Below are 71,181 nucleotides of genomic sequence, written 5' to 3'. Positions count from 1 at the left end.
CGTTGAGCTTCCTGGATCTGAAGATCTGTGATTTTTCCTATACCTGGGAAGTTTTCTGCCACTATTTTGTTGAATATGTTTTCAATGGAATCTCCATTTTCCTCCCCTTCTGGAATACCCATGACTCGGATATTTGATCGCTTATGGTTGTCTGATATCTCTCTCAGATTTTCTTCAATGTCCTTGATTCTTTTTTCTTTCTTTTTGTCTGCTTGTGTTATTTCAAACAGCCCATCTTCAAGTTCAGAGGTTCTCTCTTCAACTTCGACAAGCCTGCTGGTTAAACTCTCCATTGTGTTTTATATTTCGTTGAATAACTTCTTCAGTTCAGCAAGTTCTGCTACATTTTTTTTCAGGACATTGATTTCCTTGTACATTTCCTCTTTCAGATCCTGTATACTTTTCCTCATTTCATCATGATGTCTAGCTGAGTTTTCTTGTATCTCATTCAGTTTCCTTAGAATTATCACTCGAAATTCCTTGTCAGTTATTTCAAGGGCTTCTTGTTCTATAGGATCTAGAGTTTGAGATTTATTAACTTTTGGTGGTGTACTTTCTTGATTTTTTGTATTTCTGATATCTTTTTTTTGGTGTTTATTCATTGTTGCAGGGGGTTTCACAGTCCACCGGTTTGAGACTAATGACTAACTAGGATGTTGCTGTGGTTGCCAATTTCGTATGGCTCCCTCCGTGACTGCTCAGTTGGCCTCTAGTGCCTTGTGTGTGTGGTTGCCTCGGGTCTTGGGCTTCTCCGGGGAGTCACCTTTCTGGTCAGCTTGGACTCTGCTGGGCTGGTGGATCACGTACCACAGGGTGTGTGATCTCTGTTGAGCTTTCACTTCCTGTGCAGGAATTCTCCCTGTTCCATGTGCTCTGGCCCAGGCTGTTAGATCGTGCAGTGGCGACCCCACCGGGTGTGTGGTTTCTGTCGAGTCTCCGCCTCCCTGGCCGCACGTCTCCCCACTCTGTGCGCACTGTGCTGGGCTGGGGCGTGTCTTCTGCACCCCTCGTCTATCAGCTGGGCCTTCAAGACCCTGCTCGGCACCGCCTCGCCCAGGAAGTCTACCAGGTTTCTGCTAGGCACAGATGACCGGTCTCTCTGGGTGCCTTTGTAGCACTATGTAGATCTTTCTCGGGTCTTGTTCACCTTTGTATCCCCCCAGTATAAACTGAGTCTAGTGCCCACCTGCAGCCAGCTCTCCGGCAGGTTCAAGCAGACCTGGGAACTCTCCTACCACGCTATTCCCAACCAGAAATTCATTAGGCTTTTTTCCAAACTGGTGGCCGCAGAGATGGTATCTGCCTCCCAGTAACAGGGAGTTTACCTGGGGCCAGAGTCCAGGGTGTGGTGGAGTGACATTCGGCCCGCCCATACTTCCTTGCCCTCCCGAGACTGGCCGGGGACTCCCCACGCCACCAGCCCCGCCAGAGAACCGCGGAGATAGTGGGATCGGAGGCCGGTCTACAGGCTCCGGAAAGCCCCGTGCCAGGCCAAGCAAGTGGGAGGGCTCAGTGATGGCGGAGCAGGGCGGAGCTCCCCACACCTGGGAAAATGGAGGCAGCACCGGGGCGGTGAGTGGCCTGGTGGTGCAGGCGGGAGCCGCGTGGGCATCCACCCCCCGAACAGAGCTGTGCCATGGATCACTCACAGTGCTGTGCCAGGTCGGATGCTCGCTCTGTCTCTGGTGTGCCGCCTTTCCCAGTTCTCGGCTGCTGCCGCCTCGGGCTGTTCAGTCGCGTTTCGGCTCGGGCGCTCCCAGGAATCTTCTTTAATGCCGGCCTGAAACCTCGAATCCTGAATAGGGCCGCTGGCCGCCTTCAGCGCGGCCCCGGCCTCCGGGATCCTGTCTGCATCCACAGCAGCCCTGGCGCCGCGTTCCCTGTTTCGAGACTCGCTTTTGCAGCTAAGAAACTGTTCTTTTCCTGCTCCACACTTCAAAGCTGTTGCCTGTAAATGAGGCAGCCTCTCCTGCTGGGGGCAAAGTGGCGGTCCGCCCCCCACGACCGGCCAGCAGCTGCAGTCCTCCCTTAAGAGATGGCAAGAGGAAGGTCCACAAGTTTCCCGGCTGCCTGAGGCCCAGTGGCCACCTTTTCCACCTCAGCTACTCCGCGCCAGCCGCCGCAGCCGCCGCCATCTTGAAAAACCTTGGATGCATATTTCTAAGTGAAGGAATCCAGTCTGATTGCAACTATATGACATTCTAGAAAAGGTACAACTGTAGAGACAGAAAAAATCACCAGTTGCCAGGAGTTTGATGGGGGAGGAAGAAGAGGGCATGGGAAGAAGAATGAATAGGTGGAGCACAAGGGATTTTTAGGGTAATATAAATATTACGTATGATACTGAAGTGGTGGATAAAAGACATTATGCATTTGGCAAAATCCATAGAAAGCAAGCGCCCAAATCCAACACCCCTTCATGATAAAAACACTCAACAAATTAGGTATAGAAGGATTGTACTTCCATGTAATAAGGGCCCTATATTACAAACCCACAGCTAATATCATTATGAATGGACAAAAATTGGAGGCTTTTCCTCTATGATATGGAACAAGACAAGGATGCCCACTTTTCCCACTCTTGTTCAACATAGTACTAGTAGTTCTAGCCTGTGCAATAAGGTAAGAAAAAGCAATGAAGGGCATTCAAATTAGAAAGGAGAAAGTCAAACTATACCTATTTGTAGATGACATGCTCCTATACCTAGAAAACCATGAAGGCACCACCAAAAAATTACTAAAACTGATAAATGAATTCAGTACAGTGGCAGGATACAAAATCAACACGCAGAAATCAACAGCCTTTGTATATGCCAACAACAAAATAGCTGAAGGAGAAATCAAAATAGCTGAAAAAGTAATCCCATTCACAATAGCTACCAAAAAAATGAAATACTGAGAAGTATATTTAACAAAGGAAGTGAAAAACTCTACAATGAAAACTATAAAACAATGATGAAAAAAATTGAAGGGAACACAAATAAATAAAAATATATCCCATGGTCATTGGTTGGAAGAATTAACATCATCAAAATGTCCAAATTACCCAAAGTAATCTACACATTCAACAAAATCCCTATCAAAATACCAATGACATTCTTCACAGAATTAGAAAAAACAATGTTAAAATTTCTATGGAACCACAAAAGACCCTGTATAGTGAAAGCAATCTTGAACAAAAAGAACAAAGTTGGAAGCATGATACTTCCTGACTTCAAAATACACTGTAAAGCTATAATAACCAAAACAGCATGGTACTGGCATAAAAACAAACAAATTGGTCAATGAAACCCCAAAATAAACCCACACACTTATAGCCAACTGATTTTCCGCAAAGGTGGAGAAAATATACAATGGGGAAAGGACAGCTTCTTCAACAAATGGTGCTGGGAAAACTGGATATCCACATGCAGAAGAGTAAAACTAGACCCCTATCTCTCACCATACACAAAAATCAACTCAAAATCTATCAAAAATCTAAATTTAAGATCCAGATATCCAGTGGAATAGATGGTCCCCAGTGTCACTCTCTCCCACAAATCAACCAATTTATAACTATAAAAAAGCAATGACAGCCAGGCGAGGGCCGCTAGAGCTCAGGGGAAGAGGAGAAGAGACCTACGGAGTATGTGAGATGGGAGAAGCCACGATGAGAGAAAGAAAAAACTGCTCTAACTTTTTCAATTACCAGCTGCTTCCAGGCTGGAGCTGCTGAGCTCACGGAGCAGGAGCTGGCAAAAGCCATAGCTGTGCCCTTTGGATGAAGTTGCTTGGAGGTGGCAGGGGAGAAGAGGGCTTTGGTGGCCCCCAGGCCAGCAAGACCATTGATAGGGTTCCTGTGGACCCACATAGGAGCTAGGAGCCACAACAACTGAAATAAAGGAGCCACTCAGAGGCTGGTGAGTCATCACAAGGGACTGGAGCATGGCCCATCCCATGGGAAGTGTTTGCAGCATAGGTGGTAGGGGAGACAGGCCCACCAGCAGAACACTGGGGCACAGCAAGGCCAGCTGATCTGCCCCCCCTCCAGCATAGGACCACTCAGAGGAGACTGGTCAGGAATACAGAATTGTGTGGGGTGTAGTCTGATGAAAAGACTCAGGCCCAGACCAGAGTTACTACACAACCAAGGTGCACCAGATCTCACTAGACCCAGAAGTACCTATAAAGTCAACCATTAAAACCTGAGCTGCACAAAAAGCCTTCCCTAAGTAATCAGCAACAAAGCAGCAATTTAGCTCAACCACAGAACTCAAGTACTGGTCCCCACAGGAAGTCCCCCCACTTTAGAAGTAAGCAAAGGACAACAAATTAGTTCCAGCACAGAGTTTAAGTGGTGAGAACAGCAAATAATCCAAAACAGCACTGACAGAAAAAACAGAGTACCCACAACCAGAGACAAAGTTTGATATTAACTAGTAAAGGTCTCATTTCACCAAAGAACACATATAACATCTTAGAAGGATCAGAAGTCCCCTGGGCTACCAAGCCAGAAAGGGAGGAGGGCCAGGGACCTCAGCCATGCCCCCTGACACCTGCAACCAGCCCAGTGATGACCACCAAGCTGCCACAGGAAGCACCCCGGGCTCTCCTGAGCCAGGGTGGTGGTGAGCCAAGGTCCTCAGCCCTGCCCCCCTGACATGTGCAACCAGCCCAGTGAGGACCACTGAGCTGCAGCAAGAAGGCCCCCAGGTTCCCAAGCTGGGATGGTGGGGAGGAGGGCTTTTGCCACACCCCCCTGACATATGCACCCAGCCCATCAATGGCCAACCCACCACTGGAAGTGCCCTGGTCTTCCCTGTGGGAATGACGGGGATGCCAGAGGCCTCAATCCTGCCTTCCTCCTTCCACCTTCTTCCATCCCATTTCCTTCCCCTTTCCCCTCTCCCCCTTCCTCCCAACAGCTCTGCAACAACATCACAGAATGTAAGAAAAAATAATGTTAATTTAAAAAGCTAAAAAAAAAAAAAAGATCCAAAACTATGAAACAATTAGAAGAATACATAGGAGAAAAGCTACACAAGATAGGAGTGGGCTCTCTTTGAGGGTGGCTACAAAGGCATAGGCAACTAAAGCAAAAATACATAAATGGGACTACATTAAACTAAAAAAAAAAAAGCTTCTGCACAGCAGGAGACACTGTCAACAAAGTGAAGAGATAGCCTACAGAACAGGAGAAACTTTTTGCAAACTACACATCAGACAAGGGGCTATATCCAGACTATATAAGGAACTTGAGCTGGCCAGTTAGCTCATTTAGTTAGAGCATGGTGTTATAACATTAAGCTCAAGGATTCAGATCCCCAAACTGGCCAGCCACCAAGCTAAAGAAAAAAAAAAAAAAGAAGAAGAACCCAAACAACTTAACAACTCAAAAGCAAAAAAATAAGCAACCCAATTTAAAAATGGGCAAAGGACCTGAACAGACATTTCTCAAAAGAAGACATACAAATGGCCAAAAAGCACATGAAAAAATGCTCAGAATCACTAATCGTCAGGGAAATGCAAACTAAAACCACAGTGAGATATCATCGCACTCTAGTTAAATGGCTATTATCAACAAGACGAATAGCAACAAATATTGATGAGGATACAGAGAAGGAACTCTCCCACGTTGCTGGTGACAGTGCAAACTGGTACGGCCATTGTGGAAAACAGTATGGAAGTTCCTCAGAAAACTGGAAGTAGATCTACCTTACAACCCAGCTATCCCACTACTGGATATTTTCCCAAAGGAAATGAAATCAGTATACCAAAAAGACACCTGCACTCCAATGTTCATTGCAACACTATTCATAATAGCCAAGAGAAGGAATTAACCTAAATGCCTATCAAGGGATGAATAGACAAAAAACATGAGGTATATATACACAATGGAATACTATTTAGCTATAAAATGAAATTATATCTTATTATTTGCAGCAATATGGATGGAACTGGAAACCACCATTTTAAGTGAAGTAAGTCAGGCACAAAAAGACAAATACTGCATGATATCACTTATATGCGGAATGTTAAAAAAATGGTTTTCATAGAAGTAGAAAGTAGAATAATGGTTACCAGAGGTGGGGGTGGGGAAGTGGGGAGGTGAGGAAGAAACGTGGTTGACTAATGGTTAGAAAACTATGCTATCTACCCTAAATGAATCATTGCGCAGTATATGCATGTATTGAAACAACATACTGTACCCCACCCCACAAATATGTACAAGTAAATGTTAAAATATTTTGAATTAAAAAAATAAAGTCTATTAATTTTTTTTTAAAAAAAGGCAAGACGAGATCAAAGCATAAATATGGCTAGCATCTCCACTCATTGAATCCAGTGTTATCAAGGTATGCCTATTCGAGTTTGGGGTTTACTGGTGCGGTTTATCTGGTAATAGATACAAAAGTACTTCATGTAGTGTTCAGTTAAATTTTTCAAAACTGCATTCTGAGGAAGTCCTGTTCATTCATTTTTTTTTTTTTAATTTATTTATTTTTTTTAAATTTTATTTTGTCGATATACATTGTAGCTGATTATTGCTCCCCATCACCAAAACCTCCCTCCCTTCTCCCTCCCCCCCTCCCCCCCCAACAATGTCCTTTCTGTTTGCTTGTCGTATCAACTTCAAATAATTGTGGTTGTTATATCTTCTTCCCCCCCCCCGGTTTTTTTTTTTTTTGTGTGTGTGTGTGTGTGTGTGTGTGTGTGTGTGTGTGTGTGTGTGTGTGTGAATTTATATATTAATTTTTAGCTCCCTCCAATAAGTGAGAACATGTGGTATTTCTCTTTCTGTGCCTGACTTGTTTCACTTAATATAATTCTCTCAAGGTCCATTCATGTTGTTGCAAATGGCAGTATTTCATTCGTTTTTATAGCTGAGTAGTATTCCATTGTGTAGATGTACCACATTTTCCATATCCACTCATCTGATGATGGGCATTTGGGCTGGTTCCAACTCTTGGCTATTGTAAAGAGTGCTGCGATGAACATTGGGGAACAGGTATACCTTCGACTTGATGATTTCCATTCCTCTGGGTATATTCCCAGCAGTGGGATGGCTGGGTCGTATGGCAGATCTATTTGCAATTGTTTAAGGAACCTCCATACCATTTTCCATAGAGGCTGCACCATTTTGCAGTCCCACCAACAATGTATGAGAGTTCCTTTTTCTCCGCAGCCTCGCCAGCATGTATCGTTCATAGTCTTTTGGATTTTAGCCATCCTAACTGGGGTTAGATGGTATCTCAATGTGGTTTTGATTTGCATTTCCCGGATGCTGAGTGATGTGGAGCATTTTTTCATATGTCTGTTGGCCATTTGTATATCTTCCTTAGAGAAATGCCTACTTAGCTCTTTTGCCCATTTTTTAATTGGGTTCCTTGTTTTCTTCTTGTAAAGTTGTTTGAGTTCCTTATATATTCTGGATATTAATCCTTTGTCAGATGTATATTTTGCAAATATTTTCTCCCACTCTGTTGGTTGTCTTTTAACTCTGTTAATTGTTTCTTTTGCTGTGCAGAAGCTTTTTAGTTTGATATAATCCCATTTGTTTATTATTCCTTTGGTTGCCCGTGCTTTTGGGGTCGTATTCATGAAGTCTGTGCCCAGTCCTATTTCCTGAAGTGTTTCTCCTATGTTTTCTTTAAGAAATTTTATTGTCTCAGGGTGTATATTTAAATCCTTAATCCATTTTGATTTGATTTTAGTATACGGTGAGAGGTATGGATCTAGTTTCATTCTCCTGCATATTGATATCCAGTTATCCCAGCACCACTTGCTAAAGAGGCAGCCCTTCCCCAGTGAATAGGCTTGGTGCCTTTGTCAAAGATCAGATGGCAGTAAGTATGTGGGTTGATTTCTGGATTCTCTATTCTATTCCATTGGTCAGTGTGTCTGTTTTTATGCCAGTACCATACTGTTTTGGTTATTATAGCTTTGTAGTATAGCTTAAAGTCAGGTAGTGTTATGCCTCCAGCTTTATTTTTTTTGCTGAGCATTGCTTTGGCTATTCGTGGTCTTTTATTGTTCCATATAAATGTCTGAATAGATTTTTTCCATTTCTGAGAAAAATGTCTTTGGAATTTTGATGGGGATTGCGTTGAATTTGTATATCACGTTGGGTAGTATGGACATTTTCACGATGCTGATTCTTCCAATCCAAGAGCATGGAATATCTTTCCATCTTCTTGTATCCTCTCTAATTTCTCTCAGCAGTGGTTTGTAGTTCTCATTATAGAGATTTTTCACATCCTTGGTTAACTCAATTCCTAAGTATTTTATTTTTTTGGTGGCTATTGTAAATGAGCAGGCTTTCTTGATTTCTCCTTCTGCATGTTCACGATTGGAGAAAAGAAATGCTACTGATTTTTGTGTGTTGATTTTGTATCCTGCTACTGTGCTGAAATCATTTATCAATTCCAACAGTTTTTTTGTAGAGGTTTTAGGCTGTTCGATATATAGGATCATGTCATCTGCAAACAGGGACAGTTTGACTTCATCTTTTCCAATCTGGATGCCCTTTATTTCCTTCTCTTCTCTGATTGCTCTGGCTAGTACTTCCAACACTATGTTGAATAGGAGTGGTGAGAGTGGGCATCCTTGTCTAGTGCCTGTTCTTAAAGGAAAAGCTTTCAGCTTTTCCCCATTCAGGATGATATTGGCTGTGGGTTTGGCATATATGGCTTTAATTATGTTGAGATACTTTCCCTCTATACCTAACTTATAGAGGGTCTTTGTCATGAATGAGTGCTGAACTTTATCAAATGCTTTTTCAGCATCTATAGAGATGATCATATGGTCCTTGTGTTTGAGTTTATTAATATGGTGTATCACATTTATTGATTTGCGTATGTTGAACCAACCTTGCATCCCTGGGATGAATCCCACTTGATCGTGATGAATAATTTTTCGTATGTGTTGCTGTATTCTGTTTGCTAATATTTTAGTGAGGATTTTTGCATCTATATTCATCAAGGATATCGGCCTGTAGTTTTCTTTTTTGGTTATATCTTTACCTGGTTTTGGTATCAGGATGATGTTTGCTTCATAGAATGAGTTTGGGAGTTTTGCGTCCATTTCAATCTTTTGGAATAGTTTGTAAAGAATCGGTGTCAATTCCTGTTTGAATGTTTGGTAAAATTCTGCTGTGAATCCATCTGGTCCTGGGCTTTTCTTAGTTGGGAGCCTTCTGATAACAGCTTCAATCTCCTTTATTGTTATTGGTCTGTTCAAATTTTCTACGTCTTCACGGTTCAGTTTTGGGAGCTTGTGTGTGTCCAGAAATTTATCAATTTCCTCCAGATTTTCAAATTTGTTGGCGTATAGTTGTTTATAGTAGTCTCGAATGATTCCTCGTATTTCAGATGAATCAGTTGTAATATCGCCTTTTTCATTTCTAATTTTTGTTATTTGAGTCTTCTCTCTTCTTTTTTTTTGTTAGCCATGCTAATGGTTTGTCAATTTTATTTATCTTTTCAAAAAACCAACTTTTTGATTCGTTGATCTTTTGAATTGTTTTTTGGTTTTCAATTTCATTCAGTTCTGCTCTGATCTTAATGATTTCTTTCCGTCTGCTAACTTTAGGTTTGGATTGTTCTTGTTTTTCTAGTTCTTTAATGTGAAGTGTTAGGTTGCTCACTTGCCATCTTTCTATTCTTCTGAAGTGAGCATTTAATGCAATAAATTTTCCCCTCAATACTGCTTTTGCCGTATCCCACAGGTTTTGGTATGATGTATCATTGTTTTCATTCGTTTCAGTAAACTTTTTGATTTCCTGCTTGATTTCTTCTTGGACCCATATGTCATTAAGTAGAATGCTGTTTAATTTCCATGTGTTTGTATAGTTTCCAGAGTTTCGTTTGTTATTAATTTCTAGTTTTAATCCATTGTGGTCTGAGAAGATACATGGGATAATTCCAATTTTTTTGAATTTATTGAGACTTGATTTGTGACCTAATATGTGATCTATCTTGGAGAATGATCCATGTGCTGATGAGAAGAATGAATATTCTGAGGTTGTTGGGTGGAATGTTCTGTAGATATCTGCCAATTCCAATTGGTCTAGAGTCTTGTTTAGATCTTGTGTTTCTCTACTGATTCTTTGCCTAGATGATCTGTCTAATATTGACAGTGGAGTGTTCAGGTCCCCTGCTATTATGGTATTAGTGTCTATTTCCTTCTTTAGGTCTAATAGAGTTTGTTTTATAAATCTGGCTGCTCCAACATTGGGTGCGTACATATTTATGATTGTTATGTCTTCTTGATGGATCAGTCCTTTTATCATTAAGTAGTGTCCCTCATTGTCTCTTTTTATGGTTTTTAGTTTAAAGTCTATTTTGTCAGATATAAGAAGAGCTACTCCAGCTCGTTTTTCTTTTCTGTTTGCATGGTAAATCTTTTTCCATCCTTTCACTCTTAGTCTCTGTGAATCTTTATGGGTGAGGTGGGTCTCTTGTAGGCAGCATATAGTTGGGTCCTGCTTTTTGATCCAGTCAGCCAGTCTGTGTCTTTTAATTGGGGAATTTAAGCCTTTTACATTAAGAGTTGTTATTGAAAGGTGTTGATTTATTCCTAGCATTTTATTGGTTGTTTGGTTGTTGTAGGTGTCTTTTGTTCCTTGCTTTCTGATTTACTGTTTGGTTTCTTTGTTTGTTGGTTCCTTAGGTTGTAGATAGTGTTTTTGTTAGCTTGGTTTCTCTTCATGAATGCCATTTTTATTGTACTAGCGGGTTTAGATTTTTCTTGGGTTTTTATGGCAGTGGTAGTTATTTTTCAGGAACCAAACCCAGTACTCCCTTGAGGATTTCTTGTAAGGGTGGTCGTGTGGTAGTGAACTCCCGCAGTTTTTGTTTGTCTGAGAAATATACTATTTGCCCCTCATTTCGGAAGGATAGCCTTGCAGGGTAGAGTATTCTTGGCTGGCAATCTTTGTCTTTTAGTATTTTGAAAATATCATCCCATTCCTTTCTAGCTTTTAGGGTTTGTGATGAAAAGTCTGATGTTAACCTGATTGGGGCTCCCTTATAGGTGATTTGACGCTTCTCTCTTGCAGCTTTTAAGATTCTCTCTTTGTCTCTGAGTTTTGCCAATTTGACTATGACATGTCTTGGAGAAGGTCTTTTTGGGTTGAATACGTTTGGAGATCGTTGAGCTTCCTGGATCTGAAGATCTGTGATTTTTCCTATACCTGGGAAGTTTTCTGCCACTATTTTGTTGAATATGTTTTCAATGGAATCTCCATTTTCCTCCCCTTCTGGAATACCCATGACTCGGATATTTGATCGCTTATGGTTGTCTGATATCTCTCTCAGATTTTCTTCAATGTCCTTGATTCTTTTTTCTTTCTTTTTGTCTGCTTGTGTTATTTCAAACAGCCCATCTTCAAGTTCAGAGGTTCTCTCTTCAACTTCGACAAGCCTGCTGGTTAAACTCTGCATTGTGTTTTATATTTCGTTGAATAACTTCTTCAGTTCAGCAAGTTCTGCTACATTTTTTTTCAGGACATTGATTTCCTTGTATATTTCCTCTTTCAGATCCTGTATACTTTTCCTCATTTCATCATGATGTCTAGCTGAGTTTTCTTGTATCTCATTCAGTTTCCTTAGAATTATCACTCGAAATTCCTTGTCAGTTATTTCAAGGGCTTCTTGTTCTATAGGATCTAGAGTATGAGATTTATTAACTTTTGGTGGTGTACTTTCTTGATTTTTTGTATTTCTGGTGTCTTTTTTTTGGTGTTTATTCATTGTGGCAGGGGGTTTCACAGTCCACCGGTTTGAGACTGATGACTAACTAGGATGTTGCTGTGGTTGCCAATTTCGTATGGCTCCCGCCGTGACTGCTCAGTTGGCCTCTAGTGTCTTGTGTGTGTGGTTGCCTCGGGTCTTGGGCTTCTCCGGGGATCCACCTTTCTGGTCAGCTTGGACTCTGCTGGGCTGGTGGATCACGTACCACAGGGTGTGTGATCTCTGTTGAGCTTTCACTTTCTGTACAGGACTTCTCCCGTTCCGTGTGCTCTGGCCCAGGCTGTTAGATCGTGCAGTGGCGACCCCACCGGGTGTGTGGTTTCTGTCGAGTCTCCGCCTCCCTGGCCGCATGTCTCCCCCCTCTGTGCACACTGTGCTGGGCTGGGATGTGTCTTCTGCACCCCTCGTCTATCAGCTGGGCCTTCAAGACCCTGCTCAGCACCGCCTCGCTCAGGAAATCTACCAGGTTTCTGCTGGGCACAGACGACCGGTCTCTCTGGGTGCCTTTGTAGCACTATGTAGATCTTTCTCGGGTCTTGTTCACCTTTGTATCCCCTCGGTATAAACCGAGTCTAGTGCCCACCTGCAGCCTGCTCTCTGGCAGGTTCAAGCGGACCTGGGAACTCTCCTACCACACTATTCCCAACCAGAAATTCGTTAGGCTTTTTTCCAAACTGGTGGTCGCAGAGATGGTATCTGCCTCCCAGTAACAGGAAGTTTACCGGGGCCGGAGTCCAGGGTGTGGTGGAGTGACAGTCGACCCGCCCATACTTCTTTGCCCTCCCAACACTGGTCGGGACTCCCCACGCCCCGAGCCCCGCCAGAGACACACGGAGGGAGTGGGTGCAGAGGCCAGTCTGCAGGCTCCGGAAAGCCCCGCGCCAGGCCAAGCAAATGGGCTCAGTGATGGCCGAGCAGGGCGGAGCTGCCCGCACCTGGGAAAATGGAGGCAGCACCGGGGCAGTGAGTGGCCTGGTGGTGCAGGCGGGAGCCGCGTGGGCATCCACCCCCCGAACAGAGCTGTGCCAGGGATCACTCACAGTGCTGTGCCAGGTCGGGTGTTCGCTCTCTGTCTCTGGTTTGTCGCCTTCCGTGTTCTCGGCGCTGCTGCCTTGGGCTGTTCAGTCGCGGCGCGGCTCGGGCACTCCCAGGAGTCTTCTTTAATGCCGGCCTGAAACCTCGAATCCTGAATAGGGCAGCTGGCCGCCTTCAGTGCGGCCCCAGCCTCCAGGATCCTGGCTGCATCCACAGCAGCCCTGGCGCCGCGTTCCCTGTTTCAAGACTCGCTTTTGCAGCTAAGAATCAGTTCTTTTCCTGCTCCACACTTCAAAGCTGTTGCCTGTAAATGAGGCAGCCTCTCCTGCCGGGGGCAAAGTGGCGTTGAGCCCCCACGACCGGCCAGCAGCTGTAGTCCTCCCTTAAGAGATGGTGAGAGGAAGGTCCACAAGTTTCCCGGCTGCCTGAGGCCCAGTGGCCGCCTTTTACACCTCAGCTACTCCGCGCCAGCCGCCGCAGCCGCCGCCATCTTGAAACCCTACACTCACTAATCCTGTTCATTCATTTTTAAAGTTAAAGAATGGTGGGGGGGGAGAAAGAGGAAAAGGAAAAAAAAGGCAGCAGCCTGAGGAAATCAAATGCCACCATTCCATATTTAACATTTGCCCTTAGAGGAATAGCAAACGTGCAGTACATTTATTTTTAAATATCAGCACAACAAAAGTTTGTACTCTAATTCTTGCAAATAAGGAATGTCAGTATCTTACTTATCTCTATATCCAATCTTCTTTCCCTTTTCTGCCCTTTCACACATATATGTGAATTGGTAGTTGTTCAGCTCTATTTGGAATATGTGACTTGACAACCATTGGCTGTGCTTCCAGATATGGAATGTTAGCCAACTTTTGGAGCTGCCTCGTTCTAGACCCCCTCTGCTAGCCTCCTGTTCCCCTAGAGACCTGATGGGCAGTAGAGCACTCAAATTCTCCATTCATGTCATGGGCTGGGCACTGCTTTATTAGATGTTTCCTCTATCTTTTGTGTGTGCACACACACACTTGCACATAAAATCTTTATCTCAAACATATCCTGGAATGGTCACATCGCTCCATTTCATTTTGTGCTTCTTTTGGTCAGCTGAGCACTCCCACAAGCTCTGGCCACAAAATATCTGTTGGCAGACACAGGTCCTCCCAGTGTGGTCCAATTAGAAACAACTGTCCATTTATGACAGTCTTCCCAATGTGAAATTCAAATAGGCTGACCCAAGAGCTTGCAAAAATTTTCATACATCTAGGAGCCTAATATCACCAAACTCCTTCCTATAGAGGTAGTGGCAACTCATGATCAGAAAAGAAATCCTGATAAGCTATGTGTTAAAGAGACTGATAGCTAGAGAAAAGGATCTTGACCATAATCACAACAAAGAAAAGAAAAAATGTTGAGGTGATAGATATACTACCTACTTTAACTGAATCATTGTATAATATATACATGTATTGAAACAACTCACTGTACCCCACAAGTATGTACAATTAAATTTTAAAATAAAAAATAAATAAATAGCTGCTCCCAGGAAACTAGGCAAGAAAAGCATCATGCCTATCGGAGGTGCAGGGGTAGGGTTTTTTTGTTTGTAACTGAAGCACATGCACACCAGTCATGGGGCAGGTAGACCAACCACTGTTGCAAAGTTGACTTTTATAGGCAATTGATGGGAAAGTGTACAGCTTGGTGTCACAAAAGTTAGGCAGTAGTTTTTCCATCAAAAACTATACTAGAAATTTCCCCAAGTCCCCATCCCAAATTACATAATTTCTCTTACTCAGCACAGTTCTTGGACCTTGCCTGATGACCAACTTGTTTTACATAGAAGATATCCTATAGTGTGGTCCATTTTTCCCATTTAGCATTACTTCATACATTTTTCCCTTAAATCCCCCTCACCCCTTAAAAAAGGAGATTTTGCATAACTAATTGGCATTCGTTTTCATGGTCTGATAAGTTACTTCTTAAGAAAATCTCAGAGGCCATCAAGCTACTTCTAGTCTGGATTCAGAATATCCACAGCAAATTTACGTACCTTCAAAAATCCAAATCGGTACATATTAAATGAATAGAAATACTGATCATTAGCTATATATTGCTGGGCTAGCATACAATTGGACTAGTTTAAGATGCTGGAAGAAAGGGTTACAAATTCCTTTTGCCAGGCACATTGGTGAAGATGGGTGGCTGGGGGATAAGTACGCAGTTTTTCTCTGGGCGGCGATCTCAACTGGAATGTATCAGGCTCAACTCATTAACATAGAATTTGTGCCCTCTAGGCTAACTGGGCAATACGGAACCTAGACATCATAGCTCACCCCCAATCGCAACAAACCCTCTTTATTTTGCTTGAGATTGGAAAGAAAAGGAAAAATTATATATATAATTTTTTATATACACACATTCATATATACGTACAATATATAATTACACACAGAAAACACACGAAACTCATGCAGAATTGGCTATGTTGTTCACACAGCCGCTCAGTGTAATGTATCCTACGTTCCGTCGTCCTTTCCTTGTGGTTTTTCGAGTTCGAGGCTGAGAAAGGATTTGAGGAGCCTAACTAGGAACCGGAAGGATGCGCGGACCTGGTTGCCCCACCGGCTTATTTAAACTGATGCACACATCCCCTCCCGTCGGCAGGAGGACCGCCTAGGTCCGGGAAAGGAGTTTGCCGACGTACCCGGAACTGTTTCCAAGGTTTCCTCAGACTTTTGACGGGTGCGTGGCAGGGGGTTCTGGGAGCCAAGGCAACCGAGATCATTCCTGGCTCGAGAGAGCTCCCCCTTCCCCTGCGGCTTTAGGGGCCCAGCGGGCGCGATGGCTCCGGTGTCGGGCTCGCGCAGCCCCGACCTGGAGGCCTCGGGCTCTGGGGGTAAACGTCGCAGTTCGTCGCGAAGCCCCAAGCCCAGCAAATCTGCTCGCTCCCCGCGGGGCCGCCGCTCTCGCTCGCACTCTTGCTCTCGGTCCGGGGACCGGAATGGCCTCAGCCACCAGCTAAGTGGCTTCAGCCACGGCTCCCGAAACCAGTCCTACCGCTCCCGCTCGCGGTCGCGCTCTCGAGAGCGGCCCTCTGCACCGCGGAGCACCCCGTTCTCTTCTGCCTCCTCGTCAGCCTATTATGGAGGCTACTCCCGTCCCTACGGGAACGACAAGCCGTGGCCTAGCCTCCTGGACAAGGAGAGGGAGGAGAGTCTGCGGCAAAAGTGAGTGAGACAGCCGCACCTTCTCTTGTACGAGCCCACCAGCCTTTGGAGTCCGATTTGTCGTTTATTCCGCTTCTAACTATTCGTGTTTCTCTCCCTCTGCCTGCCTGCGCCCGTTTTCATCCCTTTTCATCAGTCCACCCACGGCGACCCTTTATTGGTCCTTTTCTTCCCTTACGTTTTCACTCATTCTCGCGCCCATTCATAGAGTCAGTGCCCTGGTCTCCTGCTATCCGCTTCATCCTCTTGGCATATTAGCGGCATGGCCAAGAGCCTCAGACCTACTGGAATTAGATAGAGCATTTACTTGGTTTTCTTTATCATTCACGAGCATGATTTTAGTCCCCACTAGACTAAACTCATGAAAAGGAGGAGCCCTATTTTATTGATCACAGAATTCGCTGTGCCTAGTACTTTGTACGCTTGCAACCATTGCTTGTTGAATGAAGGAACAGTTTGAAGTAAGATATGTAAGTGGAAATATTCCGTAGGGAATGGGGAAGGGTTGAAATTAAGGATTGAAATTGGATAAGAGGAAAACCTTCCCCTGAGACAAGATGATTAGATGAATGTGGGAAACGTGATCTGCTAAACTACAGATGAGACTACCTTGAGAAATGTCTTGTTAAGTGGTCTTAATCTCGACCATGAAAAATGACGCCAGGGTGAGATCAGATCTCTCTAATGAGAGTGAGTATTGGAGTGGAAAATGCATAGTTTAAAAAGGAAAAGTTTATAATTATTGCTGTGTAAGTCAATATGTGAGGTTTATTAAGTGTTAAATTATGCGTCAGGCACTGTACCAAGTGCTTCACATGTACTACGTGTTTTAAAAACGAGAAATTTAGGAGTATTACAGACATTCAGGGGCGGGTGAAAGTTCCAACAGTCGGGAGATGTTTTCATGATTTTTTTTTCTTCCAGCAGTGGGAGGTAATAAAGTATAGTGATGGAAAGGATAGGCTCCAGAATCAGACTGCCTTTGAAGCCCTTATTTGCCACTTAATAGCAGTGTGACTTTCGGCAAGTTACTTAACCTCTCTGAGCTTCATTTCTTCACCGTTAAAAAGGGGATAAAATTAGTACCAAGGCTTTTGGAGTTGTAATAGTTTAGTGCCTGGAACATAATAAATATTCCGTAAGTGTTAGCTATTAGTGCTTCAAGCGTGGGAGCAGAAACAGTAGAAACAGTCCTGAGTTAGGTTGGAGACCTACCTCTCCAAATTAAATTTTTCAGAAAGGTGCCCACAGTCTATGTCAATCGAAAAGCAAATGGCTTCTTATTGGAGAATCCTCACCAAAAGACGTCAGAACTGCTTGAATGAAATTTGCATTTGTACATGTAGAAGATAATTTAACAGTACAGATGAAGCCAGGTGGTAACAGGTATGAGAACAAGAATTCGTGCTCTTTGAAGTCTGGCAGGCATTTTCCCCCTACATGCCTATATTCCTGGTATGGTTGTAAGTACATCCCCTTTTAGCTTGTCTGTTTCTTCAAGTGGGAAACCCTCTGAGTCTAACTTTGCAATTATAATACCTTTTCCCCTGAATAAAGAAGTAAAAAATAATTTATTCGATCAAACCAATTGTATGTATTTTGTAAGGATTTCTTAAAACAAATAGCTAAAGCGGCTAAACTTTGAGGAATTGAGCCTTTGGTTTTTGCAGTTTATGAGTAATAGCACAAATTAGAATAAATGACAAACATAAAACAAAAGGAGAAAACAATGTTAGTGTCTTCTGAAGGATAGAAAATGTACTCCTTTTCCAAAAAAGAACTAAAACGGGAAATGAACCCCATATTTCATTGAGTGCAATTTTTTATCAAATAAAACTTTTCATTCTAGAACTCCATTTATTTTCTACTTCTGTTTTATTTTTATTTTCTTCATTAATTCCTGGGTTTCTGAAAACTGATGGTTTAACCAAATCAAAAGAGACTTCTCTTTACTTTCATAATCATATATAAATAATTAAAGTTATTTTCAAATGTAAAACTGTTTCTGTCACATATTGAAGATGATGAAATGAGCAATTAGGAGCTATGTCATGGATTCAGCAGAAGAGATGAACTTGATGGTCTCCCAGGCTATCATTTCTGATCCGGCCACTCAGGCTGTCAGTAGTCTGTATCACTTGGTCGTATTATCAGAACATCAAATCCTAAGTGATGTGTTTACATTTAAACCAAGTTTTTATTAATGTTAAGAACTTAAAGGGAAAATAAGACTTAACTGTGCTCCTCTTGAATTTGATTAAATATTTAGGAAACAATTCAGCCACTGAGTTATAGTTAACATCTGTATCTTCTAGGAGATTAAGTGAGAGAGAGAGGATTGGAGAGTTGGGAGCTCCTGAAGTATGGGGACTTTCTCCAAAGAATCCTGAACCAGAGTAAGTGGTTACAAAATGTCTTTTTATAATATGTTTAATATTTGTTTAAATCCTGATTCTGTTGTCAAAATTTTTGTTAAGTGAACATTAAGTACATCTCACATTTTTTATTCTTTCTTGTGATTTATGCTATTATACCCCTTAAGTTTTAAAAACATGGAACATATCTAAGGATTAAAACATGTTGCTAGTGGATTTTAGTATGCTAATTGTTCTTTTTAAATTGTAATTCATGGGGTGCTAATTTCCTATTCATAGAATGATTCAGTGTTAAAACAAGTGATACCATTTATAGAATTTTGAATTATTTTTTCTCAACTAGCCCAGTAGCAGATTGCATGCCAAATATTAGCATTAGAAAAGGGATTTTTAAAAATTAATATACTAGTATGGTTTTGTTTAATTGATTTTCCTATATCCAATACTGTCTGAAGGATTAATCCTTTTTCTTTAACCTTATTTCTTTTCTCTTTGTGTTATTCATAAGTTTCTTCTTCCCTGTCCTCTATTTCTGTGTCTACTTTAGGTTGTTGAGACAATGTGTTTGAGAGGTAAAACTGTAATTTGTGACCAGGTGATAAAGCATTATTATCTGAAACTTGTTCTTATAGATACCTTTGGAAAATTCTTGAAGAACCTGAACTCATGGAATTAGAGTTGGAAGGAATCCTAAAAATAATTTTCAAGAAAATACCTAAATTATTCCAGGTGTGATCTTCAAAGGAAAAGATTATATGATGTGGAAACTCCCTTTCTGAACTATTATAGTATTTTAATAATACTCATTTTCAGAATTCTCTGCAACAGAATGAAATCTCTTTAGACTGTAGTTTGTTAGGTTCTTCTTGCTCTGAGGAGACAGAGCAATTGCTGCTCTACCATATGTCCTTTACACATTTCAAATAAATTATAAAGTCTTCCCTCAGCTTTCTTATCTCCAGTTTGTTTTATCTTTCCTTGTAGTTCCTGCTTCTCTACTTTTGCCCAGTAGTTTCTTCTGAAAATATAAATCCTCCGTGCTGCTTTCACTTTGAATAGCACTCTGTAAACTCTAAAGCATTATGCAAATGTAAGTTATTATTATGAAAGTGGTAGACCCTTCAATTGCACTCTTACAAAAGTAGTCCAGTGTTTACTTTTAATGGTTCTTGGGCAATCATTGTCATTACTGGAAAATTTTAAGTCTGTATTTTTATACTTCATGGTTCATATCTCATCACTTTTCTAATTCTCACAACCATTTTCTTTAAACTTAGCTCTGATGAACATACACCAGTAGAGGATGAAGAGCCAAAGAAAAGCTCTACTTCAGCTTCTACTTCAGAAGGTATTTTTTTTAATAGAGCGCTTTTTTACTGAGAAGTTAAAAAATAAGTTTATAAATAGTTGAACATTAGATTGATTTTATTCAAATTGCCTATTGTCTATTCCTTTTCAGTATTTCAAATAAAATTGATATTCAGAGGGCCGAGCCCATGGCGCACTCGGGAGAGTGTGGCGCTGGGAGCGCAGCGACGCTCCCGCCGCGGGTTCGGATCCTATATGGGAATGGCCGGTGCACTCACTGGCTGAGTGCCGGTCACGAAAAAGACAAAAAAAAAAATTGATATTCAGAAATACTTCTCTAGCAGTTCGTTTTTTATTTGTATTTTCTATAGAAGAAAAAAAGAAGTCTAGTCATTCAAAAGAAAGGTCCAAGAAAAGAAGAAAGAAAAAATCATCTAAAAGAAAACACAGGAAGTATTCTGAAGATAGTGACAGTGACTCTGATTCTGAAACAGACTCTAGTGGTAAGAAAGCCAACATCATTCTGCAAGCCTCACTTCAATACTAGTTTTACTTCTTAAAACTTATTTTAGAAGAAGGCTCTTAAAAAAATAATAATAATAATAGTGAAGAGTTTTTGAATGTGTACTGTTTGCCAGGCACTCTGCTAAGTGCTTTATATTATTGCCATTAAATCATAGGATACATCTCATAGATGAGGAAATGGAGGCACAGAGCAGGTTATTAAGTACCACACCCAAGGTGACAATTGAGATTCAATCCTAAGCAGTGTGATTCCAGGTTGGTTGTTTGTAGTTATACAAGGCACCTGGCACCAGACCAAAGTCAGGAGGTTGGGCTGCACGATGTGTGGCACCAAAGTGAGCACTGCAGTGCCATATCAGCCCACTGGAAGGGCTCTTTGGGCAATTCTCATGCCCAGTGAGCACCTCTGCAATTTTTAAAAAGGCTTGCCATAAAGTACCTTCTTCAGGCTAGCTGCCAATTGACCTAAGGCACCCCATCTGGGGTAGTGCATCACAAAAAGCCACCTTTTTGTGCCCTCTCTTGGCTGATGATTAACCAGAGGGTCCCTCCCTTTGGGTTGACATATTACACAGAGGCTCCCCTTTCTCTGATATCATTTGAGTTTCCTGGCCCCCAGTGTCACTTTTTTCCCTTACTGCTGGAAGACTGAACTTTCTTAAATCACGCCTGAGCTTGTCAGTCCCCTACTTAAAATCCTCCAATAGCTCTCCCTAGCCTTCAGGGTAAAGACCCTGACTGATCCCTCTGTAACCACATATACCCTGTCACTTTCTCTTGCACCATCTTCTGTAGCCTGAGAACTACTTTCTTTCTCCTCAGTATTGTATGACCTTTCTCTTGACTCTGTTACTTGGTACAGAGAGTCCCTCTACCGACAATGCCAATCTCTCTCTCCCTCCAGCTTGGCTACTCATCACAACAGTGGGCATGTATTGCTTTTGTAATCAACTGATTTTTAGAAGAACTAGCTTAAGACTAGTAAACTTTTCCTCAACCACCTTCCTGAAATCAACTTTTCCTGGTCAACTTTTCCTCAACCACCTTCCCAAAATCAGTCTGGTTTTGAGACTCATCTGTATGCTCAGAGCACCCCATGCTTCCCTCTGTCACACTGGATTGTATGTATGTCTTTATCTGTCTCCTCCATTAGACTGAGCTCCTAGAAAGCATTCTCTCCCCCACCCCGCAACATACACGTAGTTTTTTTTCTCCTTTTTATCATGAAAATCTTCAAATGTTCAGAAAAGTAGAGAATAGTATAACTAATACCATTTACTTATCATTCAGATTTAACAGTTGTTAGTATTTTGACATATTTGCTTCAAATATGGGTTTTTTGCTGAGATGTTCAAAGTAAATTACAAACATCACCCTTCCACCCTAAATGTTTCTGTGCACATCTCTAAAAAATAATGACATTTTCCTACTTAACCACACTACTATTATCTCACACAATAAAATTAATAATAATACCCTATATCATCTAATACCTAGTGTGACTTTAATTTCTTTGTCCCCAATGCCTAGTACAGTTCCTGACAAGTAGCAATAAATGTTTGAATGAATTAATTTCTTTGTAACAAGTAGGACAGCAATAGTATATTAATCTACTCAAAATTGTTGGGGTTTTAGGGGTAGCCAATTAGCTCAGTTGGTAAGAGTGCAGTGTTATAAAACCAAGATCAAGGGTTTGGATCCTGGTACTGGCCAGCCACCAAAAAAAAAGTATTGGGGTTTTAGAGTTAAATTTTTTTTTTCATTTATAATGTGCTTTAATTTGCAGATGAAGATACAAAAAGGAGAGCAAAGAAAGCCAAGAAAAAGGAAAAGAAGAAGAAACGCAGATCGTCAGTTTTTTCTTTAATTTTTATTATGGAAAAGTTAAAATGTATATAAAATGACATAAAATAGTATAATGATCCCCCATGTACCCATCTCCCAGTTTGAACAATTATTAACTCATGGGTAGTCTCCACTGCCCCCCCCCCAATTATTTTGTAACCAATCCCAGATATCACTCCATTCATAAACAGTTCAGCATCTTTCTCTAAAAGATAGGCATTCTTTAAAAAAAAAATCCATGGACCAGCCCCGTGACTCACTCTGAGGCCGCGGGTTCGGATCCTGTATAGGGATGGCTGGTCGTGACGCAGACAACACTGTGCGGAGGGTTGCAATCCCCTTACCGGTCAAAAATAAAATAAATAAATAATTAAATTAAATAAATAAATAAAATAAAATCCATTATTAGGGATTGCAAAATGGTGATAGTCTAATTCTGGCTTTCTTCATTTATTGGGTAGAATAATTATATAAGAGCAATTTATCCTCACCAACTCTTTGGGTACCCGGAAGTACAGTTTGGATAGGAAGGGCAGGACATAATTGCTTGACTTTTTTGTTTGTTTCATGAGTTTTCAGAATACAGGTTGAGTATCCCTTATCCAAAATGTTTGGGACCAGAAGTGTGTCAGATTTCAGATTTTTTCAGATTTTGGAATATTTGCAGACTACATATCAGTTGAATGTGGTAATCCGAAATCCACAACACTCCAATGAGCATTTATTTTGAGCCTCATGTCAGCGCTCAAAGTTTCGGATTTTGGAGCATTTTGGACTTTGGGTTTTCAAATTAGGGATGCTCAACCTGTAATGGACTTTTTTTAAGTATCATTATGAACCCAAGGATTTAAACATATTTGATGGATTTTAATCCATTACACTTAAAATTAGTACTAGTACTCAAATTGCTAAACACTTTTTTAGGCTGTTTTATTTTTTATTTCTGTCTTTCTACAACATGAGAACTATATTTCATTATTCCCTTTAGTGATCTTTTTATAGTGAAACATGATTTTGTTAAATAAGTTAGGAGATTTTTTAATTGAAATTCTTCTCTAGCAAGTTTGAATAAGCTACAAATTCAGATCATTTTAATCAGTCTTACCTTTCATTGCCTTGAAAGATTAAGATGCCCTTTAACATGGGAATATTAAGTGAATTTGTATCGAATTATAATCCCTACAGGAAGAAATATAAGAAAAAGAAGTCTAAGAAGAACAGAAAAGAGTCCAGTGATTCAGACTCTAAAGATTCCCAAGAAGAGTTTCTGGAGAATCCCTGGAAGGATCGATCAAGTAAGTTCTACCAATAGACATTAACTCAGAACAGATGAAGTGTTAAAATAACCAGTTAGTCAAAATGTAAATGTGTTTCTGAACATCTTTTATACAGAAGCTGAAGAACCTTCAGATTTAATTGGCCCAGAGGCTCCAAAAACACTTGCCTCTCAAGATGATAAACCTTTGAAGTAAGTAGCCACGTATATATAAAACCTAAAGTATCTTCCAAAAAGTTTGGCCCTAACTTACCTTTCCAGGCTTATCTCCCTCTACTCCCTTATTTATACCCCAGCTTCCAACTGAGCTGGACTACTAAAACTTTTCCTGTATTTACTATGCACTTTCCCACTTTTGTGCCTTTTTCAGCTTATTTCTTCCCCAACATTCCTTCCCTTCTTTTCCCTACCCTCTGTTTTCCCCCTTACCCCCAATTTCTTCCTGTTAAAATCGTTACTATCCTTCAAGGCCTGTTTCCAAAGGAAGGGGGCATATGCTGATTCCTAATACTTCCTCTCCACAAGTAGGTGTGATTTTTACCCCTTTAATTCTCATAGCATTTTCTATTTCTTTTATGCACGGTATTATACATTTTACCTTGTATTGGAGTTATATTCTTATTAATATGTAAACTCCACAAAGACAGAGATTATTTTTATATTACAAGCTTTGAGTTTAATAGGTACTTAAGAAACATTCACTGAACTGAATGAAGGAATGGAAGCTTTTAAAGTCCCTTTGAATGAAAGTTAATAGGTAATTGTTACTGTATAGCATTACTATTGGTCGTAAGTATGTTAATCTGAGATATATTATTTATTTGATTTGGATTTTTTTTTTAAAGGGAAAAAGGGAAAGGGAATCAGCTGGAGGCAGAAGCAGGAATGGCAATACCAATAGGGATAAATTAATCCATAACTGTAAACCATGAATCTATACTCACTAACATCAGTTCTTTTGTTCTTCTAAAGTATCTCTGCATTTTGGGGTTAGTTATATAGGTCATAGTGCAGTGGTCACTAGTTTATTTTAATTAGTGATTTATTTTAATTAGCAATTCACATTGGGCTTCCCAGCACACTACTACTCAACACTGTTATTCCTGCTGTTGTCTGAGAGAAAATGGTTTTTTGTTGCCCTCTTTAGCTGATGAGCTTTTTATATTGAGATGATTTAATGGACCTTTTCTAAATTCTGAATTACTTTGTAGCTATGGCCATGCTCTCTTACCTGGTGAAGGTGCAGCTATGGCTGAATATGTAAAAGCTGGAAAACGTATCCCACGAAGAGGTGAAATTGGCTTGACAAGTGAAGAAATTGCATCATTTGAATGCTCAGGTTATGTAATGAGTGGTAGCAGGTATGTTCTTGGCACTGAGCTCAGTTTTTATAATTAGATCTTTTCCTTCTTTCTTACTACCAGAATTATATCCTGGTGATTGATATTCATTAAGTGACTATTCCTAATGAAAAGTAGGGTATAAATATTGGTGTGATTTGGTTTTATTGGTATAAATGTGGTTGTCTAAAATTCCAGCCCCAAACTCAGCTATATCTCCAACTTCAAAGAATGAATCTTTCCAATGTCCTTTCCTAGTTGATTGTTTGGTAGTTTAATCTACTGAAAAATATAGTTAAATTCAGCTATTTATCACGGCCTCAAGAGGAATGTGACATTTTGGTAGTTAGGAAAGCATTTTCACAAGACAGTGTTTCCTGGTTTCCAAGTTTGCCTTCAGCTCTCTGTGGGCCGAGGTTTTTGAGAATGAATAGCAGAAAAGGATTATGAGGGGGCTGGCTGGTTAGCTCAGTTAGAGCATGGTGTTATAATACCAAGGTCAAGGGTTTGGATCCCCATACCAGCCAGTCACAAAAAAAAAAAAAAAAAAGAAGAAAAGGATTATGAAAGACACCAGGTTCAGCATGGGGAAATGAATATAAAATTAGGGAAGAGAAAGCAAAGTGCCAGGAAGAACCAGGAGAGTGAGCTAACAGCACAGCAGTACTGAGATCAAATTGAATGCTGGATTCTTTAAAACTTTATAATCTTTTTAAAGTAGATAATTATTTTTAAATATCATTGGGGGCAAATATTTGTAGAACACCCAAAGCACCTCCAGAATCTTGAAATCCTGAGGACCAACATTTGAAACATTATATTGGAGGACCAGCACAGTAAGACAAGAAAAAGAAATTCGAAGCATAAGGATTGGGAAGGAGGATATAACACTGTCATTTTTTGCAAATTATATGATTGTTTACATAGAAAATCCCAAAGAATCTTCAGATGAATTATAAATAAATGGAGGGTTTAACAAATGGTTGGATATAAGGTTAATAGACAAAAATCAATTGCATTTTTATATACCAGCAACAGAGAGTAGAAAATGCAATTAAATAAAAAGAAAACAACATTTATAGTAGTATCAGAGAATGTGAAGGACTTAGGAATAAATCTTAATAAAAGATGCCCAAGATCTCTACAGGGAAAACTATGAAACACTATTAAGGGACATTAAATAAGACCTAAATAAGTGGAGAGATACCATGTTCATGGATAGGAAGGCAATATTGTAAAGCTGTCAGTTCTTCCTAAATTGACCTGTAGATTCAATATAATTCTAATCAAAATTGCAATAGAGGTTTTCATGAAACTTAATAAGCTTGTTCTAAAATTTATATGTAAAATTTATATGTTAAAGGCCAAGAATAACCAGGTCACTTCTAAAACAGAAGAGCAGGAAGGTGAGATTTGACCTACCAGATATAAGGACTTATTATGAGACTTACAGCACTTTACAAAGCGTAGGGGAACAACCAAATTGTTCAATAGAATAAAATACAGAGCCCTAGGATAGAGCCATACATGTATGGAGCTTCAGTATATAAAAGAGATTGCATGCCAAATCATTGGAGAAAGAAGGAACTATTTAGTAAATGGAACAGGAAAAAAGTGGTTATCCATAGGAAAAAGATGAAAGTAGGGCCCTACATCACATTATATAAAAAGCAATGCAGCTAGATTAATGATTTTAAGAGCAGATATCTTTTAGACCTTGGGGTGGGGAAGTGTTTCTTAAAGAAGACAAAAAGTGCACTATCCATAAAATAAAATATTGATTAAAATTGCCTAGGTTAAAAGTAAGAACGTTTGTTCATCAAAAGACAACTTAGTTGCAAGCTGGGATAAGATCTTGGAATACACACACCTGCTAAAGAGTTAATATTGAGCACATTTAAAGAATACCTATAAACAACCCAAAAGAAAAATGGGAAAATGATACAAACAGGCATTTGTTAGAAGAAGAAATACCTATGGTCTATATACACATAAAAAGGTGTTCATTATTATTGGAAATGGAAATCAAGAACTTAGTGAAATACCAGTTTACCCATTCGAGACCCATTCTACCCATTTGATAGACAAAAATTCAAACGTGTAACAGCACCAAGCATTTGAGAGAATGTAGATCTACAGGATCTCTTAACTAACTACTGCTAGTGGTGGTGTAAATTGGTACAAACACATTGGAAAACAGTCTGGCATTATCTTGGAAAGTTGAGTATTCATATATTTTATGACCCAGCAACTCCACACCTGGGTACCCAAGAGAAAATATTTTCCATGTACTAGGAGACATGTACATGTATGTTTATTACAGCATCCTTCATGTAGCATTTCTGTTTCAGATAAATTGCTGTACTCACTGTACCCTGGGCAACCTAAATACATTGTCACCTCCTTGATTTTCCTATTTTGCACTCCCCAACCTTCAACACCAACCTAAAATTATTCTCCCCTCTTCTCCTTACCCAGTTTTTCTCCATTTTTCTAGACAAAGCTTAAGCTTCTTTAACTGATTGTGTAGGATTGGGTACATACATAAAAAAGGCAGGTTTTCTTGACGTTTTCCCTCTAAATAAACAGACCTTTTAAAGATGATGTCATAGTTTCCCTCTGCCTCTATCCCAGTACTCTACTGATATGGCCCTTGTGGTAAATCCCTTCTTTCTTTTCTTTGAGCCACTACCAGACTCTAAGGAAGTTAAATCCACTGTCAAAGACTCCTCTTCACTTATAGAGTTATACTTGGTTCTTATGGTTATACTGGAAATTAGAACTTTAAAGAATTTCCACATGATTGATGACAAGTTAAATCTTTCATATATTCTTCTATTAATTCCACAAAGGCAAATGGACATATATCACCTAGGAAGTTTAATAATTTGCCCATTTCTGGTTGTTTTACTAGAAACAACTAGTCTCATGCCCTTATTATTTGAAATTAATAACATTCACTATGTTGACAGAACATCAGAGATCATTATTTGAATACCTGAAATGAATCAAAGAACAGATTGGTAAATAAAATGAATGATCTTTTGAAAATTTAAACTCATTTCAAAAACAGTTTCTATTTGTCAGCTTTTAAATAGAGCACTGTGTTAAGAAAGGATTAATGAGGACATGCTATGAGAGTAACTGAGAAATTAAGCCAAAAATAAAATTATCTGCAGGCATCGCCGAATGGAGGCTGTGCGACTGCGAAAAGAGAACCAGATCTATAGTGCTGATGAGAAGAGAGCCCTTGCATCCTTTAATCAAGAAGAGAGACGAAAGAGAGAGAACAAGATTCTGGCCAGTTTTCGAGAGATGGTATACAGAAAGACCAAAGGGAAGGATGACAAATAAGGATTTTCTGATTGTTCAGCAAACATTTTTTGTTTGTTTGTTTGTTTGTTTGTTTATAAGGATGACCGATAAGGGGATCTTAACCCTTGACTTGCTGTTGTCAGCACTATGCTCTCCCAAGTGAGCTAACCGGCCATCCCTATATAGGATCTGAACCTGTGGCCTTGGTGTTATCAGCACCACACTCTCCCAAGTGAGCCACGGGCCAACCCCTCAGCAGACATTTTTAACAAAAAAAAAAAAAAAAAAAGTCTGGGTTCTACACATACACACAGAAAGATTATTATGCTCTGAAAAAGCTTTACAGTGCTACTGTGCCTTCTGTTTAATTCTTCCAGTCCTTTAATGAAAAGCTGCTTATTGATATAACTTTAGCAATTTCTTTGGGTTCTTTTGGATTGACCATAATAACTTTCTGATTTAAAAAATCCAAATTATGAATTAAATCCTACTGTATTGGGGGAGGTGTCATGGAGAGAAAGTATCATTAGTTTTTTTTTTTTTTTTTTTTTTTTTTTTTTTTTTTTTTTTTGTCTTTTTCATGACCGGTACTCAGCCAGTGAGTGCACCGGCCATTCCTATATAGGATCCGAACCCGCGGTGGGAGGGTCGCCGCGCTCCCAGCGCCGCACTCTCCCAAGTGCGCCACGGGCTCGGCCCGAGAAAGTATCATTAGGATGAGAAACTTAAATCTCCCGCCATGGGACAGTGCTACTTTTAGCTGTACATGATGCTTGTCCCCCACCCCCCAACTGAACTTGTGGGAAATTTTCATTCCTCTGCATTGAATGTGTTATAAATGGACTTGATATAGGAGGCCACTTTTGTTAACAGAATGAAGGCATTGCTGAAAAAAGCAAATCTGGAATTTGAAAACTGACTTATATAGTACCACATATATAATCTTCCCTGGAAGTAATGTATTTTGTTTATATCCCTACCTCCACTACAAAACCAACAACAAACGAGAAATCAAATTAACCCACAGACTTGTTGAATTGCAAATGTGAACATTAGGTTTTTTAAGTTCTTAATGTTACTTAAAAATGTTTCTTTCAAGTATAAAGTCTTGGGAAGTCTACCGTTATGCCAATGTAAGTACATTGTTTCAATCTAAGCTGTACTTTAATTATAGGATAACATCTAAAAAGAATGGGAGTCAACTATGGTCAAGAGTTTTGATACAGGGCTGGCTGGTTAGCTCAGTTGTTTAGAGCATGGTGTTGGTAACACCAAGATCCAGGGTTTGAGCCCTGTTACCAGCCAGCTGCCAAAAAAAAAAAAAAAAAAGTTCTGATAGGGAAAATACAATGAATTAGTATTTTTATTTAGTTGTTTCATAAAGATGAAACTAAAATGATATTAAGCATTTTTAACTCTATCCTTTATGTAGTAAGCAGATTTCATTTTAAACGTTGTGAAGGTTAATTCTAGATGTCAACTTGGTTAGATGAAGGAATGCTGAGAAACCTGGTAAAGCAATCTTTTCAGGTGTGTCCATGAGGGCGTTTCCAGCAGAGATTAGTATGAGAGTCTGAGTGGCCTGGGTGTGAAAGACCCACCCTCAGTGTGGGTGGGAACCGTCCAATCCGCTGGGGGTCTGGAGAGAACAAGACAGAGGAAAGAGGTGAAGCTCACTCTCTCGATCCGCTGGAGCTGGAATACACTCTTCTCTCCTGTCTGTGGACATCAGAACTCAAGACTCTTCAGCTTTTGAGTTCCAGAACTTACACTAAGGACACCATCAGCTTCCCTGATTTTGAGGCCTTTGGACTTGGACTGAGCTATGCTACCGACATCCAGTTTGCAGCCGGCCTATCATGGGACTTTTCTTCATAGTCGCGTGACCTACGAGACTTTTCAGCTTTTGGGTTCCAGGACTGAGCCACGCTACCGGCATACAGTTTGCAGACGGCCTATCATGGGACTTTTCTTCATAGCTACATGAGCTAATTCCCCTAATAAATCCCTTTCATATAATTATAACATATCCTATTGATTCTGTCTCTCTGGAGAACCCTGACTAATACAATTGTTAAACCTTTCAGTTTATTTTTTAAATCTGTCATTCAGTTTAATTTTAAATGTTTTACAAACATTAAGTTTGTATAGAACCCCCTCACTTTATCACTTTTTTATGCTATTATTGACTTTAAAGTTTGGGAGAAATGGAAAACTGTGGGACTGTGAGATTACGGTCTTTTTCCCTCTCTTATTTTGTTCAGTTTTACTTAGGTCACAAGAGTGAAGTGAGAGGGGACAGTGAAAGTTTTGGCTGTTTTTGTTAAGGATGTTTTGATCTGCGTTATTATTTTATGCCTATGGTAAATTTAAATTATCTGGGTAATGGGGAATTCTGACTTTGCTATTATAAAATTTCCTCTCTCCTTATAATAGTTTAAAAGTCATTTTTATCAAAAGTTTTTAAATGAGGCAGTCAAAGCAAAAGTTTTACTGTTTAACGTATGTTCTAAGAAAATGTCTACTTTTAACCCACAACTACTAAACTAAACAGCAGTCAGCATGTAGCAACATTTATGATCCTTAAATTTGAAGTGATTTTTATTTATCTATACATAATCATAGTTACTGCCTATCCTACATTTTCAAAAGTTAAAAGGAAACTAGGTCCCAAACTTGTGAGTCTTAATCCATCTACTTCCCTGTATAATAAAACCTAAATTTTATAATCCCCACTTAAAAACTTTATTCTCTAAGGACATTATTTTTTGGTACTGGTTCCTATAAACAAAATGAGTATGTTTTCTTATTTTCAGTAGGCAAGGTAGTTTAAATGCAGCAATCTTGTGATATATTAAAATTATGAATTTTCATTTGATTCTCTTGTCTCCTCTACAGCATAAATACTCAACAATTGTTTGTTGAGTAAATGAAAGAAAAGACAATAAATTACTTCAGAACCTTACCATTTCTTTCATTAGTGTTTGTTTGGGAATGGTCTGCCAAAGAACAACTTCAGTAGCATATCCTTTGGGAAAGAGGAGTGATAGAGTTTGGACGTGTTGTCCCTGCCAAAACTCATGTGGAAATCTGATCCCCAGTGTGGCAGCATTGGGAGCTGTTTGAGCCATGGGGGCAGATCCCTCATGAATGGATTAATGCTCTCGCTGGGGGAGGGGGGCCTGAGTGAGATCTCACTCTATTAGTTCCCGCAAGAGCTGGTTGTTTAAAAGACCTTGGCACCTCCCCTTTCTCTCTCTTGCTTCCTCTCACCATGTGATCTGCTTGTACCCACCCGCTGCCTGCTGCTTTCCACCATAAGTGGAAGCAGCCTGAGGCCCATGCCAGACATAGCTGTCCCAGAATTGTAAGCAAATAAACCTCTGTTCTTTATAAATTACCCAGTCTCAGATATTCTGTTATAGCAACACAAAACAGACTAATACAAGGAGGGAAGAATAAAAGGGCTAAAAGTATTTTATTTTCAGCTCATTGAGAGTTACTGCTTCAAACTGTGTTTACTCACCTGAGCCATAAGTCAAATAGTATTTTAAATATATTTTTTTGTTCTCCAGAGAGACTTATCTAGTTTCCCACCTCCTTGCCTGTTGCTCTGATTGGACTTTTCCTCCTTTTTTTATTTATTGTTTAAATATAACAGTAAAAAAAAGAAAAACTACAGTTCTACCACATCAATTGTCTTTAGTATTCTGTGCTCCTTTCCAGTGCTTGTCTACGTAACTATGTATTCTAATGTGCTTGTAAATATTATTCAATGAGTAATGTAATTTTGTCTTTGGTGTCTTAAAATTTTGCAGCCAGGCAAAAGAGCCTCATAGGGCATGTAGGAACAAGTGATGATCTGGTGTGAGGATAGGAAGAAGACAGAAATAAGTAAGGGTGATGACTGTGCCAATCCCTGTTTCATTGCCCCCATTCCTCAAGCCACCCTGCTGCCATCATGTACAACACATGGATGGAAGGCAGCATGCCCAGTTTCAGAGTTGCAAAATGTATTATTCAGCAGTGAGGTTTAACTCACAGTAAATGAAGGGGTCTGTGAGTAGACCTTCAGACTGCATGTATTATGAGCTATAGAACTGTTGCCATTTTGTTTTTCCCTCATTGTGCTCATAAAGAGGTGTGTCTGGGCTGGAGACTTAGGCTCAAGACGGAGGAACAAACAGCCAAGTACCAATCTTAGTTTGGTCTCTCAGGTGAATTTTAGCAACTCTCTAAACTCAGCTCTGTACCTGCAAGACTCTAAACTGACACACATAGTGATGGGGGAAATCTTTTAGAAAATAGAAAACAACTTATTGATTACTCTGCTAATGTGATGGAAGTTGCAGAATGGAAAATGAATGAATGAATGGAAAAAAAATACAGCTGGCTTGTTTGCCTCAAGTTTATTATTCAATAAATATTCTGTGGTTTGATGTGCAGTATCGTATTTTTAATATATTCTGATTAGAAAAACAATCCTAAAACATTTGGTTAAAATCAGGCAATAGTGAATTAGAAGCAAGTATTTCCAGTAAATCATTTTTGGTCTCGATAATGTCCCTCAGCCATTTTTCTCGAAAGCGAATCATTCCTGGTCTACAGAGGAAGAAAAACAGACACACTAAAAGCTTTTAAAGTCAAACAAAACATTAAGCCAGGGATTCCTGTTTACTGTTATGTTGCTAGTGAGCAAGAAGCCTCCTTTTTTGGTGGGGAAGAGGGGTAGGGAGGATTCTCTCTATCTATTCTTTACTGTTCCTTAGGCCCATCTGTGAAAGTATTCATGAGCTTATATGTAAAGATTCTTCAAGAGAGCTGCTATACAAATAAAAGGGATTATTATACATGAGTTAATTCCATGTGATTTTGAAGTTTCCCATAGAAACAATAGACATGACCCACTTTGTCCCCACCCTACTCCAGCAACTAATCCTCAAGTTTCAAATCACTAAAAAACCAGACACTAAGAAAAATAATTTTCTAGGATAATGGCAGAATCCAACTTTCAGCCCATTCTAATGAGATAGGTGATCCAAAGAAGAAAAGTAGCCATTACATGAATTATCTGTGGCTGTGGGCCTGCTGGATTCCTGGAGTGTGATGACCTTTCTCCCACCCTTTTAAAATAAGTCCCCAAATATTTATTACCTTTGAACTAATGATTGGTCCTCAAGGGTATAAGAGACATCAATGGGTGCATCCTAAGAAAGAGAAACAGCTGTCAGCCTAGATCAGTCATACCTACTCTTAATTCCTTCCATCCCTACACATGTCCACATTCTTGAATTTCCAGAATTCATCTTCCTTATAAATTGGGAGTCTGTAGGTGGTAGTTCTTTGTCACTTTAAACGTGTTTCCCAAAAGATCTTTTTTGGCAACAAATATCTTAAGAATCTCCACAAAATTGGAAACAAGTTGGGAGAGGCTTAACATTAACAGTAGCTTGAGTAAGTTTCCATGCTTCTGTTCATTCAACTGACAGTTTCTACTTTACCTCTTAGGAATGGTATGAGAATGAAAATATAGATGAGCAAGGTTTGAAAACTTTCAAATGTAGGTTGTAATATTGCCTCAGTGGTCCCCTCCCATTCTCGCCTCCAAAATTATACTTGGAATTTTGAGCAAGAGCCATTAAGACCTCTCTCTGTATTGTCTGTGGTATGGTCTTGTTCACCTCCACCAGCCTTACTTCCCGATCTCTGACCTTGGCCAGTTAGCAAGACAGCCAATGGAGGGGTATATGACCAGGAAAAGTGAGAACTCCCCATATTGTAATAATCTTTAGATTAGCCCAGGCTCCAAACTCTAAACAGAAACATTTGTACTAGGATAGGTTCAATATAGGACATAGTTGGCTCACTATGTGGTTATATATAAAGCCTTAGAATCAGGCTGAGGATCAAATAACTTTTGCAAAAGGATGGGAAGACAAAGGGGAAACAATATTTTTATGTCTGTTGTGTTCCAGGCATTATGCTTAGCACCAGCCCTGCTCTAAGGACCCTTCCCCTGGATTCATGGATTATTTTGGCTTCTTTCACACCAGCTATCAAGTTAACATATTTCTTATTCATGGTTTACCTAGTGGCTACAAGCAATGATTCCTTCAAGTATTATTGAGTGCCTACTATTTTCCAGGCCTTGTTTTACAGCAAGACAAAAATTCCTGCCTTCATGGAGCTTACATTCTGATGGGGGAAGCACATGATAACAAAATAATTAATTATATAGAATATTAGAAGGTGATAAGTGTTATGGAGAAAAAGCATGGGGGGAGAGCAAGATAGAAAGTACAGCAGAGAAGGTAAGGGAGTGGACAATGCACATGCCTAGGAGAGAGCATTCCAGTCAGAAGGAACAGCAGTGCAAAGAGCCTGAGGCAGGACTATAGTTGGCTTATTTGAAGAGTAGCAAGATCAGAGTGGCTGGAACAGAGTAAGTGAGGAGTGGGAAAGCAGAAATAACAAGGGACCAATCACACAAGGCCTCATAGGCCCTTGCTACTCAAATGTAGTGTCTGGAGCTGCAGTATCACCATTTCCTGGGAGCTTGTTAGTAATGCAGAATCTCAGGCCCCACCTCAGACCTGCTGAATCAGAATCATCGTTTTTAACAAGATCCGAAGTAATTTGCATGCACTTTAAAGTTTGAGAAACACTTTTGGAAAGTTTTAAACAGAGGAGTGACAAATTTGTTTTACGAGGTTCACTCTGGCTGGCTGCTGTATTGAAGAGACATCGATGAGGGCAAGGTTGGAAGCAGAGACTGGTTAGGAGGCTATGGAAATAATCTTGGTGAGAGGTGAAGGTGTCGTGGACCAGGGTGGGAGAAGTGGAGTGGTAAGAAATTGTTGGATTCTGGATATATTTTTGAAGATAGAACCACCAGAATTTCCTAATGGATTGGATGAGGTATGTAAGAGAAAGAGGATGCAAGGATGATGCCAGGGATTTGCACCGTCAAGTGAGATGAGAAGACCGTAGGTAGATCTAGTTTGGAAGGGAAAATCAGAAGTTTACTTTTAGCTACAGTAAGTGAGATGTTTATTAAAATCCAAGTGGGAGAGGTCTGGGCTGGAGACATAAATTTGGAAATAATAAAATCTAGGTGGCATTTAAATCCATGAGACTGGGCAAAATAGCCAAGGAAGTGGGTATAGGGAAGAGGTCCAAGGCCTGAGTTTTGGGGACATTCCAACATGAAGAGATTGGTGTGAGGCAGAAAAACCAGTAGAGACTGACTTGAGAAGGAATGGTCAGTGAGGCAGGAGGAAAACCAGGAGAGTATGTTGTTCTAGAAGCCAAATGGAAAGTTTCATGATGGAGTGATCAGCTCTGGCAAGTGCTGCAGAGGGGCCAAGTAACATGAGGACAAAAATATGACTATTAAATTTTGCAAAGGGGGTAGTGGATGACCTTGACAAGAGAAGTCTCCGTTCTCATTGGAACCTCACTAAAGGGAATAGGGCAGAAAAGGAAGAGCTTACCGGAGGTTTGCCTTTGTTGATCTTTATGGTGAAGTAGACAGCAGCACTGACTCGTGCCATGGGTCTCCGAGCGGTTGGTATGCTCCAGCGTACACAGTATATGTAGTGGAAGGAATGAATTAAGTCTTTCCTCTCTACAAACTCTGTGTAGCACACCCAGTGACTTTGACAATCCCAAGTCTGTTTCACAGAAAAAAAAAGAAGCACATAAAGAAAAGCAGACTTCTGATCAAGTACTCTAGATAAAGGTGGCACTTAACAGTCAGGGTTACAGCCCTGTTCTGGAGTCCATTCCTAATATTGTTGATTGGGATTCAAATTAGAGTCAACTGCCAATGATCCCCATGGATGGAGGAGAGAAAAGGTGGAGCTGAAATGAAACAAGTGAAGAATGCAAGCATCACTTGAGACTGGGCTTTGCACTGCAGGGGCACACCCTCGGATGTACATGTATACATGCACATTACCCACATACAGACTGTGCTCCACACCCTCACTTGGGAGGCAAGTTTGGTTAATTGGAAAATAATTAGAAAGTGATTAGAACATGTGTTCTGCTTACTCCACCCTGGAATACCAAAGGTGTGACTAGAAAGTAATGAAACTGGTTTTGGCCACTTGTGAAAATCAGACTCACTTCATAGGTGGTATATAAAATAAGATCAGAAAAGGAATGAGTCAGGCAATAGGATAGTCTGCATCCCTCAGAAAGGAATGATTCCCTGTTTGTACCCTTGGAGAAGCTTCCCCCTTCCAAAGAACAGATCTTACTAGTGAAGAGGGTTGAGACACAGAAAACCTTCCTTGGAATATCTTCTTGTCTGGGCCTATTCTTGGAGTTCAGATGGGAATACATAACTAATGTTAACTATATTATTAAAAGTATCAGCATTCCTTCCTTCCTTCCTTCCTTCCTTCCTTCCTTCCTAATTCATATATATTTTATTAACCTTTGGTCATGTCGATTCTACCCCAAATACAAGGTATGTCATATGTCTCACATCTATCCATTCTCCAGTCCCACTGCAACACTCTACATCTGCTCTCATTGTTTCTCACCTGGACTCAGGCAGTAACCTCCTACCTCGACTCCATTGTCCTCAACCTCATTTCTCCAAACCACCACCTACACTGAAGCCAGGGCTATTTTCCTTAAGCACAGCTTCAGTCCTATCAGCTTAGCTCAAAAACTTTCAATAACTCCCCATTGTCTGCCAAACAAAGTGAAAATGTTTCACTGTCATTTAAGACCTCTCATAGTCTGGACCTAATAATATGACTTTCTACTCTCATGTCACACTTTTCCTGACAAAAAGCTCATACTCCTATAAAACTAGAAGCAGTCACTATTCCCATATTTGCACCATGCTTTTGATCAGGCTGTTGGCATTTTTGGGGAAGCCTCTCCCTCTCACCTCTACTGGGTAAAGTCCTTTTTCCTAAAACTACCATCTCCAAGAAGTCTTCCTTGATCTCTCTTCCAACCAGATGTAATTTTGCACCCTTCCCCTCTTAACACTTCTGGGGCTTGTTTTTTGCCTCTCTTATGGCACTCAACACTCCCTCCTGTACTACAGCCATGAGGAGCAGTCTTCATCATAGTCTATATCAAAATGTTCCTAGCAAGGCTGACTTATCCATAAGGCATAGTAACAGAGCATCTAGGGCCCACAATACACTGAAGGGCTCGCAAAAATGTTTTTGTTTCTTTTAAAATCAGAAGGAAAAAAATGAACTTTTAGGGCCAATGATTATATTCATCTTCATACTAATGCTGTTTTAAATTTTTCCATATTTTTAAGGAGGAAGGGGGCCACAAAGAGAAGGGTGCCTGGGCCTACAGAAGTCATAATGCAGCCCTGGTTCTTAGCAGAGGGTCTTGAATGTAATAGGTATTCAACACATTCAGCTGAACCCCCTTGGGCTGGCTATTGGGGCACAGGAAGATTCTGAATCAAGGAAGAGTCTGAATTAAGATGAAGGTTCACAGAGGGAAGGAAGTGGGATAGTCTAACAATCTCAGTGATGTGGGGAGGGAGTAAGGGAGGAGATGGCAAGAAGATTTCAGTCCCTCCTTTTTTATAAAAAAAAAAAAAGGCTGGCCTTCTGCCTCAGCTTATTTCAAACTTGTAGCCAATTTGTTGTTTCAGTATGCCAGAGAGGAGCACTGGCTAGATTCCTTGAGATCAGGGGCTGTGTCTTCTTCCATACATCATTATTCATTTTAATGAAGAAGCCCAACAGTCAACCCCTTATGGCCCATTGGAACATGAATTTTTTTCCCCCAACCTTTCTATATTACTCAATATACTTTTCTAGCCCTAATATTTAACCTCTCACACAGTCACAAACTTTGTAGCATTGAAATGGTCCCTAGAGCTAGTCTAATGAAGCCTCTCACTCTGCATATGAGGATACAGGGGCCTAGAAATGGGTAGGGACAGTCTAACACAACACCTGAGACCAGTACCAAGGGCTCCTGAACAGCCAGCGCAGTGCTTTCTCCACACTACCAGATGCCTCGATTCTAATATACTGTTCCTCTCAACTTGGCTCTTAGTGGGTTTTTGTTTTTGTTTTTGTTTTTTTCCTTTAGTAAAGAAAGCCTTAGACATGACATTAAATTGAACTATTTCCATCAGGCCAATCTCTTCCCATTTTTATCAGTGTACAGGTAGCAGACTTTTATGGAGCTCTGGTGAGTGTGTATTATCCCTGTGTTTTGTAATTTTTACATAAAGCCTCTTCATATACTCACTTCCAGGAAACAGTACCTTACTGTGCTACTCTACCATGGATGGCTTAGCCAATCACATATTATTGGACACTCAAACTCAACAGGCACCTGGAATTATATGCACAAAACTTACACATGGTAAGTGAACTTTGAGGGATAGAACTGGGGGTAAAGGGGAATCTTTCATTTTCTGCTTTGTGTCTTTTTGCTCATTCAGGTTTTTAAAGTAATTATATGTCCTGTTTTTATTACAAATAATTTTAACTGTGTTCAGCTATGGGGATTCTCCAATTTTCCTCTTATAAAGAACCCATTTGTATATTGTTGTTACCAGATTGCATTCCTGAAGAGAATGAATCAATTATTGTGCCCATTGGCAATGTATAAGTGTACCTATTTCCTCCTCACAAATGTACAAGCCTTATGACACCAGGTTTAATCATTCTTATTGCAATACCTCAAAATCTTTTCAATTTGCATTTTTCATCGATAATAAAACTCTGTATTATCTTTGTCTTCAAAAAGTACTTTTTCTACTGTGGCAGAAAGAATATATCAGACAGACCTATAATCAAAACTTCATTTTGCTGCTTAATCAGACAGACTTTTGATAAATTGCCAATCCTTTCTGAGCTTAAAGTTTCCTCATATGTAAGATGGACACACTGATAAACCTACACACAGCTTTGTTGTGAGGATTAAATGAGATCATGCATGTGAAATGCTTAGCAGTGCTTGGCACATAGCAATGCTCAGTAAATGACAGCTCCTAGTTTACTATCCCCAGATGTATAGTGGACTCTGGGAAATTGTCAGTAAGCTTGAGAAAGCTCTCCATCAGAAATGCCTACTACTTATATGGTAGACCCCACTTCTGGGGCTCTCTGCAGTAGTGGGGCTGGAAATAGGGTGATTTTATGTCATGACTTATATAGAGCTCTCAACCTTTCAGTCATGTACTTTCTAATTGTCCCTATCTTCACAACAGCCCTATAAAGCAGGTAAGACAAATGCTGTGACCTGGCTCTTGATCTGTGAAGAAATAATGGTAATGAGATAATAAATCTGTTCCTCTCTTCAACACAGATTTATCAAGCATCTACTGTGTACCTGACATTGTTAGGGGCTGGAGACAAAGCAATGAACAAAAGCCTCTGCCCTCATAGGCCATATGATCTGGTGGTGGAAAAAAAGCAGTAGGATCAATAAGTAAACTCTAGAATCTTAGGTAGAGATAAGTGTTAAGGGGAAAATGAATCAGAGAAGGGGAGAGGGTTGCAATTTTAGATGAAGTGACCAGGAAAGGCCTCAGTGAGCAGGTGGTATTTTAACAAAGATCTGAAGAGAGGTAAAGAAGTGAACCAAGAGAATACATCCTAAGGGACAGGGTTCCAGGTAGAGGGAACAGCAAGTGCAAAGGTCCTGAGGTGGGAACATGCCTGGTAGTTGAGGAACAGTAAGGAGGCAAGTGTAGTTGAGTGAGGAAGGTGAAAGGGAGAAGGTAGTAAGTGGTGGTGTCTGAGCCATAAGTTGTGAGGGGAAGGGGACTCAGATTATGTTGGGCCTTATAGGAATTACTTTTGCCTTTTACTCAGAATAACCACTGGGATTTGCAAGAGAAAATTTTCCTGCTTGCTCTCATTCCAGTCTGATTCAGGAGCCCTGAGTACAGCAGGCAGGGGCCTTTGCCCAACCCCAAATGGAAATGTGCTCCAGAGCAGGAAGATTTATCTTCACTGTGTTCTAGATACCCCTCCTAATGATATATGGTTTTTTTTTGTTTTGTTTTGTTTTGTTTTGTTTTTGGCAGCTGGCCAGTAGGGGGATCCAAACTCGTGATCTGGATGTTATAAGGCTGTGCTCTAACCAACTGAGTAACCGGCCAGCCCTACCCCTCCTAATGAGAATGGTGAGTGGTGTCCACTGGAGCATAGACAGAAGGTGTGGAGCCAGAAGTCCCTGATTTTTCCTCCTTCACACCTGACTAGGCCTTCCTAGGGCTGAGCAGACTGTTCTGAGGGCCATAGGCTTTGATGGGCTGGCCAGAGGAACAGAGACACTAGAACTTTTCCCAGGGGTAGGGGAGTTTGCCTCCACCAATTTCAACTGGTCTCTGTTCCATGGAAGTACAATGCGAAGGGATCTCAAGCCATCCTCTTTAACCACCTGCCAGTTATGCAAAGCAACCCGGGGCCTTTTCTCCAAAGCTGCCAGAATAAGTCACAGAAAGGGATCAGAGCCAAACACAAATGGGAAAAAAGGAATTCACGGGCATGTACATCTTACCGTGTGGGCAAACATTTCAAAGGTAAACCAAAAAAACCTTTGATCTATCTGCATCCCCTCTGTTAATATGAACATTCTGAAGTTGGTGGTGAATGGTACTGATAATACCAAGTTCAAGGATTTGGATCCCCTTACTGGCCAGCCACCAAAAAATAAATAAATAAAGTAGGCGGTGGAGAACTCCTATTTTGGAAGAACATCTCCCTCTTTAGGCCACTAGGCTCCCATTAATGCACCAGCATGAACAACGTGCTTCAATGGGAATATCAGATTTTCCTAGGGAAACGTAAGGTTAGGATGATACAAAAATACAGTTGTGCTTTTTACCTCCAAAGACTATCCCACCTTGATTTTGGAACCCAGATGGAGACTATGTTTACTTACTGTAGTCACCTTTGCTATCATCTCCTAGGTTTTCTAAACTTCAAACTTTTGATCAAACAAGAGCGTTTTTATTGTTCTTCACTCTTGTGTACCAAACCGGAGTGGTCAACTAACTTACCGAAACGAACTTATCAATTTGTCTACGGCCCCTTTCCGCTGTGAATTCACCATGGGTGATCCATTTAATGTTTTTGATGGGGTTTTCCTCTTCTGCAAACAAGGTGTGAATTTGTTAGCTGCCTAGTAGTGTGGTGTTACATGAGACAATTCTTGAGGCACCCAAACAGGACTACTACCTTCCACAAACTTAACAGCAGCTGCAATGGCATCCTCAGCTAGGGCTAAAGCCACTTCAGTCACGTCGCTGTCGTCTTGTATTGTCAGTTTCTTCATCTCTCTTGCAAAAGCTACGTCCGTTGTCTTCTGACTTTTGACATTTTTAGTCACATTCATTTTCTTTTGCCTGGAAAAAGAAACTCAAGAAGTTACTGTGTGCATGTGTGTGTATGTGCGTGTGTGTGTGTGAGTGTGTGTGTGTGTGTGTGTGTGTATGTGCGTGTGTGTGTGTGTGTGTGTGTGTGTGTGTGTACATACATGTGAATGCACTCATGTAAGTACAGACTGTCTCTTAAAGAATCATAAGACACAGAAAACAGGTGTTGCCTCTAGGGAGGGGATTGGGGTTGAGGGTATGAGTGTGACCTAACTGTATACACTTTGTGCCTAGATGTTGAGATCTACTTTTCCTGAAAACCAAGGATTTTCACATTCTCGAAACCATGAAGACTTAAACCAAAATGTAGTAGAATGATTCCTAACTTCTTTGGAGTTCTAACAGTATTGATTTCTAGTTGAGTTTTTAGTAGAGCCCTAGTCCCTGCGTTAAACAACTGAAGGCACATGATTTTTTAAAGATAGTGAATTAAAATGATTAGAGGTAATACGGCAGAAGAGGGGTTGGTGTTCTAGTTTTTTTCTCTTGGATTATCCAGGTATACAATTATATCATCTCCAAGAAACTATCATTTTTACTATCTCTTTTCCTGAAATACATCTCTTATGAGTATTAGCTTTGGTTAACACTTCCAGAAAAATAATAAATGAAAGTAGAGAAATTGAGAATCTTTTGTGTCTGACTTCAATGGGCATGCTTTCTGTTACACCATTAAGTATGATACTGGTTTATGGTTTGAGATTTATCACATCAATAAAATATTTTTCTGCTCCTGTTCTAGTAAGTTTTTTAGCATAAATGATAGCTAAAATTTTCCAAATGCTCTCAGTTCCGGTCAAGATGGTAGAATAGACAGTCCCCAGCATCACTCTCTCCCACAAATCAACCAATTTACAACTGTAAAAATGTAACAACAGCCAAGCTGGGGCCGCTGGAGCTCAGGTAAAGAGGAGGAGAGAACTACGGAGTTCATGAAGGGGGAGAAGCCACGATGAGAGAAAGAAAAAACTGCACAGAGCATTTCGTGCTGCAGTGGCTTTAAGGCTAGAACTGCTTTGCACATGGAGCAGGAGCCAGCAGAAGCCACAGCTGTGCCCTTTCGATGAAGTTGCTTGGAGGCAGCAGGGGAGAAGAGGGCCTTGGTGGCCCCCAGGACAGCAAGACCACTAATAGGGTTCCCGTGGACCCACACAGGAGCGAGGAGCCAGAACAGCTGAAAAGGGGGAGCTATTCAGAGGCCAGTGAGTCATCGCAAGGGACCGGAGCACAGCCCGTCCCATGGGAAGTGTTTGGAGCATGGGCAGTGGGAGAGATGGGCCCATTGGGAAAACACTGGGACACAGCAAGGACAGCCAGTCAGTCCCCCAGTCAGTGCAGGACCACTCAGAGGAGACTGGTCAGGAATGCAAAATTGCACGGGGTGCAGTTTGATGAAAAGATTCAGGCCCACATCGGAGTTTCTACACAACCCAGGTGCACCCAGTCTCTGGAGAGCCAGAAGTACCCATAAGGTCAATCATTAAACCCCAAACTGCACAAAAAGCCTTCCCTAGGGAAACAGCAGCAAAGCTGCAATTTAGCTCAACAACACAGCTCAAGTACTGGTTCCCACAGGGAGTTCCCCCATTTTAGAAGTAAGCAAAGGACAAAAAATTAGTTCTGGCCCAGGCACACCAACAGCACCTCCGGGAGCCAGGGGACCTGAGGTCTGGAGCCAGGGACCAGACCACCTGCCCACAACCACACACATTGCCAGTGCCTTGGGGCCCACTAGGGGCATGGAGCCCGGGACCAAACCCCCCCACCCTCAACCAGGCACACTCACCTCCAAGTGGGTGGTCCACCACAGCCAACACAGTAACCACGGCTGCCACTAAAGTGGCTAGACATCACAACCACCATGCAGATGGTCCACCAGCCACTGGAGTGCATTGACACAAGGAGAGTCACCATCAGAGACCAAAGAAAAAAAGAGGATGTCTCTCTCCACAAAGCCCATTCCAGAGTGACAAAAGAAGCATCTGCTCTATGATAATATTTGGGAACCTGAACACACCTTTCAGCATTGGACAGATCATCTAGGCAACAAATCAACAGAGTAATCATTACTCTTTCAGAGGGAGAGAAGAAATCTAGGGTTTTCAGTGGTGGGAGCGGGGAGAGAGAGGGGGATAGGGAGAGATTGGACAAGGGGCATAAAAATAAGTACAATTTGTAACAATATACATACTAGTAATATTGATTTGATCAACATATGTCAACATTGAATCCCAAAAATATGTATAATCAATTATGATTCAAAAAAAAAAAAGAAAGAAAATTTTCCAAATGCCTTTAACATCATAGAGCTAGCAGTCTTAAGGTATTTTCAATCTTTTTTACATCCTTTCCCTTGAGTCTTGGATTCTTTTTCTTTCCCTGCTACAGCTTAAGTCTCTTCACTTATGAAAAATCACTTTCTTCCAGCACAGTTTTAGTTCCCTGCAGGCAATCCTTGCATTGGGGGGCTGCATGAGAGTGGATATCTCTCTCCAAAGGGAGCTATTTTTCTATACATAACAGCTCCCAGCTGGCTGGTTAGCTCAGTTGGTTAGAGTGTGGTGTTATAACACCAAGGTCAAGGGTTTGTTGGTAAAATAGATATTTTATTAAAAAATAATAATAATAACAGCTCCCAATTTGGGAGTGTTGAAGGTGCCATGTTTCATTTAAATATCACCACAGAGGGCTGGCCCCTGGCTCACTTGGGAGAGCGTAGTGCTGACAACACCAAGTCAAGGTTTAAGATCCCCTTACTGGTCATCTTTTAAAAAAAAAATAAAAAATAAAAATAAATAAATAAATATCACCACAGGACTATGAGCTCATATACTGGATACCTTCCATTTGCCCTTCCAGATCTATTCTCCTTCCATCTCTTCCTGCTCACCGCCCTGGAAGGCTGACCTGACTGGACTGTGTGAATGGGCTTTCCCTTGCCCTCTGGCTTCCAGGAGGTTCCACACAATAGGGAGATCAGGCTGAAGGGAGGAGAATGAAGTCAAAGAATATATCCCTCTCCCACTTCACCCCTGTGGCTTTCTCCCAACAGGGTCGCCTGTGGCTGGCTACGTGCAGAAGGCCCCAGATTCTCTCAGGACAGCTCTCTCACCCAGCTTCTCAGTCTGATAAAGGTAACCATTCTTTCCCTTCAGCCCTGGAGAGCTTTGTGCACTCTGGTCATACTATTATAAGTATTCCTTTTCCTTAACCCTTCTCCAACCATCCTAATTTTAGTATGTGAACAGTTTCCTACAGGGACCCCAAGTCATAAATAGAGGGACACTTGTTACCATGTGAAAATGAGGAAACAAAGCTACATACCCAGACTGTCTGGCTCCACAGCCTGTACTTTTAGGCTCTTAACTACACTCCCCTTCTCTTTCCAAGATTCAGAAAGGGTAGTGGGGACCTGCTCTCACATTTTCATCTGGAGTCCAGAATGTGCCCTGTATTAGTCTGTTTCTACTGCTTAGAACAGAATACCCGAAACTGGGTAATTTATAAAGAAATGAAATTTATTTCCTACAGTCTCAGAGACTGGGAAGTCCAAAGTCCAGGGAACACATCTGGTGAGGGCCTTCTTCCTGGTGGGGTGATTCTCTACAGCAATTCTGGGTACTGCATGGCAAGAATGGGCTGAGCAAGAGAGAACTAACTTTCTCACTCAATCTGCTTATAAAGCCATCAGAACCACACCCATTACTCCATGAATGGATCAATCCATTCACAAGAACACAGTCCTCACAATCTAATCACCTCTTAAAGGCCCTTCCTTTCAAATACCATAATTGAATCTCCCACCCTCTTAACACTGTTACAATGGGAGTCAGGTTTCCAATACATGAACTTTTGGGGGACACATTTACTCCATAGCATACCCACTTCCTTTCTGTGGGCATCTTTCACAAAGGACAACAACTTGTTTCCTTTCCCGACATCATCATTGGTCCCAGGGGGTGGCGCTTATTGTACAAAGCCACCCACTTCCATGGCCATAAGTCCAGGAATGATTTGAACAGCCTTTAAACATTCCTATAATAATGTTGGCTGGTGTTCATTTATGCCTTGATATTAGCATTTTAAGCTCAGTTTGCCTCTGCCTCAGTTCCCTGTTGCTGCAGCTGGGGCATAGACAGGATCATCTACTAGAGGAAACCAAGCCTTTCCAGGATGCCCATTCCAGAGCAGGAAGAGATTAAGGGGAGAGGGGGCTGAAGACCCTTAACACTAGAGAACTGGCTCTCCCTACCACTTAGGCCATGTCAATTGACCAAAGCAATTTGCTATAAACTCTGTAGTTAAAGACAATCACACAAAAGTTTTTGTGTAAATTGGTAAATTTGGTAGGCTTTGGTGAGTTAGCCATATAGCAACTTGATCCTTCAGAGAGTTGTCCATTTGGTGACTTGGTCATTTGGTGACTCAGCTTTCAGCAAATTACCTATTGATGAATTGACTAGAAGCCAAATCTGTGACCTCCAATACCAGGTGAATGAGGTGGGGGCTTTATTCATGGAAGGACCTCCTTAAGACCTTCCCCCAGGAGCCCTGTGCTCCAACAGGAGAGGGGAAGGGGAGAGCAGAGCCCAGGCGGAAGCCCGATTTTTATCCTCATACATCTGTGGGCACAGATCATTCTTAAGCCTCCCTCCCAGTAGCCTCTCCTAGATCTTTTTCTTCCCTTCCCTTCCCTAGAGGCCAGATAGGCAGAATGGATGGGAAGAGCGGGGAGTCCTGGTCAAGGATGGGGTCTGGGTGATGAATAGGGAGAACCACTGCAGGTCCTTTTTGTGAACTCCACAACTACTAAAAAACCACGATACCTGAGTGACCAGATCCTTGTTTGAAGCAGTAGCAGCAGTAGCTGGGGAAGCCTCTGAAGAAGTCTCTCGGCAGCTTTTCCCCAAGATTCCCAGACAGAATGTTTACAAATGTTGCCGGGGCAACATCAGTTTCAACCAATGAGAAGCAAAGCCCACAGGTTTCTGACTGCTTCTGTTAATAAAGAAGGGGGAAATGGAAGGGAGTGACTGAAGGAAGGGGAGAGTCAGACACAGCAACTGTCTGACCTCAATAGCAAGACCAAGCTGCAGTAGCCATTCCCAGCTTCTTCCCAGCAGATGAGCTTGTAGGGCTGTTCCAGAAGGACTCGTAAGCCTCACAGCTGGTACATATTGGGCATCCTTGTGACATACCAGTCACTGTGTTAAGCCTTTGGTATGTGTTAAGTCATTTACTCCTCACAATAGCATCATGAGGAAGGTATTAGTACTTTTATACTACAGTTGAGGAAGCCGAGGCACAGAGTGTTAAGTTACCCCAAACTCAAACTTAGAGCTGTCTGACTTCATTTACCGAGCTTTTACTTTTTATTCCCACATCCTGAGGTAAGGACCTCCCTGTGTGCTTCATTGTTTTCAAAGATGTCTTTATGAATCAAGGATGAGAGAGAGTTTACTATAATGTTTAAAAGCACAGACACGGACAATTTAACATTTTTCTTTCTCAGTTTACTTGGCTATAAAATGCGGATAATAATAATGCCTACAGAATAGGGTTTTTAATGAGGATCAAACCAGATAATTCATGTGAAGACTGAAAACAGTGCCTGGTACATCATAAGCTCGCTCTATAATGGTTAGATATTTTTCCTAATATTCTTAATAGTAGTGGTATAAATGGTATAAAGTGGTATAAATTCTTTTAAATGGTCTTAACTGGTGAAATGAAAAGTTGATGACCCTATTTTAGGACCCAGTTTTATTTTATTAATTTTATTAGTCCATGAAATTCCCCAGTCTCAGAACCCCTGCCCTTAACTATGCTACGTATATGGAGTGGTTGCTCACCACAAGACAATTGATTTCAATCCCAACAAAGGAAGAAAAGTGCTCTGTTAGGTGTCTTCTTTATCCAGGAAAAAATGCTGAGTTCGTTGCCTGGAAGACATCACATACATCGAGGGCCCACACACAGAGATCATACTGATAAGATGGACTGGTAAGGTAGGGGAATGGGGGTGGGGAGGGAGAAGTGTGGGAGGCAGTGCAGCTCAGTAAGAAGAACACAGACTCTGAATGTAGACAGAAGCTTTCAAATCTCAGCTCTGCCACATACTAGTACTGTGACTTCAGGCAGGTTATTTCACCTCTCGAGTGTCATGTGTACGATGGCAATATTAATAGTCACTTCATAGGGTTGATGAGAAGATGAAATGAGGTGATTCATACAGAGCACTCAGAACAAGGACAGGCACACTTTAAGTGCTCGATAAACATCAGTTACCACAATCATGGTGAGGAAGAGACTAACCACAGCAGACAATTAAAAAGCAGAGAAACCAGAAAGAGCCTGCCACCCACCCCTCCTGAAGCTGGGGGAATTTCACCAGAACTTACGGAACAGGTGTATCCTGAGCTCTCCCTCATTAGGTTCAGGTTCAATGCCCAGCAGCCAAGCCAGAAAGAGGATTCGTGTGGACACCATCACTGGTGAGCACGAAAGTTCCAGAGCTCCGAATACTATCAATAATAATGACTGGCCTCAGTTCTGCCCATTGGTCTGAATCTCATAAAGCCCATCAGACCAACTGCCATGAACCTTCTAGTGCCACAGCAGGCTGGGAACCACAGCCCAAATTGGGAGCTGTTATTATTAGTAACGTATCTATTTTACCAACAACTTTTTTTTTTTTTGGCAGCTGGCCCGTATGGGGATCCGAACCCTTGACCTTGGTGTTATATTTCCACTCTCTAACCAACTGAGCTAACTGGCCAGCCAAGAGATGTTATTTATAGAAAAAATAAATAGCTCCCTTTGGAGAGAGATATCCACTGTCATGCAGCACCCCCAGTGCAAGAATTGCTGGGTTTGCTGGGTGGATGCTTATGCTTCTGGGATGGGAGCTGGAAGCACCAGGCCCCACAGTCGCTGTATTCCAAAGTCCAAGGGGCAGGTTTCCAGCTTCCTTTGTGCCAAGCTTTGGTGGGCAAGGGCATCCAGACCTTTCCTAGGAAGCCCTAGGACCACTGGTGAGAGGAACACAGTGAGCACCTAATGTGGGAGGCAGAGAGTGGGATTCGTCATTGCCCAGGGGAAAGAGATGCTCAGGCAAGTGATGAGAAACTCCTTGCAGGCAAAACGCTTTCATGGGGGGAGCCAGGAGAGAATTTCCAGCAGATTAGAAAAGCCCCTTCTTTGAAGCAAGAGCTTAAACTCCATGATGGAACCTTACCTCCTACCTGCAGCCAAGCCCCTCACTGAAGCGGACAAATTCTGGCCTCTGGGTCTCTCCTAGCCCCAGTGCTGAGGACAGGTTTCTCCAAGCTGCGTTGTACCCGGGTGCTAGTGCGGGGAAGGGTGGAGAGGCTTGGAAGCCCAAGCTGGAGGGGAGAGAGAGAGGAGCAGGTGGGTGTGGAGTATGCATAAAGCAAATGTGCTTCATAGGGCCTGGTTTACCAAAGCCTTGCAGTTTCAAATATTGACCTTGCAAAGGAAAGGTAATTTTCCCCAGGCTATAGTCTCTGTTGTAAGATAAAGAATTGTAACACAGCAAGGTTGCTGGCTCAAAGACAGACAGGTTACTGATTGATATGTAAAGATACTGGAAAATTGCTGTAAGAAGAGAATGTTTGCTAAGGTCAAGCTTTTGTGGGTGGATCAACTTAACTTCTTGAAAAATTTCATTATGGAATGTCACCTTGCTTTTCTTACTGAATGTTACCAGCTCCTATTGTTAAACTTGTTAAACTGTACTTAGAAAAAACCCCACCTATGTTCTCTTCCTGGGACTTCCTGGTCTGGAGAATAAATGTGGGAAGAGAACCCCAATTCATGGTTAATTTCCCAAATGAAAGGAATGCCTCTCTCTTGAGGGTTCTGGGAGATTAACCCCTTTTCGGGGCTTCTCACTGCTCAGAAGAGATGGGCTTTGAGTAATCTTTGGCAGCTCCATCACCAGGGGACAAGGGGTGACAAATTCATGGGATGCAAAGCAACAGGTGGGGCAGAGGAGGAGGAGCTGGCTGGAAGCTCTCCTAGCTCAGCCCCTCCTTTCTCAGGAAGGAGATGGACTGGGCTGGCTGGGAAGCTCCTGAAGCGTCAGGGCACCCGTCCTCCCCAGGCCCCTGTTCCTGGCCTGGACCGTGGCCTACGTTTGCCTGAGAGAGTGTGGAGCCCTTCCAGACCATTCTGAGGGAAGCTGCCCAAGCTGACAGCAGGCCAGGCCATGGTGAATATGCGGCCCTGCCCTGCTCACCTGGGCTTCCCAAGGCTGCCTAAGGCTGGACAGACCGAGTGCCATCGGTGCCTCACTTGCCGCTCCTGTGGGGAGTGGGGGGAATTTGTGTAAAGGATATTGTGCTCACTAGAAAGAACTGCTTTGGAGAGACCCTTGCAGGTCCCAACTCTCTTAGCTGCTTCTTCAAATGAGGAAAATCCGGTGGGGGAGGGAGAGACCCCTAGGCAGGGGTGATCTACATCAGCACACAAGAAGAGGGGATGGAGCTAAAGTCGTGGGCCCTCTCTTTGGGACCCCACACCCTGGGCCTTGAATTATATTCTTTCCCACCTGTTGCCCCTTCAGTCATTTTCATTCCATTTCTTCCCTCTCCTCCCCCTTTACTCTCATGTTCACCCTATCTCCCCCCTTCTATTATTTATGTCCTTATTCTGTCCTCTTCCTCCTCTTTCCTCTCTTCCACCTATGCCTAGCAAGGCTGATGGCTCTCAGCTATGGAGCCCAGGCTAAATGCTGACATTCTCTTTGAAAGAAAATGAACCAAAACCCCAGGTACCGATCAAGCTTTATTAGAGAAAATGAATCTGCCGGGCTGCACTCAAAATGGAGAGCAGCAGCAGGGGCTGCCCTCAAAGAGGAGAGCAGCACCAGGCGTTGGGGGTGGGAGAGCTTATATAGGCTGTAGGGCACCAGGGCTGGCTGATGCAATCAAGGGGGGGAGAATTACGCTAGTGCGTAAGCTCCACCTGGCTGATGCAACTGGGGTGGAAAATTGCACCTATGTGGAAGCCAAAAGGGTTTCTATTTCGCAGAAGTCACGAGGCTTCTCATAAGGAAAAGGGGACAGGGGCTGGTGGCTATTTTGTGCTTGGCCTTGCCCAAAATGGCACTGGTTATGTTCAAAACCTATCATTCTTGTCAAATGAACTCAGGTCAGTTCATACCTTTTAAATACCTGTGAAGTGGCTGGCCAGTTAGCTCAGTTAGTTAGAGCACAGCCTTATAACACCAAGATCAAGGGTTCGGATCCCGCAAATGGCCAGCCACCAAAAAAAATTAAATCCTTGTAAAGTGCACAGGCAGCAGGAACTGTGAAGTAAACCTGACTAATACAAGGTTTCCACCCTCAATGCACTTACAATCTACTTGGGAAGATTAAAGCATACTCACATGAGAAGATAACTAGCAAGTCAAAGCAGGGGACAGTAAAATACTTCGTATTTGGGCTGGTTCTAAGCAGGTGTGGCTGAGTGATGTCACTTTATGCTGAGGCCCATGCTCCAACAGTAAAAGCCACAGGTGGTCAGAACCCTGACAGTCCTAATGTCACAAAGACCTCTCAGAACATTCCAGCCACCCTTGAGCATGAGTACCTCACTGGCTGTATTATTGATGGTGATGCCTTCATATCCAGAGTCATAACTACAGTGGGCTGCTCTTATTGGCACTGGATGAAAACTCCAGGGTTGCCTACAGACCTGACCATCTGGCCTATAGAAACAAAGTATACCAGGCTTAGAAGGAAAATCTATCTGCTGAATGAGACAAACACTCCCCAGCCATGTTGCAGGTGGCACACAAGGGGATAGGCACGATATACCAAAGAAACTCTTAAGCATATGGGAAATACTTGTGTTTTCTTGGGACAGTAATGTTCAGTGTTCTCCAGTGTTTTCCCTACCTTCTTTCTATTACCTTTGGGATTATAGTTATTTGCAGTCATAATCAAAATTACATACTTGTTTTCAAATTTTATTACCTGACCACTCTCTAACCCAGATATAATAATTGATTTCTCCATGTTTTCTGGAACTGAGGAAGGTACCTACCAAGAAACAAAACAACAGATGATACAAGATGTGTTCAAATTAATAAAGCAACAGTTACTGGGTTTATACAAGTGAGATATGTGATGCTCTTAGAAGAACAATTGTGTCTCTAATCCTGAACCAAGATTTGTGGAAATCACAAAAGCAATTATTTGGATCTTCATTGCAGAAGAGCCTTTGGGGATGGGGGAATGTATATTAAAGCCAACAGCATAAGACACAAAGGGTACACAAATACGCCAAAGAAACCCTTAACAATTAAAGGTTATACAAACATAGGACAGGATTTATTCTTTACAGGAATCTCCTTCCCTCTGTCTTTTATCAAAAATGCATCAAAATGTGAAGGTTATAAGAACCTTCTCAACCCCAGGCATAGTGTGCTGTAGGCTGCAACGGTCTGCTTCAGCTTCCCTTGGAAAGCAAAGGAATACACCCCAAAAGAATATTCCAGAGTATGCAAACCTCAGAGATGAAATATTTGGTCAGGAGGGTGTGGATGAGGTGGGTAAGGGGAGCGTTACACAAGCACTCACAGACCAAAATCAATAAGCTGAATGCCAGTCTCTTTTGATATCTAAAATCCACATCTATATGTCTGGTACAGAAAAAACCCTATAATTGTCCCATATGTCTTGTCTCTCACAAAAGTACAGTAGAATAATTTGAGTTCTCAGGTCTCAAAAGTATCAGAATGATATAGAATCTTGGAAACCAAGAGATGTTTAACTCTCTCACCCCCTATCCCTTACCCTCATCTAGAAGCGTCCTGGTGATGATGGCCAGCTTCCACCCCATTCACTTACCACCTTCCCTTAGAACAGAGCAAGGGGCAAGAGCTGAGAGGGTTAACCAGGCACTCAGTTCTCACAATAGCATTAAACTGCATTTTCATTTCTGCTTTCAGAAAACACCTTCAGAACAATTAGTCTCCTCATTTACATTCCTACCGTCTGTTGTTTTTGTTTACAGTGCTTTGAGATTCCCTAACTGTGACCACTCTAACAGGGAACCAAAGACCCAACCTGAGGGTTCCCCCAACATCACATTTGTGTAAGTGCCTTTGCAGGGTTTGGGGTTGGGCTGCAGAGCAGTTAAAGGGTGCTCACAGTGCAGCAATGGTCCCTTACACGTGCAAGGGCTGTACACTTGCAAACTGCTTCACATATATGATTTCATGAGAGCATCTCAGATACCCAGGGACCTATGCAAAGTACATACTATCCTCACTTGAGAAATGGGAAAGCTGAGGTTCAGATCAGTGATGTGACCTACTGAAGGTCACACAACCTTCAGGTGGTGGAGCCATCTGATGTGAAGGTACTTCCAACATTGTTTCTCCACATCTCACATCCTCTGTTTGGAAAAGAAACATTTTGTTCTGAGCCTTCTCAACCTGAGGCACATCATGGAGAGTAAGTTGGGATCTGTCCTTGGAAAAACAAATACCTCCAGGAAAGGATAAAGTTCAAGTTTACAGATGAGCCAAGGGAGATAAGAACTTTAATGAAAAAAGAACCAGGACAGAGAGGAAAAAGGGCAATTGTTCCCATATATTCCAGAATAAGTAGGAATTTTTTAAAAGAACACTTCTTGTGTGTTCCTTAATGGAGAATGGAGACCCTGCTACTGTTTTCAGGGTTTCTCAACCTTGGCACTATTGACACTTTGGGCTACTGGAAACTTTGCCCCATGCATTGTCAGATGTTTAGAAGCATTCTGGCTTCGACCCACTGGATGTCAGCAATACCTCCCCTTCCAAACTCCCCACATTGTGACAAGGAAAAATGTTTCCAGACATTCTGAAAGTGCCCGGGCAGTGGGGGGTGGGGGGCAAGGGTGGGGGGGCACAAACCCACCAGGCTGAAAACCACTGCTTTAAATTCACCCTACGCAGAGCAGCCAGACAGATGTATATAAGTCACCACATCACTCTCTCGCTTCCTGCCCACCAGGCATAGGCTCCCAATTGCCCTTGGGAGAAATGCCAACACCCTGAAGGAGACATACAAGGCTCTTCACGTTCTGAGCCCTGCCAGCCTCTATGGTCCCTCTCTCTACTCCCTGCCTTGCACTCTTTGCTCTAGTTCTTCAGAACTGCTTGGCTCGTGTCCCCACCCTCATGCTGTTCCCTCTGCTTGGAATGTCCTCCCCCCAGCTGTCTTGTAAACACTGCCCAACCTTCGAGACTTGGCTTAGTGTAGACGTCGCCTGGAAACTTACCCTAAGCCTTTCCTTTCCCCACAACCCAAGGCTGGGTTGAGTCCCACCTCTATTCTCCCACCATACCTTCTACAAACTTGTCACAGCACTCTCATGTAGTTGTCTGTCACTCCCACTGTGAGCTCCTAAAGGACAGGGCTGTGCCATACTCCGATCTGAGGCACAGTAGTAATGTTGTCAATAAGTCTTCTATACCCACAACTCTCTATCTGTACTACCTGCCCTCTTTCTTCCTTTCCACGAATAGTTCTCATAGCAATTAAATGAGGCCTGTGAAGCACTAAATAATGGCTAGAGGTTGTATTAAGTTTGTAATCATGATGATGGCTTTCTTGAACAGGAAAAGGTCACTGCCTCCCTATCACAGGGTGGCACAATCTAGACTATTACTCTTTTTTTTTCTTGTTTTTTTCTTTTATTAAAAAACTATTACTCTTAAGTGTGAATGCTACTTCCTTCCTTCTGTAAGCCCTACCCTGTAAAATAAGGTCAATGGAAATCACACAGTGCAGGTGTGTTTAAGGTCATCATCCGATCAGATGTTAAGTTGGATAAAAGATCAAAATGAAAAACAATTTAGCATTCTCACCTGATGGTCCTGATGTCATCTGTGGTATTGCTGTATACACATGGAGTATCACCATCTTTACAGTAGTTACACCTTTTCAGATCTTCACATTTAGCTACCTTTAATGTTGAACATGCAGCTCTTTATTTCAAGTGGTCAGTACATTCTCATTTCAACAAACCAAATGATTGCTTTGCTGCTCCATACTAAAACAAAAATCAATGCTTTAAGCATAAACTATGTGTTAGATACCATACAGAATGCATAAAAGTTGAAGGTGCAATCTGTTTTAAAAGTGTCTTAACCGGAAGAATTTTAAACACTGCAGGATCCACCCAGAAAAAGAACTAAGAAAAAAATATTTTTTTTCTGTATTCTCCTACCAATCTCTGAAGAAACAATGTTTTTTAATATATTAATATCTACTGCAATGGTAGCAACTGCCATTTATTAAGTATTAGGGGCTAGGCACAGAGATAGGTTCTTGGTGTACATTATGTCCATAATTTTACAAGTCTCTGTTGCCTTCTAGTGTTTTTTAAATGATAAGGCTATACTGGGTAGATTGCTTGATCTTATGTAATATATTGAAAAAAAAGAAATGCCTTTGATTTTTCTTTTCCATTTTATTTTTATTAAGCACTACATAACACACTGCATGCTACATAATAATCTTCTAGCAGGAGTAGATGACCATAACTGAGTTATTTTTCATCAATCATGAAAATGCTTTCTTAATCGATGTTCTCCAAACCCTGAAAAACAGTTTAAAAAGGAGAATGTGAGAATTCTGTTCCCATCAAAGATGTACTTTTATTTCCAGTGTCACTAAATGGCATTTTCTGTTTTTAAAGAAAGCACTTTCATATCCCACATTTCCCTTACTGTGACAATACACTGGACTGAATATTATAATCACTAAAGAATAACCTATAATGATTTCAAATTTTTATTTTCTGACAGCAGCAAACATATCGCTTTATATGAAAAGACCTTTCCTCCACCCCAATCAGAACTAAAGCCAAGCAGCTATTTACCACCTGGATCCTTATACAAAGCACCCTCAGTGAGTTAGAGGACAATAAGGTAAAATCTGTTTTATAAAATAACAGCCAACATGAGATGGATACTATTATCCTCATCCCATGTTTTTTGTTTTTTTGTTTGTTTTTTAAACAGATGAGGAAATGAAAGCTAAAAGTAATCTCCTGAAGTTGGTAAGGAAGTAGCAGAGCCAGAATTTAAGTACAGGGACTCCAACTCCAGAACCCTTGCCCTGTAAGTACTAAACTATTATTCAAAAGACCCACTGTATCTTACTCAGTTCAAAACCAAACACCTCAGAAGCTATAAATTAAAAGATTAACCACTGATGACATTTCTCCCAAGTATTAAAATAACACAGCCCAGGTATTCTGTCTACTATTGAAGGAAGAATCACCTTGAGAGAAGTAAAATTACATATTCCTAGGAGCTACCTGCTTAGAAATGCCAGAAGATTCTGATGGTTATTCTTGGACCATACTTTGAGAAACATGGCTCTGATAAGTAGACATCTATCATGTTCATTAGATTCTATTCTCAGATAGTGCTAAACTGAGAGGCAGATCACCTAGGTTGAGTCCCAATAGTATTACTCTGACCCTCTGTTTTCTCATTTATAAGATGGAAATAATATTTACCTAGGTTTGCTGAAGAATAAATGAGCAAGGAGAAAACATTAAAAAGAAACTAAAACTTTTTAAAAGAATTATGAGGATGAACTACTTCTACAAGATATAAAAACATACTATTAGGTTAAGCCATATGAAAATGCTACTACTTAGCCATTTTTGACTTACAAAAACAGCAATTTCATATGATTCAATCAATTAAAAAATTACAGTAATTCTTTAAATGAGGTATTGGTGCAGAACTCAGCAGACCAATAGAGTACAGAAGAGCACATCCGTGAAACAGGCCCATGTACACGTGGAAATTTAGTTTCATAGAATGGTATTTCAAATAAAAATGGACTGTTCGATAAATCGATAATTTTGACAACTGGCTACCAGCTGGAAAAAAGTAAAGCTAAATATTCACTTCACATTATACCCACAAATGACCTGTAGATGAACCAAATAACTAAATGTAAAAAAAGGAAAAGAAAAAAAAAACTGTAACAGTATTTGGAGAAATCGTAAGAAAAGATTTTTATACTCTTGGGTAGGAAAAGCCTTTGTAAGGAAGACATAAAACCCAGAATCCAGAATGATAAAACATGATAAATTGAACATCAAAATTAAAAAGTGTCTGATGAAAAACATCATAATGTGAAAAAGACAAACAGCAGACTGGGAAAAATATTTGCCATATGTGCGGAATACTTCAAAAAGTTCAGGGGAAAACAGATTTAAAAGACAATATGAAATCCTTCCATGAACTTTTTGAAGACCCTGCGTATAAAATTTACAAAAATTATAATCCAGAATATATAAAGAACTACAAATTAAAAAGACAGACAATAGAACAGGAAAAGGATATAGGCAAACAATCCACAGAATAAGAAATACAAAAGCTTATAAAATATGTAAAAGGCTGCTCGACCTCACTAGTAGACAAGAAAATGCAAATTAAATTAGCACTGTAAGACCCTTGGCAGGGCACTACCAGAACCCGCCTCAACTCTCGCAGACGGCTAGCATCAGTACCATCTTACCTTTGACACGTAGTAACGATTAACTCCAGAGATGCGCCTATCTCTTTCCATCAAACTCCACTGATATGGAAAATGGGCAACCCTTTTTTCCTTCAAATAAAAGACAATTATTATTGAAGTTTATAAAGATAAGTGACTCAACAGATGGATATTAGAACTTTTAACAATACAAGACCAAAATTCCTAAATAAAACTGGACCACTGAAGTTTAGGATTAAGTTGGTAACTGTGACTTCTTACACTTTCTATTTTAACCAATATCATTAGTTTTTTTTCTTTCTTCCTTTTTTTTTAAAGAAACGTCTAGTTGTTGCCTTTTGGGACCCTAAGAAACAAAGGTAGATCACATGTGAAGAACAATCACAAACCAAAAAGCAAATAAATGTATACTTTTGACTGTACTCTAGAGTCCTTCAGGACTGGAAAGAGAAGAAAATGAAAAACTCTGATGTGAAAAACAGGATCTTGCAATAAATTCCTAAAGACTTGAAAGAGAAAGTGGGGAATAAAAGGGTCAAGGGAAAACCTAATCAAGGGTAGGGAAGAAGTAAAGACCGAGAAGCTACACAGATGTGGATGTGAGAAATTAAAAACCAAGATCAAGCAAGAAAGGAGATCAGAGGTCGGAAAGACTGTGGGCAAGAATGCCGCCTCTCTCCTTTTCTAAGAGTTTGGACCGACCTCTTCTGATCTGTTTTTCCAGCCGCGGAATCGCTACTCTGCCCTATGTCCCACTCTTCACCGAGAAACTAGCTCTTTCTCGCTACAGCAGGGTGTGGTTTCCGTCGGGGGGCTTCATTCCGCAAGCCTCCGCTTTTAGGCAACACAAAGAAAGGGGAGAGCAGACCTTCGTATTCCCCACCTCGGAGAAAGAGGCTCTGCATCCTAACGGCCTCCCTACCCCCACCTCTGCCCTTTTCGGAACGCCAGTCCGTGAAGCCAACCCCTGGGCCGGGGAAGCCGCTTTACCTTGCCCCCGTTAGTGAACCTGTGGATGTACGCAGTGGTCACTCCTGGGATGAGCAAGCACACGCCCATGGCGGCGAGTCCAGGGAGAATCTCGAACCACATCTCGGCACGATTACCTAGGCCAAAGCCCTACTTCTAGGCCCCTGAAAGGTGACCGACTCCGGCACCCTTCCCTGTAAGCTCCGCGGCAACCCGCCAGCGGGGCGGCACCACCTCCGTCTCCGGGGAAAGCGACGGAGTCCGCCAGGGCTCAAGAGTGGCGCTCTCGCTCTCGCAATGCTCTTTCATCATCCGCTTTTGCTGACGCTCGCGGCCGAGAAAAAAAAGTGACGTGAAGAGGCCCCGCGCGAGCCAGCACACCGCACCCGTTTTGGAGCTTGGGACTTTAAAATGGCAGAGCAACTTTCCCCAGGAAAGACAGCAGACCAGGTGTGCACCTTTCTCTTCAAAAAGCCTGGGCGGAAAGGAGCTGCAGGCCGCAGAAAGCGCCCGATCTGCGACCCAGAGCCCGGAGAAAGCAGCAGCAGTAGTGACGAAGGCAGCACTGTGGTTCGACCGGAGAAGAAGCGGGCGACCCACAATCCAATGATACAGAAGACCCGTGGCAGCAGTAAACAAAAGGCGGCTTACGGTGACTTAAGCAGCGAGGAGGAGGAAGTGGGGAAGAACGAGCCCGAGAGTATCGGCGTGGTCTACAAGTCCACCCGCTCAGCAAAACCCGTAGGGCCGGAGGACATGGGGGCGACAGCTGTCTACGAACTAGACACAGAGAAGGAGCGTGACGCACAAGCCATCTTTGAGCGCAGCCAGAAGATCCAGGAGGAGCTGAGGGGCAAGGAGGATGACAAGATCTATCGGGGAATCAATAACTATCAGAAATACATGAAACCCAAGGATACGTCTATGGGCAATGCCTCTTCCGGGATGGTGAGAAAGGGCCCCATCCGAGCGCCCGAGCATCTACGTGCCACCGTGCGCTGGGATTACCAGCCCGACATCTGTAAGGACTACAAGGAGACTGGCTTCTGCGGCTTCGGAGACAGCTGCAAATTCCTCCATGACCGTTCAGATTACAAGCATGGGTGGCAGATCGAACGTGAGCTTGATGAGGGTCGCTACGGTGTCTATGAGGACGAAAACTATGAAGTGGGAAGCGATGATGAGGAAATACCATTCAAGTGTTTCATCTGTCGCCAGACCTTCCAAAACCCAGTTGTCACCAAGTGCAGGCATTATTTCTGTGAGAGCTGCGCCCTGCAGCATTTCCGCACCACCCCGCGCTGCTATGTCTGTGACCAGCAGACCAATGGCGTCTTCAATCCAGCGAAAGAATTGATTGCTAAACTGGAGAAGCATCGAGCTGCAGCAGAGGGTGGTGCTTCCGATTCCCCAGAAGACCCCGATGAGGGTCCGATTCCCATTACTTAGGTTTCCCATAATTCTCAAATCTCAAAATAAATATTTTGTTTTTTGGGGGAAATCTTACTTCGTGTCCTTCATTTTTAGGGAAAGTGACAGAGAAGGCGGGTGGTGAAGTAGGGTCCTGGATTAAAAATTTTAAGGTAGGTATAATCTGGATTTTTAGCCCTGGGATAAATACTTCATCTGTGTGTCTTTTCAAAACCCTTTGGCATAAATTAGTGGGGGTGAGAAATTCGAGAAAAGAGCTAGAATTTGCTTGAAATAACCAAAGCTGTAATTAAAGCAAGTATTGAACCTATTTATTAGGTCATATTTCTGTGTCACTTAATAGTTTACGAAGTACTTTCATGCATTATCTCCCTTGGGAGCCTGTACTACTTCAAAATACACCAGGGGGAGGGGGGGGAGGGGGAGTGAGTTGGGAACTGGTAGCTGGCACCATAGGGTGGGTGTATAGGAAATGGCCCTTGCTTTCTTTGAAGCAACTAAAGGTAACGCCCCCTTCCGTGGATGATGGGAATGGTCTATGCTGTGCTATCCAATGTGATAGACAGTAGCCTCATGTGGCTGTTGAGTGCTTGAAATGTGGCTAGTGGCCACTATATTATACATGGCAGTTCTAGACTGAACTTGTGAACGTGCAGAGGGCATAAACCTAATGTTTTATAATCCACTGTCTGAAACTTATCCGTGTTCTTACATACTGTAATAAAACATCATGCTCTACTAAAGTTAGTTGATGCACCTGTCTTTCCAACTAGCTTGTGAACTCCTCAGTGACTAGCCTAGTGCTTGGCATATAATAAGCACTTAATAAATAATCCCAGAGAGGTTTAAAAAGGGAGATTGGCTTCAGCTAAGAACTCAAAGCCATCATGGCCGAAGGAAAATGACAAGGTAGACAGGGCCAAAGAGCAGACACCTTGCAAGTAATGTTAAGGACTTTGGACTTTATCCAAAAGGCAAAGGGATGCCATCAAAGGGTTTAAGAAGGAAAATGAGATGACCAGATTTGAATTTTAAAAAGATAATTCTTTTTTTTCAATTGAAACATTGATTATACATATTTGTGAAGTACAGAGTTGAATTTCAATACATGTGTACAAGGAGTGATGATCAAATCAGGGGAATTAGCACATTCATCATTACAAAACTTAATCATGTCTTTGTAATGAGGACATTCAATCGCCTATCTTCTAGCCATTTGATAACATGCAGTAAACTAATGTTAATTATAGATGCCTAGCTCAACTGTACATAAATAGAACTTATTTTTCCTATCTAGCTGTAATTTTGTGTCCATTAACCAACCTCTCACTATCCTCCCTCTCCCCTCCCCTTTCCCTCCTCTAGTAGCCACAGTTCTACTCTCTCCTAAAAATTCAACTTATTATTGTTGTTTGTTTGTTTATGTTTTGCTCCCACTAATGAGTGATAACATGTGGTATTTCTCTTTCCATGCCTGGCTTATTTCACTTAACATAATTTTCTCCAAGTTCATCCATGCTGTGCAAATAGCAGAATTTCATTCTTTTAAAAAGATAATTCTGCAGTGTGGGAAATGGATTGAAAGGAACCAGAAATGAGGCAAGAAGATCAGTTAGGAGGGTGATGCACTAGTCCAGGTGAGATGATGGTAGACTGGACTAGATTGGTGGTGTGGGCATTCATTTAATAAATATTTTTTGATCACTCACCACATGACAGACATTAATCTAAGCACTGGAGATACAGCCATGACAAAAGCACACAAGTCCCTGCTCTCATAGAATTTACATGAGACAGTAACAGATTATACATATATACACATACATACATATATACATATACTTATATATATGTATATATATAAAATATCAGATTGTGATAAGTTCTATGAAGAACAATAAAGCAAGGCAAGGGGATAATAGTGCAGGAGTGTGGGGAATGATATTTTTATATAGGGTGGTCAGGAAGGGCCTCTTCTAATAAAGTGACATTTGAGCAGAAACCTAAATGAAGCAGGTGTCTGGGAGAAGAGCATTCTAGACAAAGAACACCAAATGCAAAGGCCCTGAGATAGGAAAGTGCCTGACACGTCCTAGGAGCAAGAAGGAGGAAATGTAATTGCAGTGTACTGAAGGAAGATGAAAGAACTCTAAAATCAAGTAAAAGAAGTAATGGAGGAAGGGAGCAAACTATGTATAGCCTTATAAGCCATTATAGGGACTTGGGCTTTTATTCTCAGTGAGATGAAAAACCTCTGGGAGGTTTTGAGCAAATGACTGACATGATCTGACACAGACTTTATTTAAAAAGGATCCTTCTGGAACTTTTGGGAGGTAGTGGAAATGTTTTAAATCTTAATTGGGGTGTCTGTTACATGAGTGTCTACATTTGTCTGAACTCATTTGAATGTATACTTTATGCATTTCATTGTATGTGATTATATCTCATTAAGAAATACCTTCAATCCCCATACTGGCCAGCTGCCAAAAATACATATGTATATCTTCAAGTCAGAGAAAAGAAAAAAAACTCTGTTTGCTATGGAGAGATCAGTTAAAAGGCTACTGCCATTGTCCAGGTGAGAGAAGATAGTGGCTCAAACCAGGTGAGGATGAAAAGGGATTCTGGATATATTTTGAAGGTAAAACTGACAAGGTTTGCTGATGGGTTGGATATGGGGAGTAAGATAAAGAGAAGAGTCAAGGTGACTCCAAGTGTTTTCACCTGAGCAACCAGGTGGAAAGTGGTACCACTTACTGAGATGGAAAATGCACATACAGAAAAGTACACAAAACACAACTTTGTAGTATAACAGATAATTATATAGGAACACCTTCATAACCACCACTCAAGTCAAGAAATAAAAAACTGACAACACTCAAGAAGCCCACCGTGGTTCACCTCCAGATCACACCCTCACATCACACCCCCAGGTAGTCTCTATACTGGCTTTCATGGTAATCACTTCTTTGCTTTTTTTTTTCTTTGACCCAGCCTTTTTCTTTAGCTATTTATCTCTCCTTCCCTCTCACCAAATCAAGAACAAGGTATACCTACTGTCTTTCCTTTCTCATCTCCCATTTACTCTTTTCTGCAACAGCTTTATTAAGATATAATTCACATACCATGTAATTCACCATTTTAAAGTGTATACTTCAGTGGTTTTTAGTATATTCACGAGGTTGTGCAACCATCACCACTATCTACCTCCAGAACATTTTCATCACCCCAAAAAGAAACCCATACCATTAGCAGTCATTCTCCATTCCCCTTCCTCCCACACCCTCACCCTAAGAGACCACTAATCTCCTTTCTGTCTCTAATATATTTGCCTAATCTGGACATTTCATATCAATGTAATCTTACAATATATGGTCTTTTTTGACTGTCTTTTTTGCATGTTTTCAAGGCTCATCCATGTTGTAGCATGTATCAGTACTTCCTTTTTGTAGCTGAATAATACTCCACTGTATGTATATACCACAGTTTGGTTATTATCCATTAATCTGTTGATGGATATTTGTGCATTTTCCATCATTTGGCCCTGAACATGCATGTACCTATATTTGTTTGAGTACCTGTTTTCAATTCTTTTGGATATATCCCTAGGAGTGTATCAGCTGAGTAATATGGTAAGTCTATGATTAGCTTTTTGAAGAATTGGCAAACTATTTTCCACAGTGGCCACACCATTTTACATTCCTACCAGCAATGTATGAAGGTTCCAATTTTTCCACATTCCTGTCAACACTTATTTTCCTCTTTATTTTTAATAGCCACCCTAGCAGATGTGAAGTGGTGTCTCATTGTGGTTTGGATTTGTATTTCCCTTCTTTTCATGTGCTTGTTAGCCATTTGTATACCATCTTTGGAGAAACATCTCTACAAGTCCTTTACCCATTTTATAACTGGGTCGTCTCTTGGTTGTTGAGTTTTAAGAGTTCTTTATATATTCTGGATCTTAGACCCTTATCAGATAAATGATTTACAAATATTTCCTCCCATTCTATGTGTTTTCTTTTTACTTTCTTATTGGTGTCCTTTGAAGCACAAAAGGTTTTAATTTTGATGAAGTATGATTTATCTTTTTTTTTTTCTTACTCTTGCTTCTGATGTCATATCTAAGACTACGTTGACGAATCTGAGATCATAGAGATTTACTCCTATGCTCCCTTCTAAAACTTTATAGTTTTAGCTCTTACATTTAGGCCTTTGATCCATTTCATGTTAATTTTTATATATAGCATGAGGTAAGGGTTCAATTTCATTCTTTGGTAGTAGCACTCCAGTGTCCCAGCACCATTCATTGAAAAGACTATTTTTCCCCATTGAATGTTCTTGGCACTCTTGGTCAAAAATCAGTTGACCATAGATGCATGAATTTATCTTTGGACTCTCAACTCTATTCCATTTATCTATATATCTATCCTTATGCCAGTACCACAAGGTCTTGATTACTGTTGTTTTGTAGTAAGTTTTGAAATCAGAAAGTGTGAGTCCTCCTACTTTGTTTTGTTTTTTTTTTTTTTTTTTTTGGTTTTTTGGGGGGTTTTTTGGTGGCTGGCCAGTTCAGTTATCAAACCCTAGACCTTGATGTTATCAGCACCATGATCTAACCAACTGAACTAACCGGCCAGCCCCTTTGTTCTTTTTCAAAACTGTTTAAGATATTCTGAGTCTCTTGCAATTCCTTGTGAATTGTTGAATCAGCTTCTCAATTTCTATAAATAAATCAGCTGGGATTCTGATAAAGATAGCATTGAATCTGTAGATCAACTAAGGGAATATTGCCATCTTAACAATATGAAGTAGTCCAATCAATGAACGCAGGGGGTTTTTTTTCTATTCAAATCTTTTAATTCTTTCAACAATGTTTTGTAGTTTTTAGAGTGTAAGTGTTGTACTTCTTTTGTTAAATTTATTCCTAATATTATTATTGATGCTATTGTAAATAGAATCATCTTCTTAATTTTTAATTTCATTTTCAGATTGTTCATTGAAAGTGTAGAAATATAGGGGCCGGCTCGTGGCTCACTTGGGTGAGTGTTGATAACACTCTGGTGCTGATAACACTCTAGTCACTGGTGCTGATAACACTAAGGCCAAGGGTTCAGATCCCTATATAGGGATGGCCAGTTAACTCACTTGGGAGAGCGTGGTGCTTACAACACCAAGTCAAGGGTTAAGATCTCCTTACTGGTCATCTTTATTAAAAAAAGGAAAGAAAGAAAGAAAGTGTAGAAATACAATTGATTTTTTAAATATCGATCCTCTATCCTGGAACTATGCCAAACTCATTTATTGGTCCTCATGGGGTTTTTTTAAGTGTATTCCTTAGGGTTTTCTATATAAATGATCATGTCATCTGCCAAGAGAGATTTTACTTCTTCCTTTCCAATATGAATACCTTTTATTTCATTGTTGTATTAGTCCGTTTTGTGTTGCTATAACAGAATACCTGAGACTGGGTAATTTATAAAGAACAGAGGTTTATTTGGCTTATGATTCTGCAACAGCTATATCTGGTGTGGGCCTCAGGCTGCTTCTACTCATGGCAGAAAGCAGCAGGCAGCCAGTGGGTACAAGCAGATCACATGGTGAGAGGAAGCAAGAGAGAGAGAGGAGGTGCCAGGGTCTCTTAACCTGCTCTCACGGGAACTAATAGAGCGAGATCTCACTCATTAATCCCCCTCCCCCAGGGAGAGCATTAATCCATTCATGAGGGATCCTCCCCATGACTCAATCAGTTTCCAACACTGCCACATTGGGGATCAGATTTCCACATGAGTTTTGGTGGGGACAACACATCCAAACTCCATCATTCCACCCCTGGCCCCCCAAAATGCATGTCATTCTCACATACAAAACACAATCATTAAATCCCAACAGTCCCAATTTATAGTTGTCAATGCCTATATTAAAAAAGAAGAAAGATTTCAAATTAATAACCTAATCTTCCACCTTAAGACATTGGAGAAAGATGAGTCAACTAAACCTAAAGCAAGCAGAAGGAAGGGAGCAATAAAGACTGATGTAGAAACAGAGATTAGAAAGACAATAGAGAAAAACCAGTGATGCCCTAATCAATAAATCAACAGTTACCAAGTGTTGTTGGTTGAACATTTACTAGGTATAAAATATTGTGCAGGACACTGAAGGGAATGCAAAATAATAATAATAATAATAATAATAAAATAAATAAAAAATAATGAAACCAAAAGCTGGTTCTTTAAAAAGATCAATAAAAGGTTGATCTAAAGATTGGCAAAGCTTTAGCTAGATTGACCAAGAAAAAGAGAAGGCTCAAATTACTAGAGTCGGATATGAAAAAAGGGACTTTACTGCTGATCTTAAAGACATAAACAGGATGACCAATATGTTGTTCCCCTTCCTTCTGGGGCATATGAGCGACTACACTCCCCAAAACCTTGCATTATGCATGACTTGCATTACACATGACTAAATATGACCACTGAAATGTGAGCAGAAGCAATACATGCACATAGCCTCTATCTGACTCTCCAGTTTCTCTTTTCCTGCTGAGGTGAACCTGGAAGCTTCCTGTTGAGATGGTGAAGCTAAAATATTGAAGGCTATCCAATTACCAAGTTACCCCATGGAGGGAAGCTGTTTTATTTTTTTATTTTTATTTTTTTTATAAAGATGACCGGGAAGTGGATCTTAACCCTTGGCTTGGTGTTGTCAGCACCGTGCTCAGCCAGTGAGTGAACCGGCCATCCCTATATAGGGATCTGAACCCGTGGTCTTGGTATTATCAGCACCGCACTCTCCTGAGTGAGCCACGGGCCAGCCCTAGGGAAACTGTTTTAAAGAGTGGCCTAGACATGCTGCAGACTTTGGGTGAGGGTGAAATAGGCTCTTGTGTTAAGCCACTATTTCTGGTATTGTCTATTGTTGCAACATACCTGTAGTAGTCTGGTTCTGTTGCTTATAAGAAAATACCTGGAACTGGGTAGTTTATAAGAAAATGACAGTTATTGCTTACAGTTTCAGAGGCTGGGAAGTCCAAAGTCCAGGGAATATCTGGTGAGGGTCTTGGTGGTGGCAACAGTGACCCAGGGATCTCACATGGCAGAAAATAGCAGAGTAGAGAGAGATTAACCTCTCAAGTGCTCTTCTCTTAAAGCGCCCAGAACCATGCCCCTGACCATCATTATTAATCCATTCACTATGGCATGGTTCCACAATCTAATCACCTCTTCAAGGCCCCCCCTTTCAATTACCATAATAGGATTTCCCACCCTCCACAGTTACAATGGGGACTTAAGCTTCAATGAGGTTGGCAGGGTGGGGGGAGCATCCAATCTACAGCAATACCCTACCTATCCTGACAAATACAACACTAGACTATCATGGCTTTTGCTAAGGTCACCTACTATGGTCCAGCTTCAAAATATGTTTTTAAAATATTTACCTTACTTGACCTCTCTGCAGCATGTAACAGCTATTATAAATTGGGACTCCATTATGTGACCAGCATTTTATATTGTCTCAGTGCTATTAAAGCACGATAACACTTGTCAGATCATGGGTCCTAATTTGGGGTTTTGAAACTAACATCATTGTGGCTGGGAGCTTGGCATCTGTTTCTAGAAAGTTTGGATGAGGGGGCAGGATGTCAGTGTCAGTCTTGTGAACAGGGGAACTTCCCTGAGTGCTCCCAGGCACCCCTGAGCGTTTTTCATCATATTTTTTTTTAATGTAGAAAAGAAAACATGGGCATCTCTTACAGCAGCTAGTGGCTTCACAAAGGTGATGACAGTTGAGTTGGGTCTTGAGGAATGAGTAAGTTTCCCAGACATGGGCTGGCCATTTAGTGCAGTTGGTCAGAGTGCAATGTTATAACACCAAGGTCAAGGGTTCAGATGCCTATAACAGCCAGCCACCAAAAAAAAAAGAAAAAAAGTTTCCCACACAGACCAGGAGGAGGAAGGGCAGTCCAAGCAGAGGGAACAGCATGGGCAGAGGCACAGAGACGTGATGGAGCACTGTGGGATTTTAAGCTAGGACAGCAACACAATCAGATTGATTCATTCCTCAATTCAACATATATGTGTCACATGCTATGCTGGGTGGTGGGGATGATAGCAGTAAACAAAACCAAGTCCCTAAACTCACAGAGTTAATGTTCTAGTTGGGGAGACAGACATGGAGCAAATGAATATACACTTTGTCTATAGATAGAAACAAAGCAGGGGATGGGAATAGAGAGGGACCAGATGGTGCTATTTTAGATAGAGTGGTAAGGGAAGGCCTGACCAGGTGATATTTGAACAGGACTGAATGAAGTGAGGGAGCAAGCCTCGTGGATGAATGGAAAAGATCAGGCCAGGCAGAGGGAACTGCAGGTGCGAAGGCCCTGGTGTGGGAGCGTGCTTGGCGTGATCAAGGAAGGAGAGGAGGGGTGGGGGAGCGCTGGAGCAGCATGGGTGGGGGTTGCGGTGGGGGGGTGAAGTTGGTAGGAGACAGGTGGGTGAGGGAACAGAGGACTCGGTCATGTCTTCATGTGGGACCTTGCGGGCCATGGCAAGGAGCGGAGATCTCACTCACTCTACGTGGGATGGGAAGTGTTTGCTGAGACTGCATTTTGGGATGTGAGAGGAAAGACAGGAATTAGGATGACTCGAAAGTTTTCACCCAAGCCACTGACAGGACTTTGGTGTGGATATGCTAAGTTTGAGAAGCCTATTAGACCTCCAAGGGGAGCTGCCGAGGAGGCAGCTGGACCTGTGTGTCCAGAGCTCACAAGAGGGGCCAGAGCAGCAGCTGTCTTTGCAGAGGGGGCATTTAAAGGCCTGAGACCGGATGAGACCCTCAAGGGAGTGAGTGCACGGAGAGAAGCGGTGCAAGGCCCGAGCCCTGTGGCTCTCCAGCCTCCAGAGGAGGATGCTCTTCCACATCCTCTAGAGGATGGAGCCCGCAGGAGCAAGCACAAGGCACTGAGAACTGACTGCCTCGCTAGAGAGATCAAAGGAAAACCAGGAGAGCCAGGTGTCCCAGAACCAAAGGAAGCAAGAGTTTCAAGGAGGACAGAGTGATTAACCATGTGTAATGCTGCCCAGAGGCCCAGTAAGATGAGGACTCAGAAGCCCCCACTGGATTTGACAGCAGGAAGGGAGGACATGGATGACCCTGACAAGTGTGGATTCTGAGGGCTGGTAGGGGTATGGTGGGTTAAAAAGACAATGGGAGGTAAGGAATTCAAGACCACCTAGTTGAGCTCTCTTCTCACTGTCTCACCTCCTTCTATTTATCCTGGACACTACCATCAGAGAGGTCTCTCTAAAATACAGATCTCATCATGTGACTCTCTTGTTTCAAATCCTTCACCGGGAGATGAAACAAGGTTGGCAAAATATTGATAACTGCTTTTATTTCTGGCCTCTCTATTCTGTTCTATTTGTCTATATGTCTGTCTTTATGTCAGTACCTTACTGATTTAAGTTTTACAGCTGTGTAAAATATTTTGTTTTTCTGTTTGTTTTTTGGCAGCTGGCTAGTACGGAAATCCGAACCCATGACTTAGGTGTTCTAAGGATGCACTCTAACCAACTGAGCAAACCAGTTAGTCCATCGCTTTGTAGTATATTTTAAAATCAGGAAGTCTGATGCCTCTAGCTTTGTTCTTTCTCAAGATTCTTTTGGCTATTTACAGTCCTTTGTGGTTCCACATGGATTTTAGAATTGTTTGTTCTATTTCTGTAAAAAATGCCATTGAGATTCTGATAGGGATTACACTGAATCTGTAGATCGCTTTGGGTAATATGGACATTTTACCAATATTAAGTCTTCTAATCCATGAACACAAAATGTCTGCTTGTTTTTGTCTTAATTTCTTTCAGTGTTTTATAGTTTTCAGTGTACAAGTCTTTCACCTCCTTAATTAAGTTTATTCTTAAGTATTTTATTCTTTTTGATGCTATTATAAATGAGCTGGTTTCCTAATTTCCTTTTCAGATAGTTCATTGTTAGTATACAGAAACAGAATTGATTTTTGTATGTCAATTTTATGTTCTACAACTTTACTAATTAGGTGCCAAAAATACACGATGGGGAAAGGACAGTCACCTCAATAAATGGTGCTGGGAAAGATGGTTATCCACATGCAAAGGAATGAAATGGGTCCCTTATCTTACACCATGCAAAAAATCAACTCAAAATGGATTAGAGACTTAAAATATAAGACCTTCAAACCAGGTTGTTTTTCCTAAAAAAAAAAAAAAGAGAGAGAGAAAAAAATGTCAGACCTAAAATCGTAAAACTTCTAGAAGAAAATATAAGGTGAAAGCTTTATGACAATGGTCTTGGCAATGACTTCATAGATATCGCACCAACAAAAGCACAAATAGACCAGTGTAACTATATCAAGCTAAAAAGCTTCTGCACAGCCCTGCCCACCACCTATGACAACCAGGCCTGAGAAATTCAGTGGGCGGGGGTTAGGGGACTGAGGACAAGGGCAGTCCATGGGCTTCAGTCCTGCCCACTGCTGACTGCAACCAGGCCAGCAAAGGAGCCAGTCCGGGCCAGACCTGCCCTCCCTTCTCCCCTCCCCCACAACATGTTAGAATGTACTTATTAGAAAAAAAAAAAAGCTTCAGGGCCAGCCCGTGGCTCACTTGGGAGAGTGTGGTGCTGATAGCACCAAGTCTGCGGGTTCAGATCCCTATATAGGGATGGCCAGTTAGCTCACTTGGGAGAGCGTGGTGCTGACAACAGCAAGTCAAGGGTTAAGATCCCCTTACTGGTCATCTTTTAAAAAAAGAAAAAAAAAAAAAAAAAAGCTTCTGCACAGCAAAGAAAACAATCAACAGATCAACAGAGTAAAATAGCAAACCTATTGAATGGGAGAAAATATTTGCAAACCATATATCTCATGAAGGGTTAATTTACAAAATATATAAGGAACTCCTAAAACTAAATAGCAAAAAAAAAAAAAAAATTAATAACCTGATTTAAAAACGGGCTAAGGACTTGAGTATGCATTTCTCCAAAGAAGAAATTCAACTGGCCAACAGTTATACAAAAAGATACTCAACATCACTAATCACCAGGGAAAAGCAAATCAAAACCATAATGAGATGTCACTTCACGTGCAAGGATGGTCATCATGAAAAAAAAAAAAGATGTGTTAGTGAGGATGTGAAGAAATTTCAACCCTTGTACACTATTAATGAGGAATGTAAAGTGGTGCAGCTGCTATGAAAAACACTATGGTGGTTCCTCAAAAAAATTGGAAATAGTGCCGGCCCGTGGCTCACTTGGGAGAGTGCAGTGCTGATGACACTAAGGCCATGGGTTCGGATCCCTATATAGGGATGGCCGGTTAGCTCACTTGGGAGAGCGTGGTGCTGACAACACCAAGTCAAGGGTTAAGATCCCCTTACCGTTCATCTCCTTAAAAAAAAAAAAAAGAAAGAAATATGTTAAGAGGGTAAATCTCATGTTAAGTGTCCTTACCACAATGAAATAAAAATTTTAAAAAACAAAAATAATGTGAGTGCCAACAAACAACAGAATGAAATTTCCAAATAACACATCATTTTCTCTGCCAGGGAATAAAGTAGCTTTTCCTTGAATGTTAACAATCATGCAAGCTCAGTAGTTTCCTCAAAATGAAATGCTTTGATTTAATAAACTTAAAGTGCAATCACAAAAGTCTTCCTGTTTTAAATAAATATACTCTTCAAGATCACATTAAAAATATTGACAATTATGGAAACTGAGTGATTGTTTAATGGAGGTTCATTATATTATTCTTTCTACTTTTTTTGTTTCTCGGTCTCTTATTTGCACAGTTTTAACATTTTTCTTTCTTTCTTTCTTTCTTTCTTTCTTTCTTTCTTTCTTTCTTTC

General features: G+C 41.2%; 4 protein-coding genes across 4 annotated transcripts; 2 read left to right on the top strand and 2 right to left on the bottom strand.

Moving 5' to 3' along the window:
• The first annotated feature begins 15,430 nt into the window (after positions 1-15,430).
• NKAP (NFKB activating protein) lies at positions 15,431-28,488 on the top strand. The gene is made up of 9 exons (XM_063083526.1): positions 15,431-15,988; positions 18,304-18,384; positions 19,641-19,711; positions 20,043-20,174; positions 21,983-22,046; positions 23,227-23,336; positions 23,434-23,509; positions 24,529-24,678; positions 27,837-28,488. The coding sequence occupies exons 1-9, from the start codon at positions 15,603-15,605 to the stop codon at positions 28,009-28,011; spliced, it is 1,245 nt and encodes a 414-aa protein (XP_062939596.1). The 5' UTR covers positions 15,431-15,602; the 3' UTR covers positions 28,012-28,488.
• A 3,968-nt stretch (positions 28,489-32,456) lies between these two features.
• On the bottom strand, positions 32,457-47,969 carry AKAP14 (A-kinase anchoring protein 14). Its single transcript, XM_063084901.1, has 8 exons — positions 47,767-47,969; positions 46,192-46,363; positions 43,152-43,247; positions 41,169-41,335; positions 40,991-41,082; positions 35,466-35,645; positions 33,127-33,179; positions 32,457-32,574 (listed from the first exon to the last, which is right to left on the bottom strand). Exons 3-8 carry the CDS (start codon positions 43,226-43,228, stop codon positions 32,457-32,459), a joined length of 687 nt encoding a protein of 228 aa, XP_062940971.1. The 5' UTR covers positions 43,229-43,247; positions 46,192-46,363; positions 47,767-47,969.
• Positions 47,970-54,833: 6,864 nt separating this feature from the next.
• Positions 54,834-58,115, bottom strand: NDUFA1 (NADH:ubiquinone oxidoreductase subunit A1). The gene is made up of 3 exons (XM_063083649.1): positions 57,895-58,115; positions 56,926-57,015; positions 54,834-54,982 (listed from the first exon to the last, which is right to left on the bottom strand). The coding sequence occupies exons 1-3, from the start codon at positions 57,994-57,996 to the stop codon at positions 54,962-54,964; spliced, it is 213 nt and encodes a 70-aa protein (XP_062939719.1). The 5' UTR covers positions 57,997-58,115; the 3' UTR covers positions 54,834-54,961.
• A 17-nt stretch (positions 58,116-58,132) lies between these two features.
• RNF113A (ring finger protein 113A) lies at positions 58,133-59,374 on the top strand. The gene has a single exon (XM_063083648.1). The coding sequence runs from the start codon at positions 58,285-58,287 to the stop codon at positions 59,320-59,322; it is 1,038 nt and encodes a 345-aa protein (XP_062939718.1). The 5' UTR covers positions 58,133-58,284; the 3' UTR covers positions 59,323-59,374.
• The last annotated feature ends 11,807 nt before the right edge of the window (positions 59,375-71,181 follow it).

The sequence above is a fragment of the Cynocephalus volans genome, chromosome X (assembly GCF_027409185.1).
Source record: "Cynocephalus volans isolate mCynVol1 chromosome X, mCynVol1.pri, whole genome shotgun sequence".
Lineage (NCBI taxonomy): Eukaryota > Metazoa > Chordata > Mammalia > Dermoptera > Cynocephalidae > Cynocephalus > Cynocephalus volans.
This window is presented reverse-complemented; position numbering and strand designations above follow the sequence as displayed.

Coding starts and splice junctions, on each gene's coding strand:
- NKAP (XM_063083526.1), top strand. CDS start 15,603: ATGGCTCCGGTGTCGGGCTCGCGCAGCCCCGACCTGGAGGCCTCGGGC. Junction 20,175..21,982: donor TTCTGAAACAGACTCTAGTG/GTAAGAAAGCCA, acceptor TTTAATTTGCAG/ATGAAGATACAAAAAGGAGA. Junction 22,047..23,226: donor AAGAAGAAGAAACGCAGATC/GTCAGTTTTTTC, acceptor TAATCCCTACAG/GAAGAAATATAAGAAAAAGA.
- AKAP14 (XM_063084901.1), bottom strand. CDS start 43,228: ATGGTGGTTGTGATGTCTAGCCACTTTAGTGGCAGCCGTGGTTACTGT. Junction 35,646..40,990: donor AAATTGATAAGTTCGTTTCG/GTAAGTTAGTTG, acceptor TCTGTGAAACAG/ACTTGGGATTGTCAAAGTCA. Junction 33,180..35,465: donor TCAACAAAGGCAAACCTCCG/GTAAGCTCTTCC, acceptor TCTCTTTCTTAG/GATGCACCCATTGATGTCTC.
- NDUFA1 (XM_063083649.1), bottom strand. CDS start 57,996: ATGTGGTTCGAGATTCTCCCTGGACTCGCCGCCATGGGCGTGTGCTTG. Junction 57,016..57,894: donor GGTTCACTAACGGGGGCAAG/GTAAAGCGGCTT, acceptor TTTTATTTGAAG/GAAAAAAGGGTTGCCCATTT. Junction 54,983..56,925: donor ATCGTTACTACGTGTCAAAG/GTAAGATGGTAC, acceptor ACTGTTTTTCAG/GGTTTGGAGAACATCGATTA.
- RNF113A (XM_063083648.1), top strand. CDS start 58,285: ATGGCAGAGCAACTTTCCCCAGGAAAGACAGCAGACCAGGTGTGCACC.